At 36.3% G+C, this 72089-nt stretch overlaps 1 protein-coding gene, 2 long non-coding RNA genes and 1 other non-coding gene across 4 annotated transcripts in view; 1 reads left to right on the top strand and 3 right to left on the bottom strand.

Annotated features, from left to right (window-relative positions):
• LOC145555913 (uncharacterized) overlaps positions 1-684 on the bottom strand; it is a 2787-nt gene extending 2103 nt beyond the window's left edge. The window contains exon 1 of the long non-coding RNA XR_014091619.1: positions 610-684. This is a non-coding gene — a long non-coding RNA (uncharacterized LOC145555913). The remainder of the gene's footprint in view (positions 1-609) is intronic.
• A 23574-nt stretch (positions 685-24258) lies between these two features.
• LOC145556904 (small nucleolar RNA R71) lies at positions 24259-24363 on the bottom strand. The gene has a single exon (XR_014091996.1). It is a non-coding gene; the product is annotated as a small nucleolar RNA R71 (small nucleolar RNA).
• A 1263-nt stretch (positions 24364-25626) lies between these two features.
• On the bottom strand, positions 25627-29492 carry LOC145641761 (uncharacterized). The gene is made up of 2 exons (XR_014115519.1): positions 26500-29492; positions 25627-25854 (listed from the first exon to the last, which is right to left on the bottom strand). It is a non-coding gene; the product is annotated as an uncharacterized LOC145641761 (long non-coding RNA).
• Positions 29493-40831: 11339 nt separating this feature from the next.
• On the top strand, positions 40832-47054 carry LOC145641760 (uncharacterized). The gene is made up of 3 exons (XM_081692701.1): positions 40832-40990; positions 41439-41654; positions 46337-47054. The coding sequence occupies exons 2-3, from the start codon at positions 41458-41460 to the stop codon at positions 46785-46787; spliced, it is 648 nt and encodes a 215-aa protein (XP_081548827.1). The 5' UTR covers positions 40832-40990; positions 41439-41457; the 3' UTR covers positions 46788-47054.
• Positions 47055-72089: the final 25035 nt, after the last annotated feature.

Raw genomic sequence — 72089 nt, 5'->3', positions numbered from 1 at the left:
GACATCCCAAACTACTCTTGAAGTAGCAAGTATTATTTGTCTGCCTATAAAAGCTTACTGATTGCTTCTCTTTTATTTCAATTTAATTGCTTTGCCGGTAATCCTAAACTTTTTTAATAAATTGGTAATTAAATTTGGGGATTAATACTAACTAATACTTAAGTATATATGTTAATTCACCTTAAAAGAATATAACACCTCTTAGTGTTACTAATACATTAAAGTAAGATAATCATGCTAATTTCCTAGTCCTTGTATAATCGAGAGCTTGACTATAGACGTAACTGATAATGTATCCATGGGAAAGAGATAAACATAGTATTAAAACTGAGTTTTTTTTACTGAAGTAGAAGCTAAACTCATTAGACACCTAAATCCAAATAAAAAAATTAAGCAATATCTAGAAGAAAAAAAAGAGTAAATTGCAGAAATTAGCCATTTAATCATCTAAACCCCCACAAAATTAAAGCTTGGAAAATGTGGCAAATGACGCAATTATCACACTTTCTTACAAAATTAACAACTAATAAGAAAAAGTATCGAGATAGTGAAAAATAAAAATCCAATTCCATAATTAGAGCTTTAAAAAAATAAAAATAAACAAAAAACCTTGCTAGTAGTAGTGGTTTTGGCAGTAGCAGGAATAGCAGCAATAGCTTATTGAATATCAAAGTAATCAAACACCATTCCTCCAATTATAACTGGTATTGGCCTGGATTTCTTCATCTCTTTTGCCCATAATTACTTGGGTTCTCGACAAGCTTATGAGGAATTAATTCAGAATAGAAAATAATTAAATTTAATTCGACAGATTAGTAAAAAAAGATCAAATTACAATGTAAATCAAAACGGCAATTACCGAAAAGAAGAAAAAGCAAAAACCCCAAACTCATCAAAATACATTGACCAATTTTGATGCACACAAAATTCAGTATGAAGATAGTGAAATTAATTTTTTATTTTTTTTTATTTTTTTATTTTTTTTGAGGCAAAAGTGAAATTAAACATCAAATTAAGAAATCATCAACAAGATTAGAGAGAGGGAATTAAAACCCTAACTTTAGCTAACTCAAAACTCTTGTTGATAGTGGAAGGGAGAAGAAACGAAACTAACACTAACCCAAACTTTAAGGTGGAAGCCGCCGAAGATGGAAGCCGGGAGGTGACAATCGATGTCTTTTGAGGGGGCAAACATCGCTGTCTCTTCAACTAGGAGCACGTGCTGCGATGGAGGTAGGCTGCGGTGGACTACAGTGGAGCACCGAGATCGAGAAGGGGGTTGCGGTGGAAAGGAGGTGTAGTTTCAAGAGAAAGTGAAAGCTTGAATGCTTGATGGAGAAACCGAGAAATAAGAAGAAAGAGAGTTGTGAGGCTGTAAGGGTTTTTTTTTTTACTATTATTTTATCAAATTAAGTTTTACAATCAAGTTTTATCTAATATTAAAGTGTTACAATTAAATGATACCTAAATAACCTAATAATAAAGTGTTACTATGAAGTGTTACCTAATATTAGAGTGTTACAAAAAATGTTACCTAATATTAAAATGTTACAAAAGTGTTACTGAAAAATCAACCAATCATGAAATTTTTAAAGTGTTACCAATGAATGTTACTTAAGCCCAACTTTATAGTAGTGGATCTTGCTATGTTTATTGTGCCTTAATATTAACATGAACATGATTATTGTAATTGTTATAATTTATGATGATTATGAATATTATTATTTTGATGTTTATTTTATTATTATGATTATTATGATTATTATAATTATTATTATGATTATTCATGATATTATTTATTGTTGCTTGATATTTATTGTTATTGCTTGATCACACCTTTTATGCATGTTTAAAGGGAATTGGTACTTGTAGTCATGCTTAATAAGATAATTAATAATCTTGTTAGGGTTAATTTGATTATAATTCAAGTGATCGCCAATAATAGTTTATTTGTGCATTAAATTCAACCAACATAGATTAAACATGTTTAGGGTTAAACCTATTGATTGCATGTTAATCAGAAAGCGCACATGAATACGAGCAGAATAAAGTAGAGGCCTATTATTAGGGCAGGTTCAATTCTTTTAGGTTGGATTTGTACCTTCATCCCCGAACCCTTATTTGGTTCATGACCTTATGGAGTTGACGATCTCTTGGATCGTTAAGGGGTGTAACCTTCACCTCGTGAACGGTTTACAAGTTCCTAAAAAACTTGTTGGCGACTCTTTTGCTCTATCTTCTTCCCTTTTGGACGCCACCGTACTTTAGTGTATGATCACAGTGGGGTTTAAGCTAGTGGAATTTTAAGGCTTGAAATTATTCCCTACAGTATCCAAAAACCCAGAATGGGTAGCGAATGTGGTCCCAGTTCCGAAGAAGGATGGAAGGGTAAGAATGTGTGTCGACTATCGAGATTTAAATAAGGCAAGTCCAAAGGACGACTTCCCTTTACCACACATCGATATTTTAGTAGATAATACAGAAAAATCATGCGCTTCTCTCATTTATGGATAGATACGTGGGATACAATCAAATTCTCATGGCAGAAGAAGACATGGAGAAAACAACATTTATAACACCATGGGGTACTTACTGTTACACGGTAATGCCATTCGGGTTGAAAAACGCCGGTGCTACTTACCAACAAGCAGCGACTGCCCTACTCCATGACATGATGCACAAAGAGGTTGAAGTATATGTAGACGACATGATTGTGAAATTAAAAGATCGCCTAGGACATCAAATATCCTTAAGAAAATTCTTCAAAAGGCTAAGAAAATACAACATGAGGTTGAATCCATCTAAGTGTGCTTTTGAAGTCACCTCAGGCAAGCTCTTGGGGTATGTTATAAGCTCTAGAGGAATAGAGATAGACCCAACCAAGATCAAGGCGATCATGTCAATACCACCGCCCAAAACTGAGAAACAAATTCGAGGATTTATTGGCCGGTTGCAGTATATAAGTAGGTTCATATTGAAGTTAACAACGATATGCGAACCAATATTTAAGAATCTCAAAAAGAATGTGCCAGTAATATGGGATGACGAGTGTCAAAAAGCCTTTGAGAAGATCAAAGCCTATCTCGCAAATCCTCCTGTATTAGCACCAGCACTTCCAGGGATTCCTCTTAAGTTGTACTTAACAGTCACCAAGGAGACAATGGAGGCTATGCTTGCACAAGAATTAGAAGGAAAAGAAAATGCAATCTACTATCTAAGCAAAAAGATGCTCAAATATGAAGTACGCTACACACCGCTTGAGAAATTGTGCCTCGCATTGGTGTGGGCCACAACCAAGCTAAGTCATTACATACTTGTGCACACAGTCTTTGTAGTTTCTCGAATGGATCCACTTAAGTAAATATTCAAAAAGTCTACACTCAATGGGCGCATATCAAGGTGGATAGTCAATTTAGCCCAGTTCGATGTAAGATTCATGCCTCAAAAGGCTATCAAAGGATCTGTGGTCTCGGATTTCTTAGCGGATTTCCCAATAGAAGATTTGACGCCGGTACATGACAATGAATTTCCAGACGAAGACTTGATGGTCACTGAAGATGATACTTGGACTTTATACTTCGATGGAGCCTCAAACCAAAAGGAATGTGGCGTTGGAGTACTATTAGTATCACCTAAAGAAGAACACGTTCCAATCTCTATAAAGCTAGATTTCGACGTTACCAACAACGCTGCCGAATACGAAGCATGCGTGGTAGGCCTTGAAACAGCTTTGGCACTGGGAGTAAAGAAATTACGAATATTCGGAGACTCTTCGTTGATCATCAACCAAATTTCCAAAAGATGGAAAGTAAGGAGTGAAAGTCTAGCTCCTTACCAAACTTATCTGGAAACTCTCACCAACCATCTGGAAAAGGTAGAATACACCTATCTACCCAGAGAGGAAAACCAATTTGCTGATGCCTTGGCAAGACTAGCCTCAATGGTTAGGATTCCCACAGAAATCGAGAAAATGCCTCTAACCATAGAAAAAAGGCATAAATCGGCCTATATTCATCATTAGGAAATACCCTAGACGTGAAAGGTTTGGTCCCAAATCAAGTCTAAACTTTCTTAATCTTTATTTAATTGTTTGCTTTATATTATCCTTGAAGTTACTAACGTGTGTATTTTGTTATTAGAAATAGATACGAGGCATCCAAGTAAGTACTTTAATTTTTAATTGATATTATGATATAGAAATCATGTTTAGATTGTTATTTTGATTCCTGGTATCATGTTAGGATGCTTTTCTTAGTATGATGTTTAGGATAACGAATAAGTTTCTTAATTATATCAATTATGATTTCTATGATGCTTCCTATTATCTTTCTTAATATCATGTTAGTATCATGTTAGGGCTAAAGCTTTGAACTTTATTGTTTAGTGACATGCTAGGGTTTGTTATTAATCTTGTTGGTATCATGCCTAGGATCTTGCTATTATGCTCTAACATGACGGTGATGATTATTGATTATAATTATTATTATTATTATTATTATTATTATTATTATTATTATTATTATTATTATTATTATTATTATTATTATTATTATTATTATTATTATTATTATTATTATAACTTCGCTTCTTTATTTTTTCGCGTCTTTCTTTTTCGGGAGAAAGTCGGTACCCTCTACAAAAATGATGGAAATTTCGAGTTATGTACATATCGAGCTACTTTATTTTTTCGCGTCTTTCTTCTGCATTTCGAGTTATGTACATATCGAGCTTCATGAGTCAACACAATGCACACACGAGTCATGTTATGTCATATCACTTTGAATTGAGTCTAACACATGTGTCTAGCACTTTGAGTCGAGTCATGACAAGTCATATGTGAGTAACATTAAGCCTTAGTTCAACCCTAATCAAATGAGCAAAGTCCTATAGTCCAAAATATAAATGCAGGTACATTCCAGTAAGCAAGAATATTCCGGATTTTTTCAAAAAACTGCGAATATAAACCTAATTCCAGCGTCAGACGACAAGGCTGTCGCCTGGCGACAGAGCGAGAACGCGGCGACAATATGTTCCGGCGAGCGCCGGTGCAGCGTCGAGATGCGTAGTCACATATTGGATTATGCGGACCTCATACGACAATTTCGGGTTCCTTGGTACGCCAGTTATCCCATATAAGCAAATTGACATGATTAGTAGTCGGCTCGATTACAATCGCAGTAAGTGATTGACCTGACGACAATTGTCTCACTTAGCTTAAGCGCCTAAGCATTGGCTCATTAGAAGCACCAAGGCATCGGTTCAAAAGAAAGCACTTATACGACAATTTTTCCAAGATTGGATTGTCATCCCCAACCGATAATATTTCCAAAAATGGATTTTCGCGCATTCTTCTTAAACGACATTTTTTCCAAGATTGGATTGTCATCTCTGGAAAAGTTTCCAAGCGTGGATTGTCGTGCTCCTTATTTGTTTGGCAAATTTTTCCAAAGTTTTGATTGTCATCGCTGGCATGTTTTCCGAGATTGGATTGTCATACACCCTGTTCCCTATGGAAAAATTTCCCAAAGGATTGTCATAGGTCTCTATTCATCATAAATTTTGGCAAAGGTTCCTCAACATGGATTGTCATTCATTTCAGTAAGTGGCAAATTTTCCCGAAGTAGATTGTCGATCGACTCTTTTTTGGCAAATGTTCCAAGACGCGGATTGTCAATTGTGGCAATATTTTCCTAAAAGGATTGTCGCATAGCATTGACAAATTTCCAAGGTGGATTGCTTTCAAGAGTTATATTCCAAGATATGGATTATTGATTGCAGCAAAGTTCTTATGACAGATTGTTACGAAGCATTGACAACTTTTCCCAAAATTGGATTTTGGCAAATTTTCCGAGATACGGATTGTCGCTTCATCGTAGCAATATTTCCAAGGATGGATTGTTACATGACATTGACAACTTTCCATAAATCACATTGCCATACATCATACAAGAGTTGTGTTGGCAACTATTCCCAAAGAAAAGAGGATTGTCATCACCCAAAGTATCACAACAACTGAGGATGGCTTTAGGCGGAGCAACCTTTGATCATAATCCCTGGCTTGCGGAAGATGGTCACAAGGCGGTAGAAGGTTGTTTCAGGCAAAGCAATCTTTGATAGTATTCTCGGGCTTGCAGAAGACTATCACAGCGGAAATTGGAGGCAGTTACAGGCGTAGCAGTCTTCAGGTGGTATCCTCTAGCTTGAAGAAGATCGTCAAAGCTCTTTGTTCAGAGACGCGTGGACATATAAAAAAATCTCCATTGTTTAGAGACGAGTGAACATCAAAATAGCAAGATGTCATTCCCTAGCTTGTGGAAGGTTGTAACAAGGGGAAATGCAACAAATTGATTACCCCAAGGACGTGTGCTCGACGGTACAAGATACACATTTCTTTAACTCTCTTATCTGTTTTAACTAATGCTAGTTTTGCAGGCATCAGCGTTACAAGAATGATTAGGATCGCAGAACGTTTTGAATCATTCTCCGTCCCTATCGCTATTTTAACTTATGTTTTTGAAACTTGCGTTTCTCCAAACTCGGTCAAAGTGAAGGCTTCTGTAGACACCTATTTGTGTCTCCCCAAAACCAAACCCGATGATGAATACCTTTTGCGTCAAATCATAATCGAATGAAGTAAAAGTGTGAAAAGTCTAGTGATGAGGATGTTTTTATTAAAATATCTCTTCTTTCTGTTTTTGAAAATATTTCTTTTCTTACCCTATTTTTGAAACACGTGCATTCCAGTGTAGTTTGGTCCATGATATGGGTAAAATAATAGTGTAGTTGGATGGGGTTGAAAAGACCTTTCCAACGATATATTATAAGCCCAATTTCGATGAATAATGAGGAAGTTATGGCAAAAATACTAAACTGGGCTCAAACCGGTTTTTACCTACGGCTCAATGATCATGTGGAGGGTCCAAAGGTCTAATCCTATTCCTAAAATAATTAGGATTAATTAGAAGCTTCTATAAGTTTCTAAAAGATCTTAATTATCCTTTTTGAAATGATAAGATTAAAGAATTTGAGTTAAATAAAAACTTTCCTTTTATAAAAACTTTCTTTTTTCTTAAATCCTAATTCTATTCGAATTTAAAGATATTCAAAGACAGTCAGATATTATTTTTTTGCTTCATAATATTTATCCATATCTTATATGGTTGGATAGATCTTGAAATTATCTTTCCAATGATATATTATAATATTAATTCCAAGCTATAACGAAAAAGATATGAATGGAATATGAAACTCTATCCAAAACTGACACCGTCCTACTATTTTGGACATATCTTTTTACATACAAATATTTTAATCTGATTCTAATTGTTTTAGAAAGTAGACTTCAAGAGCTTTCCAACGACATATTATATGTTTTATTTGGACTTATGTATCAAAAGATATGATAAAAACAAAATCCATAAAACTGCTGTCCATCGAGTTTTATTTTTATTCGAATTCGGATTCTTTTCTTTATTCTTCGACTCTCTTCTTTCCTATAAATAGAGTTCATATCTCCACTTTTTCAATCATAAACTCTCATCAAGAATTTCTTGATTCTCCCTCTTTCTAGCCTAGCATTTTACAAACAAAATTCCTCATACATTAGCACTAGACACACATAGCATAATTCGAAGTTGCCTTCGCCCTAGACGTGAAAGGTTTGATTTCTGAGGTTTTGGTCCCAAAATAAGTCTAAACTTTCTTAATATTTATTTAATTTTTTTCTTTATATTTTCCTTGAAGTTACTAACGTGTGTATTTTGTTATTAGAAAGAGATACGAGGCATCCAAGTAAGTACTTTAATTGTTTAATTGATATTATGATATAGAAATCATGTTTAGATTGTTATTTTGATTCCTAGTATCATGTTAGGATGCTTTTCATAGTATGATGTTTAGGGTAAAGAATAAGTTTCTTAATTATATCAATTATGATTTCTATGATGCTTCCTATTACCTTTCTTAATATCATGTTAGTATCATGTTAGGGCTAAAGCTTTGAACTTTATTGTTTAGTGACATGCTAGGGTTTATTATTAATCTTGTAAGTATCATGCCTAGGATCTTGCTATTATGCTTTAACATGATGATGATAATGATTATTATTATTATTATTATTATTATTATTATTATTATTATTATTATTATTATTATTATTATTATTATTATTATTATTATTATTATTATATTATTATTATTATTATTATTATTATTATTATTATTATTATTATTATTATTATTATTATTATTATTATTATTATTATTATTATTATTATTATTATTATTATTATTATTATTATTATTATTATTATTATTATTATTATTATTATTACTACTATTATTATTATTATTAGTATATCTCAAAAACAAAAGTCATACAACCTACAATAAATTAGTGGGAAGCCGAGATACAATCTGGGCCCCCACTCCCCTAGCTATAGCAAAGCCTACCCTAGTGAATATATGAGCTGCAACACGAGCCCCAATGTCTTGCGTCATTGAGAACCTTTGAATCCGCTTCAGCAACGCAACAACCTCCTTCTTTAAATCCCCAAGCGTAGAAAAGGAGAAGGGAATGAAACCATATCCAATCGCCAAACAACGAGCTTCATACTTAACCCGCTTCCAATGAGCCGCATCAGCCACAACCCGTCCCGGAACAAAGTCAGATAGCCCTGTCTGTGTCAAAGGAGAAGATCCTGTGAAGTCGACACATACATCACGACCAAGATCTCATGAATAAAGTAACACATCGGCAGGTCTGAGGGCCCCATCATTCCCTCCAGACAATCCTATGTCAACCTCCTTTCTTGCTGAAATCCAAGATCTGTAGCAAATATCAACAAATGTATCCCGAACAACATTGTGCCGATGTTTAATACCAACAATGCCAGCACACGACACCGCATGGTCGCCGAATACATCCCCAGTAAAAACCCGAGAGCAAGCAGAGCACGGTGTCGAGACAGAGAACAATGGAACTTTTATTATTATTATTATTATTATTATTATTATTATTATTATTATTATTATTATTATTATTATTATTATTATTATTATTATTATTATTATTATTATTATTATTATTATTATTATTATTATTATTATTATTATTATGATTTATCATGTTGCTTGATGCTTATTTATTGTTATTGCTTCATCACACTTTTTATGCATGTTTAGAGGAAATTGGTACTTGTAATCACGCTTATATAAGATAATTAATAATATTATTTAGGGTTAATATGATTGTAATTCAAGTGATCGCCAATAATAGTTTTGTTGTGCATTAATATTCAACCAACATAGGTTAAACAGGTTTATGGTAAACCTATTGATTTCTTGTTAGTCAGGAAGCGCACATGAATATGAGAAGAATAAAGTAGAGAGGCCTATTATTAGGGAAAGTTCAATCTCTTTTAGGTTGAATTTGTACCTTCATCTCCGAACTTCCAGTCTTGGTTCCAGACCTATTGGAGTTAACGATCTCCTGGATCGTTAAGGGGTGTAACCTTGAGCTTGTGAACGGTTTACAAGTTCCTAAAACTTGTTGGCGGCTCTTTTGCTCTAGCTTCCTTCCCTTTGGACGCCACCATGCTTAAGTGTATGATCACAGTGGGGGGGGGGGGTTCAAGTTTGGGGTAATGCTTGAAATATTCCCTACAGTGCCTGTCGCTCGGCGACAAACAGAAACGCTTGGCGACAGTTGCAAAACAGCGACGCTGTTTTTCTGAGAATATCTGGGCAAATTTCGGTGTTTTTCGGAACATTTTTTACTTCCGTACTCGAGAAAATTTCTAAAAAATAAAATAATTTAATTTGTTTTCATTGCTTTAATAAATTAAATTTAAACAAAAAAAGAAGTTGATTTAATTAAAAAGCTGAAATTTCATTAATAAAATAAAGCAAAAATTACATTATTGATGGAATTTAAATGAAGGCTTAATAAAACAAATTAACTTTAAATTTAAACTAGTCTTATAAATTGGAAGTTAAGCAATGCTTCAATCTTTTTTCTCTTTCTTTGCCCTTTTCCAATTTTTATCTGCATCTTCTTCATCGTTCATGACTTAAGCTAGTAGACATCTTTTAGAGGACCTACATTCAATTTTAGAGTAAATGGTTTCTCCCTTAGCTAGGACTCCATGTTTCTTTTATACCCAAACCTTCTTTTCTGAAGTGTCAGCTTTTCTTTTCCCTTTATCCTTTGTAGAGTCTTTCTTCTTAGGCATCACAGGTGCTTTGAATCCAATCTTTTCACCCCAAGCGTTCCTTAACAGTAATCACTTTGTCACCTAGACGATCCTTCACATTGATTCTACTCTGATGTTTCTTCATGTCCTTTGTAGGCTTATTAAGAAACCATCTCTTCACATCATTGGGAAAGGAAGGAGGAACCTTTTGGGTAATCACTTCCCATAAAGGCCTAGCACTCCAATATGTGTCAAATTTCTCTACTTCTTGTGAAATTGAGAATTCATAGGGACGATAGAGATCCCCAGAAGGAATTGTTTGAAGTAGACTGTACTGCCTTTTTACCCTGTAGGGATAATAAAAAGTCATCTTGTTTAAGCTTGGAAGACGGCAGAAGGGTTGCTTGTTGACACCAACCATGTTCTCTATTTTCCACTAGGGGACGACCCACTTGATAGCAAAGTTACCAAAGGCAAAAACTTTATTTAACTCATAGCGCCCCATCTTAGAGAAGCGTTTCTTTCGCCTCACAAAGCAATTTGGAGTATATTTTTCAATATTGTCAGGAGGACTAATCAGTACTAGTCTCTCCATTAGCCATATCTGCAAAAAAAAAAAAAAAAAAAAAAAAAAAAAAAAAAGTTCAATGCAAATAAATTAGTATTACTATACAAAAATATGTTTTTGATTTCTGTAATTAAAAATATTATTGTTCTACCTGTACTAAAATTGGAGAGCTTTGAAAAGGTGCTTTTGGATTTTTCTTCAATTCATCAAGACTAAGCATAGTCTCTCCAACAATTAATGGCATTGGATTTCTTCCAGATTCAATTTGCTCCAAAAACAGTTAATATAATTGCTTGACCCTCATTAGTTCTACCACTAGTGAGAAGATTTTGGTTAAGCATGCAAAAGAGAAAAGTCCTTTCTTTTATAAACATGAAAAGATTCAGAATAAGGTCTATCAAAGTAATGGCATGCAAATTCTTTAACATTAACTACACTAACATCTACAATATTTGTTAGATCTCTGTCTCTTAAATTAAAGAAGCGCTCAAAATCTTAATAATAATATTAATTTATTTTAGGGATTACCGCAAGATCTAATGAAGGGAAGCCTAAGATGGCACTAAATTCTTCCGGTAAAGGGCTAATTTCATCACACCCTTGTCTAAAGCAATGTGTATATGTGTCCCAATATTCTAAGGCGGTATGAATAAAATCTATATCAAGATCTACCCCCTTAACACCATAAATACCTCCCATGTGAAAAAAGTCGAGTTCTTTTTTCTCTGTAGCATTTAAAGACCGACACCATTCATGACTGAAATTGCTAAAACTCTTAGTAACTAAAGACATGATTATTTGTTGAGAAACTAAGATTATAATTAATCTGTTCAAATTATACAGAAAATCGGCAAATTAGGGGGCTATTTGTTTACAAAATTGATGTAGTTTGACTCCGGAAAGGACTCGGAATCAGCGCACTGCAGCGCTGAACGACAATCCTGTCGCATGACGACAGAGTCTGTCGCTTGGCGACAGCAACAGCGATCGGCGACAATGCTAAACGCGTGACGACACGTGGCGCTGCAGCGCTTCCTCAGCGAGTTATGCAACCCGCGTTTTTATGGCTATGATTCGAATTCGTACAATGACTTAACAATTTTGCCCTTTGTTCAAATATCCCATATATATTAATTTAATAGATTTTCCTTTTATTTTGTTTTTGGATTAATTCAAACTTAATTATATTTAGGTTTGTTTTAAGTCCAATTTATTTTTCATTTTTCATTAGTAATAAACATAAAGGAAATTTTGCGCAAAATTAATCAAAATTTTATCCCAAATTTTTTGCACATACACATATGCACATAAAAATGAAAAATAAATACAAAGATAATACAGTCATAATAGATAAAAGTCTGTATATACATAATATGTCTAACAAATGTAGATAACAAACGAGTCAGTTAGGCAAAGTCCTATAAAAGTCAAAATAAATAACAACACAGGTACAACTACGGCGCTGGAGGAAGCAGATGATGAGGAATGTTCATCATGTCAAAGAACTGCGCAGATCGAGGAGTATGCTCCCCACCAGCTTCGGTCTCACCGGGAGGAGGGAAACTCAACTCAAGACCAGTCCACCCAAGGTCGCCCTGGTGATGAATCAGCAGAGGCAGAGGCTGCTGCGACGACGAGCCAACCTCGCACGTCCCACCACCACTTGGAGCTAAAGTCGCCTCTCCCTAGCCCATCGACCCAGCCTGTGCACTCTCAGATGAAGAACCCGAGCCCTCCACTGCCTCGGTCCGAGAAGCATCAGATCGGCCAACCCGACCACCAGAAGTAGTGCGGCGACGCCTCGAACTAGACCTAGTCGGCTCTCTCCGAACCTCAGGTCTCATCCGAATACGAGAAGGAATAGGCTGTCCCTGCAAAAAAGAAATCAAATCAGATGCGAAGATATATAAACAATGTAGAAATAAAGAGGAAAAGCTACCTCCCGAATAGTGTTGTCACGACGACAAGAAGCCACGTTCCTCATCCGCACGAGCTGGCTCCGAAAGGCGTCTATACACCTCGTCATCTCCGTAACCACCTCGCGCGAGAACTGCCAAAGAAATAAAATCAGTAACAATGGAAGACAGACATAAACAAATAACAAGTAAATAACTCACCCGAGTCTGGTGACGAGGGATAGATCGCTCAACAAAACGCTGATCCTCGGGAGCCGGAGGGATCATCTCCTCAATTGGCCTGTATGTCCCCTGATAGTGGATGGACATATGAGGGGGAACGAACTCAGTAGGTTCGGTCTGGCAAAAATGAAACCAAAGCGAATAAAAAATCACTTGGGGGCTACTTAGCAAAAAGATAAAAGACAAAAATCATACCGCCGCCTCCTCAGACAAAATAGGGGCCGGAGCTAACAACGGCAGCAGATCCTCCTCGTAGCATCGCCCTGAGCTAGCATGAGATCGCTAAGGGGTACCAGCAGGCGACCTCTCCGATAAGCTGAGCAGCATCGCGTCATGAAACATGTGGCGTGGCGGAGGAGCAGGGACGACAAAAATCTCTAAGGAGTGTTGAATAGCAACTCTCTCTCCTAGGTACACCTCTGCTTCATACGTCCCTTATAAGTAGCGACGCTCAGTGGTGTACTACGCAGCTAGCGCAGGAATAACCAAACTGCCCCATGGCCGATATAGCACGTCAGGCTCCTGTAAAGAATATCTATAAGATAAAGCTCTACCAAAAACGATACAAATATGTCAACTATTCAAAAAGAACTTACCGAGAGGATCAGTTCTCAGACACGGGCAGTAGTCGCCTGAATACTGAGTGACCTCCCCAACAGGCGCCAACAAGGAACTCGCGTGGAGATGGTCTCACCGGCGCAAGCGAAGGAAAGTACTCGTAGAGCCAGATCTACAAAGATAAAGAGGAACTCAGCAGATGCTAATAAGAGTTTAGAGCTAACTTTTAAGAGAGAAATTTTACCTCTACGACTCTCCAAATGTTAAGCAGGGCGATGTCTCCTATGTAAGACCGGTGTCGATAGGATTCTCGCAATCCTTGCAGAAAGTCAGCATAGGCAAAGCTAGCCCAGTCATAAGTCCCGATCAGCTGATGATCGCGGACAGCAGGAACGTAGTAAAGCAGCACCCGACTACCCTTGTCAGGGAAAGGTCCTTGACAGCAAAATAAGTGCAAAGATGCGCACCAGCTACTCTCAGGTGGTTGCATCATCATCAAAAGCCATCTCTAGAGTCGACCGACGAATGCACCTAGAGCTGAATCGTGATGGCTCCACCTCAGCACGGGCCCGAATAGCAATCGGACCCAACAACTCATCGACCTCAGGAGAGAAAACGCTGATGGAGCTGTCGAACGGAAGCGCGGTCGATCTAAACTCCAGTCCCGAGATGAGACTGAAGTCGGCTGGGGTGACAGTCATCTCACCCCAAGGAAAGTGAAAAGTGTTGGTGGTGTCCTAGAAGAACTCCACCAAAGAGCAAACCACGTGGTGACTCGCGCCAAATGAGTACATGGCCTGCGTGGCCCGAAACAGGGCAGTCAGCCCACAAGACTCACAAAGAAGGCGCAGCTCCTCATCGCCACTGAAATACTTGCCGTATAGCTTGCCCAGGGTGTCATTGCCCGAGCCATGGCTGCGAGTCCTACAACTAGTGATCACGCGACGCACCCTCTCTGAAATGTGGTGCTCAGGAGTAAAAAACAACGTCCGCTCATCCCACTCAAAGAAGGGACCGAGAGAAGTGGACGGGTCGGCGTTCTCCTGAACGGGCTCATGTTCCCGTCGTGTGTCTCGGGACTGAGAACCGAAACCTCACTGTCTAGCCATACTACATTGTGCAAAATTGACAAAAATTAAGGTTCTATAGTATCTAAGGTTTGCCTAGCCACATGATACTATATAATGTTCGCAAAAAAAAGAGTACGTAGTAATAAAACAGAGCACAATTGCAATTCAAACATATATGGCATTTTTCAAGCAACCAAACAATTTCTTACAATATTATGATAATTATTGTGACAAATTGAACAAGAATTGCTAGCAAAAACATCAAGAACGAGCCACGTTGTTTTCCCGACCTTAAGAGGTTCAACAATGGTGAATCGTTTGTTTCTTCACCAAATTGAGTCAGACAAGTCTATCAAAATACTCCCAAGGCAATATATAAACGTAATCAAGCAATATAATTTCATGGCATAAAATTTGACAAATAAAGCAAATTGAGCAATATAAATTTCGAATTTTCAAGAAATTCATGAATAAACATGTGCGAAATTCATGAAAATTCTAGTGAGTTTGGAAAAAACTTACGTAGATAAAAAAAAAACTAGATGAACAAAGCTTTGATTTGCAACAAATTTGAGTGAATTTGGTTGAGAAACGAGCAAGAATGAGCAATTTGATGTTTTCCCGGCGAACTCGAATAAAAATGAAGCAGTAGCAGCAAAACGAGGAAGAAAGGGGATTTATACGAAAATCCCGACTGTAGCGTCGCACGACAGCTCTGTCTCCGAACGACAGAGTACAGCGCCGGGCGACAGGGAGAAATCGCAGGTGCCAATGGCGTTGCAGCGGCAACAGAACGCTAAGCCTCTCAGAATGGTTATTTCGACCTCATATAGCAATTGTAGGTCCATTGGTACGCCATTTAGCCCCTCTAAGAAATTTGACATGATTTAGTAACCGGCTCGGTTACAATCGCATTAAGTGATCGACCTGATAAATGATCGTCTCACTTAGCTTAAAGCGCCTAAACATTGGCTCACCGCAAAGGCACCGACATACTGGCTTGCGGAAGTTGGTTACAAAGCGCTAGAAGGTTGTTTCAGGCGAAGCAATCTTTGATAGGGTTCTCTAGCTTGCAGAAGACTATCACAGCAGAATTGGAGGCAGTTACATGCGTAGCAGTCTTTAGGCGGTATCCCCTAGCTTGAGGAAGATCGTCAAACAAAAGAAGCTCTTTGCTCAAAGACGCGTGAGCATATCATTCAAAGCTCTTTGTTCAGAGACGCGTGAGCATATCATCGAAGCTCTTTGCTTAGAGACGCGTGGGCATATCATTCAAAGCTCTTTGTTCAGAGACGCGTGGACATATCAACATCAAAACAGCAAGATGGTGTTCCCTAGATTGTGGAAGGTTGTCACAACAACACAACAAATCGGTTACCTCCAGAGACGTGTGCTCGACGGTGCAAAATACGCGTTTCTTAACTCTTTTATCTGTTTTAACTAACTCTAGTTTGCAGGTATCAGCGTTATAAGAATGATTTGGGATCGCAGAACGTTCTGAATCATTCTCCGTCCCTATCGATACTTTAACTTTTGTTTTCGAAACTTGCGTTTCTCCAAACTCAGTCAAAGTGGGGGCTTTTGTAGACACCCATTTGTGTCTCCCCAAAACCAAACCCAGTGATGAATACCTTTCACATCGAATCATAATCGAATGGAGTGAGAGTGTGAAAAGTCTAGTGTTGCGGTTAGTTTTAATTCTTTTCTTTCTCTCTGTTTTTGAAAACCTATTTTATGAAAATAGCCAATCCAGTTTAGTTTGGTCCATAGCAAGGGTCCAACAATAGTGTAGTTGCATTGGGCTCAAAAAGAGCTTTCCAACGATATATTATAAGCCCAATAATTCCGATGAATAATGAGGAAGTTATGGCCAAGTTACTAAACTGGGCCAGGTTTGATTTTTATATGCGGCCCAATGATCTAAAGGATGGCCTATTATGACTTATCATTCCTAATGCAATTAGGATTGATTATGGTCTTCTAGAATCTTCTAGAAGGTTCTTTTGAATCCTAATGTGGTTAGCATTGATAATTGAGTTTTATGAGTTTTATTTAGAAGACAAGAAGTGTTTTAAAGGAAATTACAGTTTTACCCTTTGTACGCTTAAAATTTTATCAAAATATGAAAACGCGTGGAAAAATTGTCTGCAGCGCCGCATTACAAGTTGTCGCCTAGCGATAGGCCCGGCGATGCGGTGACACATTTGTTGCTAGGCGACAGGCTCTATCGTTTGGCGACAAAGGCGTGTGTGGTGACAGCGTCGTGTTTTATTCTTTTTGAAACTCTGATTCTTTTTTATCATGTTCCGGCTGATTTTCGTTATAAATAGTCTCCTAAAACCTCTGTTTTCAATCACCAACTCTCATCAAGAAATTATTGATATTCTCTATCTCTTTGTAAACCAACTTTTTACAAACAAAATTCCGCATGCACAAGATCTAGACATACCTAGCCTAATTCAAAGTAGCCTTCGCCCTAGACGTGAAAAGTTTGATTTCTGAGGGTTTGGTCCCAAATCTAGTTTAAACTTTCTTAATTCTTTCGTTCAATTATTTAATTTAATTGTTTGATTTTATCTTCCTTGAAATTACTAACGCGTGTATTTTGTTATTAGAAAGAGATACGAGGCATCCAAATAAGTACTTTAATTGTTTAATTGACATTATGATATAGAAATCATGTTTAGGTTGTTATTTTGATTCGTAGTATCATGTTTAGGTTGTTATTTTGATTCCTAGGATCATGTTAGGATGCTTTTCTTAGTATGATGTTTAGGGTAATAACTAAAAATTTCTAATATCAAGTATGCTTATTATAATTCTTCCTATTGTCTTTCCTAATATATCATGTTAGTATCATGTTAGGGCTACAGCTTTGATTTTTATATGTTTAGTGACATGCTAGGGTTTGTTATTAATCTTGTTAGTATCATGCCTAGGATCTTGCTATTAATATTATGCTTTATTTTTAACATGATTATTATGATTGTTATGATTATTATGTTTCTTGATTATATTATATTGTTATTCCTTGACCACACCTTTTATGCATGTTTAAAGGGAATTTGTACTTGTAATCACGCTTTATAAGATAATTAATAATCTTGTTTAGGGTTAATATGATTATAATTCAAGTGATCGCCAATAATAGTTTTATTTGTACATTAATATTCAACCAACATAGATTAAACAGGTTTAGAGTAAACCTAATTATTGCATGTTAGTCAGAAAACGCACATGAATACGAGAAGAATAAAGTAGAGGCCTATTATTAGGGCAGGTTCTTTCTCTTTTAGATTGGATTTGTACCTTCATCCCCAAGCTTCCAGTCATGGTTCCAGAACTATTGGAGTTAACAATCTCATGGATCGTTAAGAGGTGTAACCTTCACCCTGTGAATGGTTTACAAGTTCCTAAAACTTGTTGGTGACTCTTTTGCTCTAGCTTCCTTCCCTTTGGATGCCACCATGCTTTAGTGTATGATCACAATGGGGTTCAAGTTTGGGGTTCAAGTTCCTTGTCTACGTCGGCTACCCAATTACAACTACCAATTGTGGTGGAGGTGTCTATACCTTTAACGCTCCCTTCGCTTACCCACCCCTTTTGTGAGTTAGGCCTTTCCCTTATTAATGTTTTATTTTACTCTTTGTTCACATTGAGGACAATGTGATGTTTAGCTTGGGGGAGGATGATTGTCATCATCACTTTATACATGTTAGTTGTCTTTATCTTATTTTTTATTGCTTTTGAAGGTGTTGTCTGGCTTGTACCATTCATTAGGAGTGGGAGTTTACATGTAACGAAAAACAATGTATTGCTTTTTTTTTATATATAGTTGTATTGATAGTGCATACTTGTGTTTATTTTTCATATTTTTGACTTCGAACCGTGTGCGGATTTGGTTTGACTCTCTTGATCTTCTTTTGATCTTAGTTATAATTCTAAAATTCAGTCGATTTGCGCTATACATTGCTAACTGTAGGCGTCGTTTGAAGTGCGCCTACGTTAAGCATGTTGTGAATATGCTTGGCACTCATAGGAAGTGGGAATCGACATACGATTAGGGAAACGATTAGGGACAAGGAAAGTAAGGAGCCGCCAACAAGTTTTTGAGGAACTTGTAAACCGTTCACAGATTATTTAAGGAAACCACGAATAAGGGACAATGAAGGCAACAACGATTGACCCGTGAAGGTTACATCCCATTCATAATCCATGAGATTACTAACTCCATATGGTTTGGAACCACGAGAGGAGGATCGGGGATGATGGTACCAAGTGAGTCATGGAGTCTCATTCGCGCGTATTGGCCTCTACTCGATTCTTATAGTGAAAAGTGATTCTTGCGATCTCAAAGGCAAACAAACAAAATATTCAATTTGCTCCAAACTATTATTAAGCTAATTTGGTTTAATATTAATGCGACACATGATTCTAAAATATATGTGATCACTTGATTAAATAACAAGATTAAAAAGGAACCTAAACTGGTTGTCCAAATTATCTTATTAGGCGTGATTTTCAATTCCATATTCCCTTTAAAAATATAATGCAATATGGTGATAAAAAATAATAATAGAATAAACATTAATATTGGAAGCAATTTAACAATAAATTGTTAGTCAGATAAAATATAAATAAACCTAATTGTGATACTAGCAACAAGAATAAAAATAAGAGTAATTAAGTGATTAATTACTCACTTTCCGCGCTTCCTTAAATTGCTACATCATGAATAAACAGTTAGTAACTTCAATAAAAATATAAATCAAATTAAAATTAAATTAAATTAAATTAAAAGTAGAGATGATTTGATCCAAACCCTCAGTTAACGCCTTGGTTAAATTATAGAACTTCAGGTATTGTATGTACTCCTTGGAGTGCTTAGGGAAGGAATAATGTGATTAGGGATATAGGTTTAAGGCGGAGAGAGAGAGAGAGAGAGAGAGAGAGATAATGATTTTTGGTGTAGAAGAGAGGAAGAGAGAATGATTTGGTGATCAAACTTGTTGATGATTGAAATAGGGGAGATATGACCTCTATTCATAGAGAAAAAAAAGGGTCTAAGAATCAAGATAAGATCCGAATTAAATCGGAATAAAACTCGATAGACTGCAGTTTTTGCGGTTTTTGTTTTTATCATATCTTTTGATCCAGAAATCAAAATAAGATAAATAATATATAGTTGGAAATCTGTTGAAGTTTACTTTTAAGTCAATTAGAATCAGATTAAAATCACTAGTATAATAAAATATATGGCCGAAATAGTGGGCGGTGTCAGTTTTGGATAGAGTTTGATATTTCATTCATATCTTTTCCATTATAGCTCGGAATTGATATTATAATATATCATTGGAAAGATAATTTCAAGGGCTATCCAACCATATAATATTTGAATAAAAACTATGAAGCACCAAAATAATATATGACTATCTTTGAACGTCTTTCAATTTGAATAGAATTAGGACTTTCAAAAAGAAAAGTTTTATTCAATTTCAAATTCTTTAATCTTATCAAAAAGGAATAATTAAGATCTTTTGGAAACTTATAGAAGCTTATAATTAATCCTAATTGGTTTAGGGATGGGATGGGATTAAAGCTTTTGTACCCTCCACATGATCATTGGGTCGTAGGTAAGGTGGACTTAGGTTCGGTTTGGGCTCACTTTAGTATTTTTGCCACAACTTATTCGTTATAACTCGGATTTGGGCTTATAATGTATCGTTGAAAAGCTCTTTTCAAGACCCATCCAACTATTTAATCATTGGACCCAGGTTATGGACCAAAATAAATCGGACTAAACTTTTTTATAAAAAGGACACAAAATGAATGATTTTAAATGACACGAAATGAATTATTTTGGGTTTAAAGGCACGAAAAGAGGAAAATAAGTTATGGTTTGGGGAAATGAGCTAGGAATTGGGTTGGTTTATTAAATGTATTGGGATTTGAATATGGATTTAAGCACTCCAAAGACTAAATACTCAACTCGACCAATAATGGCGATGAAAGGTTGTTCATCGTCAGGTTTGGTTTTGGGGAGACATATTTAGGTGTCTACACTAACTACTTGGCATTATGTGAATCAATTGAATAGTTTGTGGAAATATTGGTTGTCCCATTTCAAGTATAGCTAGCCAATTCTCTTGTTAGGTTACCTTACTTTGTGTTTCTGTGATTGATGCAATTTATTATTTTTATGACTTTTGCTTGAAATTTATTAGTAACTTGATTATGATTCACGCATGTCGCGCATGATGAAGGCCATGTTCCTTAGGTAACTTTCAAATGATATTTAGATACATGTGTTACCTTTTTGCTCACCCATGTTATTGCCTTGCCTATTCATTGATATATAGCTACATTACAAGCCTTTTAGACCCATTGGTTACTATTCCCAAGTCTAGCTAGCTTGGGGGAGATTATTGATGTGGGTGTTGTTTGTGTATCAAGCTTCAATTTATGCAAAACATGGTGGAATAAAGATTGAAAAAAATTGTTGTATTTATAGTTGAGAAGTGTTACTTGAAAATGTGAAGAAAAAAAAAAAGAAAAATAAAAATAAAAAGCTTGTATATGTGTACTTCATTGAAAAAGCCAAAGAATTGAAAGCAAAAGGCAACGAAAAAGGAAAAAGAAAGAAAAAAATTATTCACGACGATGTATAATTGATTTCAATCTTGGTTCAATATAATGTTTTGGAGAAAGTTAGTGATGTAAATTGGAGTTAGATCATTATTTGATCGTGTTTATGTTATTGCTCCCCAAGTTGGCTTTTTCGCTCACATTTTCCTAAATATTATCCTACCTCTTTACTTTAGCCCCATTACAAGCTTATAAAGTCCTTTTGATCGGCATGTCTATTTTGTGATTGAGTTAACATTATCTCTTTCTATCGTCAAATTACCGTTTGTTGCATTAAATAATTATATTCAACAAGGTGTGCGGCGAAGACTATCTTAATTGATAGGGAAATCGTTTGTGGCCAAGTTTGGTTTCAATTGTGGATCATGATGTTGAGTGGTTCTATTTGTATCCGAGCTAAATATTGGTCTTAATAACTTTGGTTTGATTGTTTGCTCGAGAGTCAAATCGGTCTTATTCTGGTTCCTTGGAAGTCTTATTTGTCTTGTTTCTCCATCTTGAACGTAGTGTTTCTTAGGGACAAGTAACAGTTTAGCTTGGGGGAATTTGATGAATTACATTTATATAGGATTTATAGGCACGTTTATGCTAAGTTTATAGTTGCTTTTTAGGTCTTGTAATTGCTTTTTAGGTCGCAAATGCATAAATTGTTTGTTTTGTGCTCTATTACGCTCCGTTTGTGTTTTTCTTAATGTTTCAGGTGATTTCAGAGTCATTTGGACGCTTTCGTAGTGTTTGGAGTTGATACAGATGATATTTGAATTGAAGTCGATGAATTGAGTTCATTAATCAAAGATCTCATGTTCGTGGATATTGACTCTGAAGATTTTATGCATGAGAAATGAAAATAGCATTCTCAATGATCGTTAGGAACTTTTCGGAATTGAAGTTGAGTTAGAAACGAAGTTAAACGACGTTTTATGCATGAGAAATGAAAATAGCATTCTCAATGATCGTTAGGAACTTTTCGGAATTGAAGTTGAGTTAGAAACGAAGTTAAACGATGCTTTACAAAGTGACAAAACTGATTCTTGTTCACTCTTTTGATTATAAATTGAGTTCTACAGATTAGATTGAAGCGATTCAAATTGCGTTGGAAACTAGACTTGAAGATCTTTCCAACGATAGGTCACACGCTCTTATACGCTTCCTAGAACTCAAGAATAGCCCCTGAAAGACGACCCTGCGAACCAGTTACGACCAGCGCCCGCAGCTCAGCACTCTAAGGCCACGAGCAGCTTCTGCTTGGCCTGATGGATAACCAGCGGCCGCGCCCAGCAGGAGCAGGCCTCATCTTCCCATCGTCGCAACAACCTTCTTCGATTATGACTCCTTTAAATCGACGACCAATCGTTTATATGACTTATGTAATTGCTATTTTTCTGATTTTATTTGATTTATTTATCTTTAGATTAGTTTTAGGATAATATAAATATTTCAAGGGATTATTATTTTCCCTTACGCCTTTTATATCTTTTATTATTTTATATTCTTTGGAGTTTTCCCTCGAACCCTAGTTTCTCATGGAATCTCCATGGATTCTTCCATGGATGATTCTTGGGTTTATTATTTCAATTCATTGAGGTATTTTATTTCAATTTCTTGTTTTTAATTATGTTTTATTCCTTAGATCTAGTTTTAATTATTTCTTCCATGCTTAAGTAGTTTATTTCTAGGGTTTGGGAATCCATGATTATATGATGAATCTTGATTGGTATTTTTTAATATTTTGATTATTCACTTCTCTAATTGATAGTGTTTTATTGTTAATCTTGCAACCTGATCAATTTTTTGATTAATTATTGTTAATAAGAGTTTGAATCGAAATATCTTACTTTTAGTGGCTTACCTACAATTAGCAATTCTGATTATGTTAGCGACCGAACTACATATGATGAATTGAGAGCGTTAAGACCCGACCGTAGGCTTAGCAATTACTCTAGATAAATGATTGATTGAATTGTTATAGATATTTGATTGATTTAGAACCATAACCTAGGTCTTTTTATTAATTGTTTTATTCCTATTATAATTTAGACTACTTTATTACCCAATTTCGTGACATAGTTTAGTTTCACCAATTTCATAAAGGTTAGATTAAATAGCCATCTCTCTGTGTACGACAACCTATCAGAATATTGTTTATTTGTGAACCTATACCTTAGGTTTTTATTTATTGATTTCTCCCTACTTTTATCTCCCTTAGTTTAAATCATCATATCTATAATTTAGTTACTTAATAATTTAGGTTATTCTAATTAATTAGGAGTAGAAAGACTAGTTTCCCCGGGGACTTGACCCTAATTTCCTATCTGCTTTAGCTAGAGGACTTAAGAATTATTTTTGATACGATAATACGACTTTAGCCTGTCAAAATTTGGCGTTGTTGCCAGGGAAACGGTTTTATTTTTATTCTAATTATTTTTGTAGTCTAAATTATTTTCTCCCGTCTCAGATATTGTAAGTTCTTTGGGACAAATTTCTCATATTTGTTTGTCTAATTATTTGTTTTTGCCCAGGGGTTCTAGATCAGGTTACATTCCATTTGATCCTGAAATCAAATGATCTTTTCATAGACAGAAGAACTTTTCTAGACATATACGAGCATTTTCAGAGAGTAATACACCTTTGGATCCCCCATCTGATTCCAGCGATTCAAAAGTTTTTTTAGAACCAGAATCAGAGATGACAGCACCACCACAACCTCCACCTCGCAAGCTTACCGATTATTCGCAACCATCCCTACAAGATTTTCCTCATCTTGCTCGATCCTACACCTAATCTTGAAGGAGTAGAATTTGAGATTAAACCCTAGTTTATTATATGATTGAAATGAAGCAATTCAGCGGAGCTAAAGGTGAAGATCCAAATCTTCATATTTTAAATTTCTGTCAGTATTGCAATACTATTAGGCAAATTGGGGTTATGCAAGACCAAATTAGGGAGAATCTTTTTTCCTTTTCTTTGTGTGGTAAAGCTAAATTGTGGTATAATGGATTGAATAGAACTGCTCTAGGTATTACTTAGTGGGATACTCTTGCTTTGAATTTCTATAATAAATATTACCCTACATAGTGGACAACTTTATTAAGAAGTTCAATCCAAAATTTTGCCCAAAAAGCTGATGAAAGTCCATATGATGCTTGGGAGAGATCTAAGGATTTTCAAAGGGAATGTCCCCATCATGGATTAGCGTAGTGGCAAATAATCCAAACCTTCTACAACGGGCTTGGAAATTTATCTACACCAATCCTTGACTCAGCAACTAATGGAAGATTTATGAATCTTCAAGTAAATCTAGTAGGAAAAATTATCGAAGAGATGACAATTCACAATTCCCAATATGGAAATCCTAGAGGCTTTGCAAATAAAGGCAAATATAGTGTCAATTTGGTATCCTTTATGCAAGCTCAATAAACTTTTATTTGTCAGAAATTAGATAACCTTAATACTGTTTATCCTGCTTCTGTAGCTAATATTTCTACTGTCAATTATGCTAATAAAGCTTTTTGTGAAAACTGTGGAATTGTAGGTCATTGGGAGCAAGATTGTAAGAGTTATGTGGAGCAAGTTAATGCCTTCCAAACCTATAGGCAAAATAACCCATACTCTAACACCTATAATCCAAGCCTCCGAAATCATCCATACCTATCTTACGGGAGCACCAATGTACAAAATCTTCCAACTCCACAACCATCACAACCACAAGCACCACAATAACCACGACAAAAATACTACCAAACCCCTCACCAAAGGAACTAATCACCAACTCCACAATCGTTCATTGACCCTGCCTTGTTAGAAATTACAACGATGCTATTTAGTATGCAAAAGCACATGCAAAGTAGGATGTACAAATTGATTCAATCCTAGCACATAATAAAATCATGGATAATCAGATTGCACAACTTTCCTCTACTCTACAAACTCGTCAGTAGGGAGCTCTACCATCACAGCTAGTATACCCTATGGATCATGCTAATGCAATTACTCCGAGAAGTGGTTCACACTATGATGGACCTTCCATATGCCCAAAGATGACGGACCTGTTACAACAACAATTACTAATCCTGATTCCCTTATACCAAGTGCTAATCACTACTACAAAATAAGCAATATAGAACGCCCGAAATAGGCAATATAGAACGCTTTAGAGGCGTCCTTCAAGTGGGGTGCCTTATAAAGTATACATGACGCCTATTTGAGGCGTTCTATATCCAATAGAATACTAAACGCTTATCTTGGATAAGCGATTCCTATTTTATGTATAAAATATATAAAAAACAAGGAAAAGAGAACTGTCATATTTAGAAAGGCGTTCTCTATCTGTATAAAAAGAGAAGCCTATCTAAGATAAGCGTTTCCTTTTCTAATTTTTTTTATTTAAAAAAAAAATTATTATCATTTAATATTATTTAATAATGATAATAATAATAGAATAATAAAACTATCTATATTCCGAAAATAAATTCCAATATGATATGAATATATGTATGATACATTGATAATACAAAAGTACATTTTATTTGAGTACATTAACTTTTAATATGGTTGAATTTGACAAAACTAGTTAATTGATAATTGATTATATACATTTAAGCTATACTACACATATGATATCATCATTGTTTAATCAGATACTCAACGAGCTACCTTGTGAAGGTCATCCTTCAAATAACATCCTGTGAAAAAAAATAATTAGCATAAATCAAACAACCCAATTATTTAAGATTCAATCATGAAGAACTACGGAATAAATGTCACCAAGATCATCAAACATGCTAATTTGCACAACATCAAACATGATATACTTATTTACAAGAACATAATCAAATTTCAATTTTATAATGTGCTAATTAACAGAACATAATTGAACTTCAGAAAAAAAAAATGCTTATTTACAAGTACATAATCGAAGTGAATAAATAAGCAAAATAGATGCGCAAACAATCAATCGAAATAAACTACTCCGTAATACAGTAAATTGCAACCCAGAAAAACCTAATATAAAAATTACAACCTAGTTCAAACCAAAAAAAAAAAAAAAAAAAAAAAAAAAAAAAAAAAAAAAAAAAAAAAAAAAAAAAACCAATTAAACATAGAAAACCCAAAAAAAATCACTAGCAACCTAATCAATTATGAATGAAATGTGATAATTAGCGCTGAAATGATAAAAATCCATCCTAAATTCACAAATTCAAATAAAAATAATCAACAAAACATACATCTACAAACCGTAAAAGCCAATTCAACAATCATTCCAAACCCAAATGCTACAATCGAAACTGATGTTCATATGAATTCAAATAGAAGAGAGAGAAATTAACCTATTTGACGGATTTGAAGATTTCAAAGCCAATACCATCGCCGGGGAAGAGTATGGCAGTGATGGAGTGACGGCGGAGAGGGGAGAAGGCGATGTGCTTACCGATGCGATGCAAAAACTGGCCGGCTATGGTTGTCTTTCACAAAGTAAGAATGTTGAATTTTGCCTTTGTTGTTGCTTCGCCATGGTTAAAGCTCCAAATTCGAGCTTCCTGTGTGGAGGGAAAGATGGGTTTTTTTTCGCCATTGGAGGAGGTAGATAAAAGGAAATAGGTCGGGTTAGATCCATGGAAGAACTTAAGGCTGGATCGGAGGAGAGAGAAAGAGGAATTCTTTGAGGAGAGGGAAGATAAAGGAGGCATGAACGGTTGAGAGTTTGAGGAAAAACAAAGAAATATAATAGTCATGGAGGAAATAGGGAAAATACTCCGTGTAAGGTTCTAATTTGTACAGCTACAATTTAATTAAATAAAAAAAAAGCAAAAAATCAAACATAACAGTTACCTTAGCGAGGCGTTCTATTTGTTTCATTATACACAACGTTCATCTACCAAAGGCGTTCTATTTAAGTCCAGAGAATGCCTATCCAACTTGACTGTTGTGTATTATGCGTTACTTTTTCCACTTTTTGTGGTAGTGAATGTTACTAACCTTGCAAGGCTCCAGGAGAAAACTAACTTTTCTAATGTTTCTTTGCAGGGTAAATCTCAGGACAAGGTTGGAGATGTGCAAGGTCCAGTTATCAAAATTACATTCCCTAATAGACATTTGAAGAATAAGTTTAATAAGAAATTTGGTAAGTTTTTTTAGGTTGTGAAAAATCAGTAGGTAACAGTTTCTTTCACTGATTTAATCACTCAGGTTCCTGCATATGCTAAATTTATGAATGATATTTTGACAAGAAAAAGGGTCTTTAATAAGGTAGATATTGTAGCTTTTATAGAGGAATGTAGTGTCTTATTACAAAATAAATTCCCTCCTAAATTAAAGGATTTATCCCTTAGTCATATTGGTAATGCCTTTATTGATAAAACACTTTGTGATTTAGGTGCTAGCGTTAGTGTTATGCCATCGCCTGTGTGTTCAAAGCTTAATATGGGTGATTTAAAAGTTACTAATATTACCTTGTAAATGGCAGATCCTTCTGTTAAGTAACCCTTAGGTAATTTAGAGGATGTTCCTGTTAGGGTAGGTAAATTTTTTATCCCTGTTGATTTTTTTTTTTTTTTTTTTTTGTTTTAGACATGGTAGAGGATACTCAAATTCCTATAATTTTGGGTAGGCCTTTCCTCCATACTGCACGAGCCGTTATTGATGTTAAAAATGGAAAACTAACCCTTTTCTGTTGGAGATGATAATATCACTTTTAATTTAGGGAAGGTTTTGAAAGGATCTATGTTAGAGGAAAATTGTTGTTTAATTGATGTTATTGATGTCATGGATGTTATTTGTGAAGATAGTTTACCTCATGTTTTGGGTAAAAATACTTATTCATGTGGACCAATCAGAGAGGGCCACGTGTCTAGCCAGGCAGGTCCATTTGGGCCAATAGTCAGCTGACACGTGTCAGCCTCAAATACCTTTTGGAATTGCGACCTTCAAGGCCTAATTCCCAAGAACGTCGCAAAACGACGCAACCCACCAAATCCAGGTCAAATGACCTAAGAGAGGGCACCTTTCCAATGACCCTATAAATAGGGAGATATCCCCCATTTTTGGGACACATTCAATCATTTATTACACCTACCCTGCATTCTCTTACATCAGAGAACACCTGATCTCGGAATCCGAGAAGATCTCACCTCAATTTTAGCACCTTTTCCGGTTTGATACGTGTCGTTTACCGTATAAAATTAATTAATAAATTACCTAACTTAAACCTTCAAAAATATTAACAACTAGTAGAAAGGGTAAGTAAGGGTCGAACCCACGAGGAGATTAATTAACTCTATAAACCCAAAATCAACTCGAAACATAAACAATATACTTAAAAGAGTATTATTCACACTATGTACATGAGATTGGGGGGGTTTAATCGAACGAGTAACTAAGCCAAACAAGATAAAATAGTATACTAATCTATTGTTTAAAAATAGACGACAAGCAAACCACCAATGTGATAACAAATCGATCATAAATTAATTCCCAACTTCCTTCATATAGTCTCCTTCAATATTCAACTTAATATTTAGGTAGTCAAATTACCGCCGCAGTCGATTTGACATGTATAGCTCACTAGAAATCAGAATCTTACTAATACACTTTCTACTCCAATAAACTTGATTTATTTGATTAACCCACAAACTCAACAAAACTACGATTGAGCCGCTCAAACTAGTAATATCGAGTCATTCATTCTAAATTATCAAATAATGCCGCATCAAGTAATAATTTAGCATAGTCTAATTACTTCATACTAGCAATTGTATACTATTACTAGCATAAATAAATTAAACGTTCATATAAAAACAAGGAAGAATATGTGAATCAATTAAATACCAACTTGAATATTGAAATACGATTATACTCAGCGTTTAAACGACGAAACATAAATCAGGAAATTAAAGATCAAATTACATCTAATTCACCAAGTAGAAGCAACCAAATTAATCACAAAATTAAAAGATGAGGAGTGAATTAAGGAGAACTTATGAAGTGAGCCAAGAAACAAACAGCCGTTGCTCGAATCCACCGTCAAATTTGTCCCTTTGCCTTCCAATACCATTCAATCGATCAACCTTGGACCAATTCGTGCTCTACTAAGCCTCACGAACTTCCCGTATTTTTGTGGTAATACTTGTGTATCTTTAAGGAGGGATAATTGGGGATTTTATAACTGAAAACAACCTAGGTTTTCTGGGCTTGAAGGGATAGATTTGTAGAATAAGATAGAGATTCATCTTCTCTATCTCTTGCCTTGAATTTCGGATGAATTCGAGCTCTTGTTGAAGATGAGCACTTAGTTTTGTTCTTTGGTTTCCACGCCTAGGCATTATTTCTTCTTATCTTTTTGCTTTTCATTTATTTTGCCTTTTAATTTGCAACTCCTTGATGCATGCTCCTCACGTGACTTGTGAGCTAGTGGGAGAAGTTTGCCTCCATTTTTTAATCACAAAAAAAAAATGATAAACATATTAAGTACTTATAATATAAGAAACTTAATAAAAAGAATAACTCTAATATAAATATACTACTAAAATTATAAATGTAAACAAATTCCTAAAATAATAAATAAAAGGCAATAATAAAACTAATATTAGGGACTAAAAATATAGTATATTATGCACTTATCACGGTTCTTACTCAAGTACTAACTTGATCGTCGGAGGCGGAGCTCCAACCACACGGAGTCTCCGTTGTTTTGCAAGTACAGGCCGCGGTCAACCAGTATTCGAGTTGTAAATTTCCCGAGGGACAAAAACACCCAAAACACCACAAAGTTCTTGCAAAAGATCCCTTGGAGGAAGTTCTTTGTAGTGAATTAACTACAGGCCGGGTGAAGTAGGCATTTAGAGCAGAGAGGTGGATTCCATAGAAAGAGCTCTTACTATAGATGAACTAGATCCTACAGAGAGAAAGAAGGTAGTAAAATTAGCTCAGGAATCAAAACCTGTAGAGTTCAAGAAACTTTAACTAAAACCTCTCCTTTCTCATTTAAAATATGTTTTTCTTGATGAGCAAGAATTACACTCTGTGATAATTAGTACTGCACTTGATGACCCACAAACTTCCCAACTTCTAGAAGTTCTTCGAACTCACAAAAGAGTAATATGATACAGTATTGATGATCTCTAGGGTATTAGCTCTGATTTTTATATGTACTGGATACACTTAGAGGATAATTACAAGTTATGCATTCAACCCTAGAGGAGGTTGAATCCTAACATGCAAGAAGTAGTCAAGAAAGAGGTTATGAAATTACTTGATGCAGATATTATTTATCCTAATATTGAATCAAAGTGGGTAAGTGCTGTATAGGTGGTTCCTAAAATGGGTGGGATGACTGTAGTGAAAAAAAATAATAATGAATTAATTCCCACTAGAACTGTTATAGGGTGGCGTATGCGCATTGATTATCGTAGACTAAATATCGCCACTAAAAAGATCACGTCCCTCTACCTTTTATTTATCAAATGCTTAAGAGGTTGGCTAATCATAAGTTCTTTGGTTTGTGTAATGCCCGTGATACCTTTAAACGTTGCATGATAAGTATCTTTTCTAATTTTATTGAGTCTACCATGGAAGTCTTTATAGATAATTTTAGTGTTTACGGGTCTTCATTTGATTCATGTCTTGGTAATCTAGCTAAATCTTGAAAAGATGTGAAGAATGAAATTTGGTTTTAAATTGGGAAAAGTGTTACTTTATGGTGATAGAGGGAGTAGTTCTTAGTCATATTATATCTGATAAGGGTATACTAGTAGATAAAGCTAAAGTTTATGTGATTGAGCAATTACCTTCACCAGTTAATGTTAAGGGGGTTAGAAGTTTCTTAGGTCATGCGAGGTTTTATCGTCGCTTTATCAAAGATTTTTCTAAAATTGCTAAACCACAAGATTTTACTCAAGGATGCCCCATTTGATTTACTTGACGAGTGTCTTGAGGCTTTTAACAGAATTAAGCAGGCTTTGATATCGGCACCTATAATATGTGCTTCCGATTGGAATCTTCCTTTTGAGATCATATGTGATGCCAGCAATTTTGCATTAGGAGCTGTGCTAGGACAGAGAAAGAACAAAGTTTTGCATGCTATTTATTTTGCAAGTAAAACTTTAGATAAACCCCAAGTTAATTATGTCACTACGGAGAAGGAGTTTGTTGCTGTGATTTATGCGTTAGAAAAATTTAGATCATATCTAGTTGGCTCTAAAGTTATTGTTTTCACTGATCATGCAGCTTTGAAATATTTTATACCCAAGGCAAAATCAAAGCCTAGGCTCCTCCATTGAGTTCTCTTGCTCCAATATTTTGATGTGGAAATTAAATACAAAAAGGGTGCAGAGAACATTGTGGCAGACCACTTGTCACGAATCAGGTATGATGAGGAATTCCATCATGGACGGCTGCGAATAATCGCTGAGCTTCTTAGGTGTTGTCATCTCTGATTCTGAATATGAAGGAACTTCTGAATCGCTAAAATCAGTTGGAGGGTCTCTGTGATTATCGTTATCCCCAAACCCACAAGTATTTGCCTGTAAAGATTCTTTTGTCTATGGAAAGAGCGCTCGATCTCAAGATCCAATGGAATATAACCTGATCAGGAATTCCTTGGCATAAACAAAAAACTAAATGACAAATATGAGAATTTCCTCAAATAACTAACGTTCTCTAAGACAAGAGGGAATAATCTAGACTACAAAAAACGATCAGAAATAAAAATAAAATCGTTTCCCCGACAATGACGTCAAATTTTGACAGGATAAAGTCGTATCACCTTATCAAAAATAATTCCTAAGTCACTAACTATGCAGATAGGGAAGAAGGGTCGAACCACATGGAAACAAGTCAATTTAATCCTAATTAATCAAGAGTAATCTAAATTATCAAGTAACCAATTTGTTGTTATTTAAAGGAACTATACTACGAAGAATAAAAGTAGAGAGAAATAAAAGTAGGAGGAAATCAATGAATAAAATACCCAAGGCATAGGTTCACCAATAGATAATATTCCAGGGTAAAACATAACAATCAATCATCAATGCATCAACTAATCAGATCATAAAGGGCTTTCGCTACGTATTACAATCACATAGTTAATTTACCGGTATTAAAACTCATCTCTCAAATATCGGCTTAACCATTTACAAATTAGTCCGCCTATTGAAACTAAGCCTAAACATCAATTCTTATCTCTCGAATCTCGAATCAATATTACATTAGGGCTGTACAGAGTGCGGTTTAGACCGCACCAAACCGCAAACCAAACCGCAATTTTGCGGTTTGGTGCGGTTTGCGGTTTGAAAATTGCGGTGCGGTTTTTAATAATGACCAAACCGCAGTTTGCGGTTTGGAGCGGTTTCAAAAAATATTTAGACCAAACCGCACCGCAAACCGCACTTTAATGCGGTTTGCGATTTTATACTATGTTTTCATTAAAATTATATAAAAGAACTAAATTATATGAGCTAATCTTTAACTATTAGTTAATTAAAGATTAATTAAAAGAGTTTAATATTTGAATTATAAACTAATAATTATAAAATGAAATAAAAATTTTATTTTAAAAGAATAATTACAATTTTAATAAAATACGATTAAACCGCAAACCGCACCGCACCAAACCGCATTTTGCGATGCGGTTTGGTGCAGGTTTTTTAAAAGTGCGATTTGGTGCGGTTCGAAAAAATTACAAACCGCACTTTTGCGGTTTGGTGCGGTTTATGATCCAAACCGCATCGCGAACACCCCTATATTACATAACTCATACAATTAAACCAGGCCTAATCTAATTGCATAGCATTAAATCAATCAATAGGAAATTAATCAGCATTGACAATCAACAATAACAAATTACCCCTTCATATTATTTATGGATCCCCACAAACCCTAGAAATAAAACTACTCACGCATAATTAAATCTAAACTAAAAGCAATTAAACAAGTCATGATGAAATAAAGAAATAAAATTACTAAAATTAATAGAGAAGAAATCGTTACTAAATTTAACGGAAATAATGAGTTGAATCAAGAACAAAGTGTAAAGTTGTAGAGAGAGAAAATAAGAGAGGAAATAAAACTAATTATAGAGAGAAAGTCTAAGAGAAGAGGTAACTTGTACCAAAAACACTAAATCTTATTTATACGAAGCTCCAAACAAATCCTAATAAGAAACTAAGTAAATCGCCGAAAATATCATATCAGAAACACTCGCCCGATCGGGCAAAGGGCCGCCAGATCGGGCCCGCCTTTTTCTTTGCCTCCTGATTCAGGGCAGCCGCCCGATCGAGCCAAAGGTTTCCCGATCGGGCCCGGCTTTACTTGGACTTGGAATGGGCCTCACTTCTTAGCCCACTTCAGATTTCCACTTTGGGGCTTGAATTCTCGGTGTCCAATGCTCGGTATTTCATATGTCGAGCCCTTAATCACCGGCTTGATGACTCTAACCGGCCTTTGGCTATGAAAAGTGGTTGTGCTCCTCCAATGTTCGTAGTCGCTCCATAAAATCTCGGGAAAAATGCTCTAAAAATGCAATTCCTCGCAAAACTCAACCAGAACTACGAAAACACTAAAAAACACCAATTAGCACTAAAAGTGGCTCTAAAGAGCCAAAAACACTACCAATTATGACCAAGGGACGGGGGTAAAATACTATATAAAATATACATATCAGTATCTTCGTTTCAACCCTGCTGCAGCTATTACCTCCTCTAGACTGCTTCTTGGACATCTCAATCAGGGGAAGTCGTTTAGCCTTCTAATTTCCAATTTGATTTATTGGTTATTGGGATAATTGTTATTTTCTATGTTATTTATTATGCTGGGTGTTATGTCCAAATTCCTTTCGTATTCTTGTGTGGCCTCCCCTCACCCTCGATATTGTCAGCTTGAGTGATTGTGCTTGTTAGATACTTCTGCTATCGGAGTTTCATGTTCTTTGGTGGTTAATTTTTTTTATTATGTCTTTACTTGGGGAAACGTTTTTCTGCACTTTATATACCCCCTTTTATCCCCTCTGAATATTCACAACTCATTCTCTTGCAATCTTTTTAATTCTCTTGTCTCTTACCTGTGCTACTATAGTATTTGTATGTTTTTACTCTTAATGTTTGATATTCCCCCTCCTCCTAGTTATGCATCTGCTCTTACAAGCATGCATGCTTTGTCTTCCCTTCCTCCTACCCAATCTAGACCTTCTAAGTGTGGAATTACCCCTATAAATAATCATTCGAGTAGAACCAGTTCAATCCCAATTGCTGAACTAGAACTCCCTTTGGGAAGTGACGGTGATGCTCATCCTACCCCTCCCTCACATTCAGTCAGTGCATGTCCTTCTTCATCAATTCTAGATCCAATTCACGCCAATGTAGATGTTCAAGCCCCTCCTCTATCTGAAACCACTAAGTCTGAGCTGAGGGCTACAGTCTTGTTTGCTAAAATTTAGGGTGAGTTTGTTCCTTCATCTGCTATCATATCTAGGCTTAAAAGGGACTGAGAGTTTATCCATGGTGAGGTGTCTATTAGATATCTAGCAAATGGGTTGCTTATTATCAAGTTCATCTCCAATCCTATGGATAGAGATGATAACTGGAATCGTAGACCCTGGTTTGTTCAAGGCCTTAATCTTGTTCTCACTCCTTGGAAACCTAATTTTAGGCCTTTTTCTATTGAACTTACCCATGTTGATCAATGAATTAAAATCTCTTTCCTTCCTAACAAATATTGGTCTATGGATCATATTGCTTCTCTCACCTCTTGCATTGGGACCCTGATTATGCTAGATAACTACACCTTGCAAAATAAGGATAAGCCTTAGTTTTCTAGAGCTTGGATCAATATTAACATCTCAAAACCTTGCCTTGTACCATTACTATGAGAAATGAGGAGGATTCTATTGTTTTTTATTTATCTAGTGAGGGTGTGCATGAGGTGTGTCCTTTGTGTGGAAAAAAGATCATACCCTAAGTTCTTGCCCTAGAAAACCTAAACCATGCATTGACCTTGTGGTTGCTCAACTAATAACTTAGAGTCCAACTATGCTCAACCTTCTTCTGCTGGTTTGGATTGGGTTAGAGTCAAACCTGAGCGTAGGGGTAGACCTACAATCATGGGGAGAGATTCAGAGGGAGAAAGAGATCTTTCTACAAACATGTTCCTTGTTCGACTACTATTTCTACTCCTACAAAGCTTAATGCTGGTGCTGCTGAGCGTTTTTCTCCTATTCATACTGTTGTTCATTCTTCCACCATTAATGATATCCATGAATTTGTTGTTGTTCTTGTGTCCAATGCTTTTGCTACCCTTGGTAATTATCAAGTAATGTCGGTTGATACTATCACTCTTAACCCTTCTATCGGTAATGATCGAGTTAGGGGACCCCTCTGGTTTAAACATGGATACAGATGATCTGGATGATACTTTTCTAAGTGCGTTGGGTGTGATTCATCATGATCCCAACATTAATCTGGATGCTGAGATGTTTAACTCTAGTAATTCTGATGGTCTCAAGCAGAGGAGAAGGGAAAAGAGAGACTCAAGCTCCCCTAATTTTGCGTACTATCCATGATTAGTTTTCCCTATGTAGTGTGCCATATCTTTTGTCTAAGATTCAGTTGTTTTTATTTAGTTTGCTTTATTTTTACTTTTAGTTTTTATATGGCACCTTTTAAGGAGTAATCTTATGTTTGTGGGTTTATTTTGTAATACTCCTTACTTTTGTAATCACTACATGCTAATGGACTAATTAATATGTTGTTTTCTTTGTACTTTTGTTGGCTGCTTGTTGTACTAACCTACTATTTCTCACCCTCCAGTATTCTATTTTCCTTGCATTATATCTTCTATACTCAGGTTAGCTTCCTTATGGAAAGCATGCAGGCTTTATTTTCCTCTGTTATGGTCTTGTTGTGTTATGCTTCAGATAATATAATTCTGGCTATTTTTTACGATCCTGTATTAGTTGCTTCTGGTCCCTTTATTTGGACTGTTGCTGATTTTTTTAATTATTGTTCGTTGTTTCTGCATGAATATTTATTTATCTATTCCTTCTGTGGTTAGCGTATACCAGGAACCTTACTTGATGTTAAGAAGGGAAACAAGGGGATCATTAGTTACACTTTTTGGATTGCTTGAAAAACCTCTTTTTTCTCTGATTCTTTTTTCAAGGTTTCTTTTTGTAGTTTGCAATATTACTCCTTTTGATTTTCTTTTTTTACAATATATTGTGATCTTGAATGGACTTTCAAGATCCTTAAGGAACCGAGTGTTTTCCACTCGCTACGAATGTTTAAGTTTATCTTATGATCGAGGTATTTTCTGGAATATGTCCAAATTATTTTTATGTAATTTGTGAACTTTTAGCTGGACGGGTCTTTTTCAGCCCCAATGGAACCGAGTGTTCCCCACTCGCAATGACATGGTGACAATGTCACATTTACTTCTTATTTTTATTACTTAATGAAATTCCTAAGTTGGAATATTGGAGGAGGGAAAAATCCCGAAGCTCTTGCGGAACTATTACATGCTAAATATAAATATAATCCTGACCTACTAATCATCTTAGAAACTATGACAAATGTCGTTAATAGCAAAAAAATCCTTAATGCTCTCCACTTCGATAATAAGATGGTAATTGAACCCTCCAATCATTGTGGAGGTATATGGATTTGTTGGGATAATTCTAACATTTCTGTCAAAAGTTCAGATTTAAATGATAGGTGTACTCACTTGTTAATTACAAACCTCTTAAAAAAGAAATTGTTATCACAGGGGTCTATTGCCTTGCTCAAGAGGAAGAAAAAGGTTTATTTTAGGATTATTTAACTACTTTTTGTAGAAATATTAACCTACCATGGCTGGTGTTAGGTGATTTTAATGAGATGTTGGATTATAGTGATAAAATTGGTGGTCGCCCTTTTACCCCTCAACAATTGCGTAGACTTCCAAATTTACTTGAGAATACCAATGCTTTAGATATCCCATGTTTGCAAAATGCTTTCTCTTGGAAAAAATAATACCATGCTAGTAGTGTAATATACGAACGTTTGGATCGGGCAAATAGTAGTAGAAGTTTTCTGCATTTATTTCCAGATAGTAATGCTTCCTACGGTACATTTACTGTATCCGATCATGCTCCCCTCATTTTTTACTCTAATATTACCCACTACCGATCAGGTCCCCGACCTTTTAGATTCCAAAATTTTTGGACTTTAAAACAGAAGTCTCACTCTATTGTTCGGAAGATATGGCCCTCTAATATTCAAGGTACTCGGTTTTATTGAATCCATAATAAGATGCAACGAATCATTTTTGAACTCAAGTTATGGTCGAAGTGAAATTTTAGTAATAATAATAACTAGCTTTTAAGAAATGAGGAACGTATAAAAAACCTAGAAGAATCTTTACGAACCCAACCTTTCAATCCTATTTTGGTTAGTCATATTAACCGAATGATTTGCCAACAGGAAAAACTTCTCTTTGGGCAACGCAAATGTGGCACCTTAGGTCGTAAAAATTGGCGAACTAAGGGAGATCGGAATACTAGATTTTTCCATAATAAGATGAAGAAAAAAATTGCTCTCACCACTATTTATAGACTAAAAAATAATAACGATTCTTGGGAAGAGTCTCCTTCGGATATTAGAAACTTGCTTCTACAATCTTTTCAACCAAGATTCAGATCTAATTTCTCTTCCCCAAGAGATTTTGACCTTTTGTTTGTTGATAGCTGTTTATCGGATAATGATCGTCAGGAGCTTATAGCCCCTGTATCACATGAGGAGATAAAAAAATGCATTTTTGGATATGAACCCAGATAAGGCTCTGGGTTCCGATGGTTTTGGGGCTAAATTCTTTCAAGCTTATTGGTCAATATTAGAAAAATACATCACTTTAGCTATTTAGAGTTTCTTCTCTCATGGCCACCTGCCTCCATCGATAAATCATACTATTATTACTTTGATTCCTAAAGTGAAAATTCCAGAAACTCCAAATCAATTTCGGCCAATAAGTCTTGTTAATTCTTTATATAAAGCAATTTCTAAGATTATGGTGAATCGTCTAGCCCAATTATACAACATGTCATCAGTCCGCTGCAAAATTCTTTCACTTCAAATCGATCTATCCATGACAATCTCCTCATTGTTTAGGAGGTCCGTCCTTAATGTGTTCCAAAAATCAAAATACAAAATAGGTTGGTGTGCTTTGAAAATGGATATGAAAAAGGCTTATGATAGGATTGAATGAGACTTCTTATGGTCTTGTTTAAAGGCGTTTGGATTCCCTGATCAATGGATACTGTGGATCAAGGAATGTGTCACGAAAGTTTCATACTCCATTAAAGTTAATGGTGAGACAACTGAATGGTTTAGACCCTCTAGAGGTTTACGACAAGGTGATCCTCTTTCTCCTTACCTGTTCATTATTTGTATGAAAATCTTAACTAGGAAACTTTCCATTGAAAGTACTAACCGAAAATCAGGAATAGGATTCAAAATCTCCCCTAGATCTTTTAATATCCCTTGCTTATTGTTCGCCGATGACAATCTTGTTTTTTGTAAAGCCACTCCAACAGCTTGTAAAAATTTAAAACTTATTCTTGACAACTTCTATAATCTTTCGGGCCAACTTATAAATTTTTATAAATCGTCGATTGTTTTTTCAAAGTGCATTCCCTTGTCTAGGCGCTCTAGCTTGGCCATCCATTTTAACATGACTCCAAAGGATACCCTAGGTCGTTACCTAGGGATCTTCTTTAGTTCCTATCACTCTCTCAAAAGAGACTTCTTAAATCTTCTTCAAAAAACTAAACGGAGAATCAATCAATGGGAGCCAACTTCCTTTCTAAAGCTGGTCGGCACACTCTAATTCAAAGTAACCTTGAAGCCCTCCCCTCTTATATATGCTCCTCCCTCCTCCCAACTGACATTGCGGCCAAATTTGATGCTCTCTGTAGAAATTTCTTTTGGAGACAACAAAAGGAAAAAAATTCTTTCCCCCTTATCTCTTGGAACACTATTTGTAAGCCTAAATCTGCGGGTGGCTTACGGCTCCGCAAAACTCTACCTTTAAATAAAGCTTTAAACTAGGTTGGAAAGTGCTCTCCGACCGGGATAACTTGTGGGTAAAAATTGTGAAAGCTAAATATTTGGAAATTCGTCTTTTTTCGACTACGAACCCAGTCCTAAAGACTCCTTCATCTAGAAATATTTTTTAGCTCAAAGGGAAATCCTTCGTAAAGGAACTCGTTGGAAAGTAGGAAACGGTAAAAATAATCTTTCTTGGCTAGACAATTGGATTTCAAACAAATGTCTCATTGAAATCTTAGAGCTAGATTACCACAATCTAAATTTAGATACAAAAGTTGAAGAATTTATTCTGCCAAATTGTCATTGGAATAGACTAAAATTAGCATCTTTTCTACCTGAAGATATAGTGGCACAAATTTTAGGGATTCCTCTCCCATCAACCTCTATTGAAGATAAGCCCGTTTGGGGTCCGACCCCCTCTGGAAATTTTTCAATAAAATTTGCTAATTGGCTAGCTCATAATTTAGATCCATACGACCCTTCTTGGCCACATCGTTGGATATGGAAAATGGACATTCCTCCGAAACTATTAATCTTCTTTTGGAAAATCTTTCACAATAGCCTTAGTGTACGTGATACTCTATTTAGACGAAAAATTATTCCAAGCAACGTATGCACCCTGTGTGACCAACAAGCGGAATCCATGAACCATTTGTTTTTAAGTTGTGACAAATCTTCCTCCTTTTGGCTTCATCCTCTTACCTTTGCTTGGTTCAACTGCTCCCTTCCCGTACAAGATTTATTCGATGCCCTATATTACCTTAAGAAATACCCAACCACCCAACAGAAATTTATTTTCTTACTTTGGAGTATTTGGAAAGAACGGAATGATATTATCTTCCAAAGTGATAATTTTGATCCTACGAGAATTTACCACAGAGCGCTTTTTGCGTTCAATGAGTGGAATCAAAGAAGCCTTATCGATACCTTTTACTCTTCGGGATCTCCTATCGCGAGATCCCACCTTTCTTCTCTCCCTTACCAGGAGAGGAAGCATCATCATCACCCTTCCTCTATTCTAGTCGCGTGGGAACCCCTTCCTCCAAATTTTTACAAACTTAATTTTGATGGGTCGGTCTGAAACAAGTTAGCAGCGGGCGTCATCATTAGGGATTTCAAAGGTGCCCTAGCCTCAGCAGAGACCTTCAACCTAGGCATTCGTCGCAGAGGCAACTTCTCTTCACAAAGACATTATGTTAGAAACATCGAAATTGAAGGTGACAACTTACTTATTGTCAATGAAATAATAGGTAAGTGGTCCACCCCTTGGCAAATCCAAAACACCATTGAAGACTCTCGCATTTTTTTTGACAAAATTCAACAATTGGAGCATCAGACACGTGTATAGAGAGGCAAACCGAGCAGCAAATTGGATAGCTAATGTAGGCCACCAAGTAACATATCCCATGTTAATTAATGATTGTACTAGCTCTAGTTTAGCTTCTATACTTGAAACTGACACATTAGGGATTCCCCTGGTGAGGAGAGTTTCCTAATTTTTTTCTTCTTACCTTTTTTTTTTTAAAAAAAAAAAAAAAAAAAAAAAGGTTTCAAGCCATTCGAATTTACCATTTTACCCCTTTGATGGGCAAATTAACCGCAGCAAATTGCTGGGCTGAGCCGCGCTACTCCAATCCTACCTCTGTCTCAAAATTCTCCATTGAAGCGCACTCAACGTTCTCCATTGAAGCGCACTTCACGTTCTCCGTTGAATCTAATACTTGTATCCCCCATTGAAGTAGCTTCTGAGGTAAGTTGTTTGTTTTTGTTTTCATCATATCAATTTAACAATTTAGGGTTTATCTTTGATCTATTCGAATTTAATTAAGTGTATGGTTCAAAAATCTGAACTATTGGCTCTAAATTCTAAGATTATGAAACCATCATAACCAGAAAATTATGAGCTTAATTTGATTATTGGATCAAATATCCCTAATTTTATGTAAATTTTCGACTCAAATTTGGTTGCTAATGTATCGCACAACCTTTTTTTAATGTTAGGATTGAACTATGAAATTACAACCCTTTAATATAATTTTTTGATGTTTGTGCTTGTGTCATTTATTAATATCATACTCTCATAATTTCTTAATCATAGCTGTTTTCTATATCATTCTATTTATAAAATGGATAAATTATTCTAGCTTTTTATTGTTTTGGGAGCTGAATTTTGTTGTGGTTATTTTCTTGAACCTCAGACTGATTTGTGAGAGAAAAATGGCGTTTCGGTCAAAGGAAACAATGAAAAGGATACTGAAGAAAGTCGGTGAAGATAACATTACGAGGGGTGTTAAAGAAGCTCTAAGTAAGAACATACCGAATAATAAGGTGGTCATGGGTCGTGCTAAGCGAGGGCTTTTTGCTGGTCGCCATATTCAGTATGGCAACCAAGTTAGTGAAGATGGAGGCAATAAGTATGATTTCTAATTCCTCTCTCCCTGCTTCAAATTTGCATATTATAATTGTGGTTTGTTATTCGACTTTGTATTTTTGCATGTCGGACAATGGAAATGTTTAGCTATCACTTCTTTTAGTGTATGTTATGTTGCTCTATTTAGTGTCTGCTATGTGATCCTCACTATACAGATAAGTGTAGTGTTACTCTTTCAATTTACAAAAAAATCGCATTGCTTTTGGTCAAATTGAAATGTTTCTATACCTAAGTTAGGGTGTCGTGTAGCCACTTGGGTACCGGAGGTAAAAGAAAAGTCATTGGGTGTTAAGGTTTTGCATGTTATATGCTTATATCACTCAAAGTTTGGTTGATGATGTATATACCATGTGGTTGACATGTAACTTTACAAGGAAACAAATTACCTTAATAGCTGAAAAATCTTGCATGGCTTAGGATTTGTTGGCTTCATCTTATTTTAACTAATTTTAATTTATTTCAGGCAAATAAATTCTCACAAGTTTATTCAATATAAGTACATATAAGATTAGACATAATAAGTTCATCAAGATAGTTTTGAACAAAATCGCATACACATAAATTAATTTCAGTTTCAGACATTTTTTTTTTTTTTGAAGACAGTTTAAGACAAATTAAGCTCAGATGATTTTAGAAAAGTTAGATATAATAATTTCTCTATAGTTTACAGTTGAGTCATAGTGTCTATTTGTTTATGCATATCTTTTCTGATTTGTGGACTGAATATATGTAGAGACTTCTACAGAAGTTTATAGAATAGGTGTATGCATAATGCTCTTGTTCCTCTGGAGATTTGAATGAAATTGGGATGTTGGTTTCAGAACCAAACTTGTGTTATTACAGGGAACCTTAGTTTATCATTTGGAAACAAATTCCTTATCCAGATATTCTAGTCATAGGCACCATTTCAAAATGTCCACAGAGATACTCATTTTTGAAGAGTACTTTTCATTTTTTTTCCCAACCTATATAAAGCATCAACATATTTTGAGGTTGAACTTTGGGTATTATATTTTCTCAAATATATTACTGAACATTTTAATGTGAAACTAATGGTATTGTAATTTTGTCAACGTGTGAGAAATTTATGGCCAAAATTTGACTTTTGTGAGCATTTTTACCTTATATTATGGAATGGACTCATTGGAGATATATTATACTAGTGAATTCAGGATTTGAATGTAGCACATTCTATACCCACTTGAATTGAGTTTAATTTAGATTGGAGATGGTTCAAAAAGTTCTCAAGGGAATACTTTGTAAGAGCTCGGTAGTTACTAATGATGAAATAAAGTAAAAAATAACCACTTAATATTTATTTTTCTACATGGTGATCCTCTAATTTACACTTTCTATATGGCAGACAAAGTGTAATTTTCTTTTATGGTACCAAATAACCCCTTGTTATTCTACACCCTTACCCATCTTACCTCTGCTACTGCTGCCCGTTCCTTCACTCTTTTACCTGCCGGCCAAACTACCTTCTTTCCATAGCCCTCTTAACCTGCAGCATAGCAAGAAACTTAATGCACTGTAATGATAATTTAGGCAAAAGACTCGAAGCTTCCTTTATGGGTGATTGATTGATTCATGGAATAGATTGGTGCCAGTAAATTATGATATCCTCTTGTTCAGACGTAAAAAATTAAGACCCACTCTACTAAAAAAAATAAGCCCAAAAAGCTTCAAAAATACTCAAAATTATTCCAAAATCACCCGGAAATGCCTCTGAAGTCCAAATGATACCACATAAGCCATGGTAAAGGCGTGGCAACAGTCAAAATAAACTGAAAAGTGATTGGGAAAAAACTTCATTTCAACAATGAAAATCCATAAAAGACGAGACTTGTATTTAATGCCGAATCAGATATTAAAAAAACTTAGAAAAGAGAACTTGAATGAAAGAGCAAGTGATAAGGTTTGGGGAAGGGGGTTGTGAGGAAGAAGTGACCCTGCCAAGGAAAAAAAGGGGGGGGGGGGGGGGCTGCTATGGAAGAAGCATCCTGCCCAAGTGCAAGCCTTCAAGGAGAATGTGGTGGTGGCTGTGTATATATCAAGGTCTTTTGTACTTTTAAAAATATTCTCAAGCTGAAAGTTAGTTGGTTTTATTGGAATTTTTTTATTTTTTATTTTCACCAAATGGAGCATACACAAAGGTTACCATGAAATATAAGGAAAATTTGTCAAAATAAGTCTACCTTTATAGGATATTTTTTCTTAAAATGAGTCATGACCTATTAGTTTAGGGGGTAACCGGTTGTTTAAGTTTAGTATGCCACGTGTCATAATATTATTGTTTTATTAATTTAAAATTTGAATAAAAATTAATTTTTTTCAATTTATTTAATATAAATTTTTTTAAAAAGAAAATTCCCCTCCCCAGTAGAACAGCCAACCACATCACTTGTCCCTCGTTTGCCTGCCACCACTGTCAGCCCCACCCATTGCCAATCACTTTCTCTATCTTTCCTCCCACTGCCATCTCTACTCTATTTTTTTTTTTTTTCTTAACAATTATAAGTGTAGGGTGGTTTTTATTTATTTTTTGTTATTTTTTTTCTGGGTGGGTGTTGGGTAGGTTTTCAGTGGTTAGGGGTGGCTTTGATGGTTAGAGGTGGGTTTCGGGTAAATATGGTGATCTTTTAGTTGTTAGGGTGGGGATTCGAGGTGGGTTTCAGTGTGAGTTGGTCTCAATCAGCGGCAAGGGACGGTTGGGTCAACGTTGGGGGAAGGCTGGCGGTGGTACTGTGGGAGGGTAGAAGGGTGGGGGAGGTGATCCGTGCGCTGGCCTGCTGGGGTTGGGGGGCTGGGTTTTTCCTTAAAAAATAATTAAATTTTTTGTTTTTTCATAATTTATAAAAAAAAAGACATGTTTGGTAGGTTGAAGGTCATTTTGACATCTTTAGAGAAAATACCCTTTAGGTTGACATATTTTAAGTGAACCGCGCAAAGATCGGCTTATTCTTGATTAATTTCCCAAAAAAAAAAATTTAAAAAAAAAAAAAGATATCGTACTAAGTTATTATTTATTTTTTTAAGTTCAATGAGATCAAATTGCTAGAATTCTTGTGTCTATTTGCATAATTTTACTTAATGGAGTGTTCTGAGGTATGGGTAAAGTCTGGTGGGATGTATAGGAGGTTTGTGTGGGTAATTGGGTATTTTGGTTTCTTTTTTTTTTGTTTTTTTTTTTGGGTATGTTGTTCTCAAACCTTTATGTGTTTATCTCCAACCTTTTATGTTTTTTCTCTAATGTTGCCCCCCCCCCCCCCCCCAGACTTTCTACCCCCTTACCTATCACTCTTTAAAACTTTCAAAAAATTTATTTGTGTACTCTTTCTGTTTCTCACTTTACAACAGCAGCAACAACAAAGCCTTCCATTTGACAAACAAAAAAAGGACTACGTTGGAAAAAGTTTGAAAAAAGGTGTATGAAGTGATAAAAGAAAGAACATCCAAGTAAAATTTAAGATAGGTTTAGAAGAGTACCAAGAATTTAAAAAAAGAGTACCAAGAATAAAAAAGAGTTCTGTTTCACTTTACATTTTTTTTTTCTTGCTCAACTTTTATTCAATCGATTTCCTTGCTATGCTCTCTTTCCTTTTTAGATCGTTCCTTATGACGATTTATGTTAGCTGACGCAAAATCATTTTGGGACTAAGGCTTTGTTGTTGTAGTTGTTGTATATCTTCCTTGACCGGGGTCTATAAATGTTAGTATAATTTTAACTTTTGGTTCCCTGAGTGTTGACTTTCTCTCTTGTGGCTCCCTGTGTTTCTCATGAGATCCATTTGTTGTCCTGATGTTACATTTTCTATTCCGCTTTAGTGCCATGTTGTCAACCCTGTTAAGAGATCCATTTACATGATAAGAGGGGAAAAACCTCAAAAGTCGGTTTTCTCCCATTGATTTTCTCTTTGTTTGTGTCCTAATATCTGATAAAAGGGGAAAAGCCTCAACTAATATATCACACATAAAAGTAAAAAACAAAACTTTAATATTGCTTTGAACCGGAGAAACATTAACAATTGAAACAAGAACCTACAAGAAAGAGAGTTGCTCAAATGGAGCTTTTAATTGAATTGACTGCAGAGCACTTAAGTGAAAAAATTCAAATGCCAGGTCAGTATATTGAAATTAAGGAAAACAAAATGCCATAATATTTTGGCCACCTCAGATCGGAACCTTCGGAAACTATCTAATTGAAGGGGTAGTTTATCTGCCTGAGATAATCTAACGTTAATATGCCATAATATTTTGGCTACCTCAGATCGGAACCTTATGGAACTATCTAATTGTATCGGTTAGTTTATCCGCCTGAGATAATCTATTGTTAATGAGTTTAGTTTCATTTAATAGACTGATAACTTTGTTATGTGTGTTTTTTTTTCTTGAATTTATAAGTAAGGATAGACATGTTATACTTGGGCCTTGATTGAGAATTGTGTGTGTATATATATATATATATATATATATATATATATATATATACTCATTGATTCCGATACATTCATTTCTAAATGTTTTTGTTGCTAAATGTATCATACAAATCATGTTCAAGATATGTTCAGAATATTTGTAGTTTATGGGATTTCTTCTTTGCTTACATTGTGCGAGCACTCTGACCATATGATCATAATTAATGTTTTATTTTTGGAATAATAGGTCACGGAGAACTTGGAAGCCTAATGTGCAAGAAAAACGACTCTTCAGCTACATTTTGGACCGCCACATTCGTGTACATGTGACCACACATGCTCTACGCTGCATTGACAAAGCTGGGGGGATTGACGAGTACTTATTGAAGACGCCATATCATAAAATGGACACGGAGATGGGCCTCCTCTGGAAAGCCAAAATTGAGAAGATGTACGAAGCGCTTGGGAAAGAGGAGGTTTCTTTCTTCTCCCCGGAAGATGAAGCGAAGTTTGAACAAAGCTTCAAGGAAATGAAACTAGATGAAAAGACTGCTCGAAGGGAATTCAGAAGACGTTTGTATGGTAGTTCATCGACTCCTGAGGCAACATCAGATCCCAAGGATGGTGAGTCAGATGGTGGAGGCTCTGGATATGGAAGCTCGCATTCAGATCATGAGCAGTTGGTTGCAAATGCTTGAGATTGCACTTCATTAACACCTTCGAGCCTTTTCTGATTTTATACCAGGATGTTAGCCATTTTTGTATCAAATTGCTCGTGGTTGTAGTATTTGTCGTATTTTATTCTCTTTTTTAAAGTTTCCATAGTATGTAGGCTATTTACATAAGTGCCTTGTATGATAATAATATGCAATGCTTAGAATTTTGATGAAGTCAGCTCAACGTATCAACACAACTGCATTGACAGAATAATCTCTGTGCTTGTATGAAAATTTTGCTTTCACTTTGTAATAGATGTTTACAGGAATTTCAAGTGAAACAAGAGGTCTCCTCAGCATAGGTTATGCTTATTGGAGATTTGGAATGTTCATTGCTGCGTGTTTTTGGTATTTGAGCATTTGAACTTGCCAGAGCTGTTTGAATAAGACTGTTGATGAGCCCCTCCTTGAGTTATGACTAGAAGGTTGTCCTAACATCGACATTGGCAAATGTCTACCAGTGGCAATTTAATGTCAAATTTGAGAGTACTAAGTAGTAAAATAGTACTACTAGACATTCTCAGTATCAGTAGTACTCCTACTCACAAAATTGACTTAGGTCTTATAATTTTTTCACTTAGGTCTTATAATTTTTTCACTCTTATTAATTCTACCCAACTAAACTTAAATAAGCACAATATGAGTATGGGGCTATGGGCAAACATTTAGGAACAGAGGGAATACTATATATGCTTTCAGTACTTTTAGGGGCCGTTTGGTTCGCACGGGGTAAACAGAATGAAATGATTAAACGGAATAAAAGAGAAAGGAATGAAAAACTTTTCCAAGTGGTACGTTGTTTGTTTTTTAAAAAAAAAAAAAAAATTAAAGGAATGAAGCCACACTCCACTACCACACAAACAACTCATTTCTTCAAATTTCCAGCCATCACCCGACTAGTTCACCACCCAGCCACCAACTAGTCACACTCGCCGCCCCTCGCCGCACCTTTCCCACCCATCACCGCCATTCCTCGCTGCCCAAAAACCCCAACCCCCCCCCCCCCCCCCAAAAAAAAAAAAAAAAAAACCTTCCCTACCCTCGAAAAACCCTAGAAATCCTTCCTTCTCCCTATAAAAATCGCCGGCTAGGGTATCGAGGGTGGCCAACGGTTTTTACAGGGAGGAGGAGAGATTTCAAGGGTTTTTCGAGGTAGGGGAAGGTTTTCGGGGGGAGGGGAGGGGAAGGGTTTTTGGGCAGCGAGTAGGGTTGTACAAGTTTGGTCTGGACCGTAACCAAACCAGACCAAACCGCATTTTAGCGGTTTGGTTTGGTTTACGGATTGGAAAAATACGGTTTGGTTTCGATTTTTTGGGAAATACGGTTTGCGGTTTGGTTTGGTTTTTCAAAAATTATAAACCAAACTAAACCGTAAACCAGTAAACCGCATTTTAATATTTATATAATATTTATATAAATTAAAATAGTTATTATATATTTTAAAAAAGAAAAAAAAATAATAAAAAACATGAAAAATCATTAGAAGACGGTCAGTAATTCAGTATAATACTATACTCCAAGATCAGTTTAGCTCCGACAATCATTGATATCGCATAATGTAGCCCCTGATGTTGTCAAGTTGCTGCCAATTATTAAAAACTATAATGTAGTATGAATTTTTTTTTTTTTGGACAAATGTATTATGTTTTTTTCCACTGTAATTTGTTATGTATTATTTTTATTATGTGTTATTGTGTTAGCACTTGATTAGTTGGTTGTTATTTTATTAAAACTTTGTAGTGTAATTTAATCCGTTTGGGCTAATTATTTGAACTTTATTATAATTTATTAATATTTGACAATTTTTAGGAAAAAATGTCGTCTCATCATAAACCGCAAACCAAACCGCACCAAACCGCATTACCAAACCGCATTATTACGATTTGGTTTCAATATTAATATGGTTTGGTTTGGTTTGGAAAATTGATCAAACCGTATTTTGCGGTTTGGTTTTGTTTATACTCAAACCGCACCAAACCAGACCATGTTCACCCCTATCAGCGAGGGTAGATGGGTGGTGGCTGGGCGGTGGGATGGTCGGGTGGTAGCTGGAAAGTTAAAGGAACGAGTTATTTGTGCGATGGGGAAAGGTTTTTAGGGGTGGGAATCAGTCGGGGAAGGGGCGACGATGGTCGAGGAAGGGGCGATGATGGAAGTGGGGGGTGCGACTGCGTGGTAGTTGAGTGGTGGGGATAAGGTAAAAGGGTGGTGGCTAGTGTGGGTGTGGTGGTGGAGGGGTGGCTAAGGAAAGGAAATGAAAAAGTCTAGGGGGTGGGGAATCAAGTTGGAATGATTTGGGGTAATGGAGAGGGTAAAGGGAATGAAAAAAAGTTCCTAACAAACAACAACAAAGGGAATCGAAGCAGTTGATTCCTATTCCCTTTGATTAATACCCCCAACCAAACGACCCCTTAGTAGTACTTTGAAAATATCTCAGTCGCATTATTAGGACTCCTAGTAGTATCAGTTATCAAAGGTTTTTATTTATTTTTTTAATATCTAACTGCTAGACATTATGACTTCTTCTTATGGGTAATAATTTCACCGATTATATTCTCCCACATTGTTGCACATTCTACGATAGCCTTTTATTGAAAATAACCATTATAACAAAGCCAACTTAAGCATCTTTGTTACAAAGAAGACTGAAAAATACGAGTAGTATTTATTGAGATCCTTACCTTACTAATAAAGGGTGCTCAGAAACTTGATGAATGTGTATGGTATTGTTCCAATTAGTTTTAAATAAAAAATAGTTTCACTAAGTCTATATGGTAAGGACACATGATAAACATGGTTATTCTATTTCATAATTTCAGGATTCTTAAGTTGGTGCATTTTGAGTCAAATTGTACTTGTAGGGGCAATGCTTTTATGAAAAAGATCCAGTTAATCATTGTGAAACAAATTTTAAATCTCACAATCACATTTTTGTAAATATATTTTACATTGAAAATTATGTTGCTGAATTAAAATAATACTTCTATTGTTAGGCTTCATCTTCTTCAAATAAGATGTGCTTCTTCTTCTTCCTCTGACCATATATTTTCGTCCTCCCAAGTCTTAGCTTCGACTTCACTTCCATTAATGTTTTGTATGGTCGGAGGTTACTTCTTCCTTCGATCTCTACCAAATTTCATCTTCTTTGTCTCCATCAATACCAACATTTCCTACACCGACATAGATGCCGACACCATCATTGTGGCGACTTTGATGCCAAATAAACAGCAAACCTAAGAACAAGGGAGATATACAGGGCATGGTTAATCCAAAATGCTCTGTGAGCTTCACTCCTTCATTGAAGCTAAGCTTTGCCTTCTTGAATAGTCTTTAGCCTTCTTTGATCCATCCAATAATGGTGAACCTTGGCCTTATCTTTCTCTCTCCTCACTGAGAAATAAAAATTTCCAGAAAAGGGCATAAATATACATAAGCTTAGCTTGGATGAAAATACATAATTACTTGATAAACATTCCAAATTTCCAGGTTTATCATGTTTTTTTTTTAAAAGTAAAATAAGGTAGATGAGTCATATGATATCTACAATATAAATCAAAATTGTAAATACAGTAGAAATTTGATTAAATAATACTGTAATTGGGAAAAACCACAATTGTTGTTTAAATAATACTCTAGTCTGACATAAAAACTTTTTTTACATTGCTATTTGATACAACCTTCCATGAGGGGGTCTTTAGATTTATTGCAGATTTGCAATTATGAATTCGAACAATATTTGATACAATTGTTGTATATATAGAATTAACCTCCATTTCGACATTGCACAAATCTTCATCAATAAATCAATTTTTCTTACAAAGTTAAAAAAAAAAAAAAAAAAAAAAAAAACATAACTCTCACAAAGAGAGAAATTAAACCCGTTATATGAGTACTTAGAAATAAACCAAAAATTAGGTAGAAAAACTCTTAACAGAGAGGCGGAAAGGAGATTTAATATGAGCATATAAAATAAAACTAGAAGGAAAATAAGAGACCAAAAGGATGGTTGTAACACCTAGAATAAAATTTTGTTTTTGGGGTTTTTGAGGAAGAAGAGAGAAAAAAAAAGGAGGGGAGGCGGCTACTATATATTCATAAATTGAAAATATTTTGGTTGATAATCATTTAAAACTCCTAATATCTCAGGTTTGCATAGTCAAAGTATGAATATTGAAGGAAGGGGTACCCTTTTAGAGTAATCTTGGGCGCATAGGGTCTATTTGTTTTGGAAACAAATAGGAGGGCGTAATGGTAAATTTAGGGATGCTTAGTTGAAAAGAATTTTGGTTGACCCCGTTATTTTTTAAATTGTAACGGGTCCTATTTTGGGGGGCTTTTGGTACAATATTATTTCTCTTGTCATAATCTCTCTCACCCTCATCTTCTCTCTCTCTTTCCGAATTCTCTCTGTTCTTTGTTCTCCCTCATCTCCTAGTTTCGAAGTTCAACCTGTGTGGTTTATTGTTTAAGCTCGTTGGTTCGCATCTGGTTAAGGGAAAGCAGTTGGAGGTAGTTGCAAATTGTGAATTATTCGAAAATTTTGTGTAGTTCAAGGTACGTGGTTTTAATTTTGTAGCGTAATATTGCTAATTGTTCTTAGTTTAGGGTTGTAGGATAGTGTGTGACTTAATTGTGAGGAGTTCTTGTAAGTTGATCTAAAATTTTTCGTAATTTAGGGCTTTGTATGTTGTTAGGGTTTAAAGTCGAGTGTGGTTATTGATGCGTGCCATTTATGGCACTCTTAGGGTAGGTTTTCTCCGTAGTTTTATGATCATTTTTAGTCTTTTATGTCGTGTTTTTACATAATAAAAATTTTTTTGCGTGTTTGTGTATAAGTTTAGAGAAATGTGTGCTTTTGATGGTTTTCTTATTATTTTATTCATTTCTGGGATATTTCACTCGCTTCTCCGTTTCTTTGAATTATTTTGTAGGTGTGTCAAGTTTCCCGGGATTTAATTATCAAGGAGGAAGCTTTAGTGCATTAAAGGAAGTCAATGAAGCTAAGTTCGGGAATCCATGCATGCAATTCAAGCTAGCTCCACAAGCACAAGCACCATGGAAGCAATGTTTTTGTTCGGAGTGTACAAGTGCTTGGAGAATAAAAGGATGCCCTTCTCGTGGGCATCGCCTCGAGTGCACCGATAATAGTGATGCTTGGGAGCGCGAAGATCGGTCAAGCAAGTAAGGGGAGCTAAGCCTCGAGCATCACAATAGGGGTGCGTGCGCACAGACCCTTTTATGCGTGCGCACACACCCTACTGTGCGTGTGCAGGGGGTGGCTGGTGCGTGCGCACTACCCTGTTCTATGGCTTGTTGTGCGTGCGCACAGCTTGCCCTGCTTCCCCTCGCTCGTTTTATTATAAATTAGCCTTGACTTTTCTATTTTAGAGAACGATTTTTAGATTAGTTGGAGACTTTCTCTCTCATATTTTTTGCTTAGGTTGAGAGCTCATCTCTCTAGTTTTAGGGGTAGTTTAAGAGTAGTTTAGAGGGAGAAAGTGAGGGATTTCAATAGTGGTTTGAGAGATTGAAGATTCAATGGTGACAATTGTATTGAAGATTTTCTTAATCAATCAATGAGCATTTTCCACTCTATCTCACTTTATTGCTTTGTTTAATTTCATATTTGTTTGGTTTAATTTTGATGTTTGATTCTTGATAGTGCAATTGTTCTTGATATTTTGTTGATTCTTGATTTCTTTAGTTGTTTTTTGATAGATGATGATTCTTGAGTAGTTGTTTGGCTAGGAATTGGGTGAAACTTGTATGATTGATTGATTGTGATTAATTTGGGAATTGTGTTGATTGATTGTTGAGATTAAAGTGATTAATGAAGGTTTGCATGTGCGTAATTCGATTAGGCCTTGAGAATTATGCTAGATTACATTGTAAATGCTAATGACACGACCAATTGATTTAGGAATTGCAATTATTGATTGGTTTGGATTGTGTTTCTCTTAGTTTGTTATTAATAGTGAACCCTAGCTTAACAATTAGGAGATAGCTCTTTGATTCCAATTGATAGCTCTTATCATTAGTCTTCACAACCTTTGATTGGCATGCTCTTCTCAAGTTGTTGCAATTGTCATGATTACTTGTTGACCACCATTCCTAGTGTTTCTTTTGTTTGGTTGTTTGTTTTGTTAGTTGTTAGTGTTACCTCTTACCTTCGATTTCGACCTAATTTAGGCGCATAATTGAGAGTGCTTGAACATTACTGTTCCTTTGGGTTCGACCCTTGACTTACCTCTATACTTGTATTTAGTTTGTTAAGTGTTTACTCCGTATAAATTTGTTTGGCTCTAGGGGAGATTAGATAATGACCTACATTTTCCCTATGCCAGTTATTATAGACTATAATTTTGTTGTGAATTCTTTGGTTGTTGTTAATTTTTGTTATAAATTGGTAAAATAAGTGTGGTTGTTGTGTTGTTCCTCGAAATGTCGATTTGCAGATTAGGGTTTAGTCGATTTTTTGGGTATAAATTGAACAAAGAAAACCTCAGTGTTAATTTAGCTTTGCTCTATTGATCTGCTCGAATCATTTTGATGGTAGGCATTGGAAAGATAGATAATTAGGGTTTCTGGAATTAGGGGAGTTTCTAATAATTTTGTAATATGGGATGAAATTGATACTCGAATGAATATGCTATTGTATTTGGGGGTCTGTTGGTAAAAAAATTATTTGAGATTGATATTTTGTTGTATGGTTTGTGCAATGTGGTTTTTTGTTGTAAATTAAGAAAAGGGGGTGTGTGAATTTCGCAGCAGATTAATGAAGATTAACAAGAAGGGTTTTGTGTTAGTGCCCCCAAGATGGTTGTGGTGAGTAATTTGCTGAAAACTGCTTGTTTTGCATGGCATGATTTGTGTATGTCCTATATAAATATAAAATGTACATTGTTGTAAAGGATTTCGAAAGAAGGAGTAAATAATGGGGCAAAAAGGAAAGCTCTTAATATTCCTCAAAAAAAAAAAAAAAAAAGGAAAGCTCTTAATAAGGGGAAGAGGATAATGAAACATGTCCCTATTTTTGAGGAAGAGTCATTGAATGATATCACTGAGTGTAGTGGTGATTATGAAGATGATTCAGATCCAGATTTTCAGTCATCTAGACAATCTGATGCGGACGATGATGAGGAGGACGAAGACGATGAGGCTGCAGAGGATCAGCCGGAGTATGAAGAAGAGAGTAAAGAACCACAAGTGGAACAAAGTGACTTGGATAATCTTCTTATGAGGTTGTTGGCTCAGAGGTTTAAAAATGGAAAGCGGAAGGAAGCTCCTGCTGTGAAACAGGAAGCTAAAAAGGCAAAGTTGAAGGTATGTGTTTTGAACTTGCATGAATTTTGTTTGTAATTAGTTAACAAATGAACATGATTTCTAACCTATTAATCCAACCCCAAAATCCTGTGATTATAACCTAAAGGAGAAAGGCTAGTTAATTCTTGAAGAGTGACCAAATTATAGACTAGAAGGAGGTGAGGAAAGCCATGAATTCAACCCTTAAACCCACACACAAGCAACCCCTTGAAAACCCTCAAAGTTCTTCAGGTTTGACACTTCAAAAGAGGAGGAATTTGACCACGAATTGGAGTTTGATTAAGCAGAAAATAAGGTTTAGATTTCCCCCTTGATTTTCCTTTTAAAATCACAAAAAGGATGAAGAGAGAGGAGAGTATATGCAGCATTTTTTTTGGTGACGAAAAACTGATGAAGCTAGCATATAATGTACACGTAAAAAGGGAAGGGGAAGTAGAGTAGTTGGGAAGCAACTTAGATAGGTTTAATTAGGTGTAATGAGGGTGAATATGAGGGGTTACTTAGGGTAAAATGATTAGCTTCTAATCCCTCAAAGATGCTGTGAAAACCAACCAAGAATGGGCTCAAAAGAAGCTCACAAAGGCCATACAAAGCTAGGATTCAAGGCTTCTCTTTTGGGCTTGACATAATAATTAATTTATGCTTAAGAATGGGATTAAGGAAGCTTATAAACAAGCCTATCTTAATCTATTTATTCATGAAAGTTGTATGGCAAAACCTGACCCATAAATAAATTTTAATTGGCCCGAAACTAGACCAGGAAAAGAATGTATCGACAAGCGATTTGAAAATATGTTTAAAAACAATAATATAGATTATATTATTGATATCTTTAAAATAATTTAAATAGTAATTACAATGATAATAATGGAAACAATAATTTAAATTACGATACAAAAATATATATAAAGTTCATATTTTACAGAAAAGCAATATAAAAAGGCGAGATGCAAAACCAATAATATTATTCATCTATAATGACCTAGATAATAAAAGGGCATTATAATGAGTTATATTAATATAAAATAAAAGAATAGTTTATAAATAATATCTATTCGGTAAATAAGTTGACGGAATCACCCAATAAAAATTTATATATTGATATTTATATGATTAAACTTAAAAAGTCTTTAAAACCATAGAATCATTTTATACCTATCAATTTGGCACTTCAGTCAAGGAATAACCCATGATGACCAGTATCAATTGTGATAGGTTAAATATTTAATACATATAATTTAGTAACACTTACTGAATTGACGCTTAAGCTTATAGAATCACCCTTTAAGGCTAATATCAATTCAGACATGTCAAATATGGTTGAAATGATTAAAAATCAAATATGAAACCTTTTAAATAATAACATTGAATTGTTTTGTCAAAACATTAGGATACCAAAAGCTTGGGATGAAACTTTAATCAAAATAGTAATTAACATTTAAATTTAGAAATTCATATTTAAATCAGAAATTAGGTTTAATAGGTTGAAAATACACATAAAATAGTGATTCAAAAATACCGGATGTTATATTCTCCCTACTTTAATTTTATGATTTATTATTATTTTTTTTTTTCAAAATCTTTAATTGTTGAGGGATGAATTTATGTATGTGTAACTGGTGTATTGTTGGTTTGATAGCCTTGGCAACGTTTTGATCAAATGTGACATATGGTGGCTCATCAGAGGGGTTTCTTTGGTGTAATGCAACCAAAGTCAAGGGTGTTCTCTGGTTATGTTAGGATGGCAAGTTTGTTGTACACAAAGCAATGGGAAATGAAAGATTTTGTCAATAGGAGCAAGCGTATTTTGCTTGACCCAAGCTTCGCTGTAAGTACTCCAATGTAGTTGTAACTACTTCTTTTGCTTGTGTACCTTTTTAAATGTTGCTTTATTGTATGTCCTGTTGGATCGAATTCTATTGAAAGAAGAAGGCAAACTCGAACATATTTCTAGAAAGTATGGCAAAGTATTGTTGAGCTACAAGCTATCGTCCAAACGGTTAGTCATTTAGTCTCTCAATTATTCAGTATTTGTGTTGTTTCTTGAAACTGCAACGTAACTGGTACTGTCTGCTGATGTGTCTATTTTATATAGTATTTTACCCCCGTCCCTTGGTCATAATTAGTAGTGTTTTTGGCTCTTTAGAACCACTTTTATTACTAATTGCTGTTTTCTAGTGTTTTCGTAGATTTGGTTGAATTTTGCAGGGAATTACACTTTTGGAGTATTTTCCCGAGATATTTTGGAGCAATCACGAACATTGGAGAAGCACGACCAGTTTTTATAGCCCAGGGCCGATTAGAGCCATCAAACCGGTGATTAAGGGCTCGGTATAGGTGATACCGGGGCATTTGGACCGAGTATTCAAGACCCGAAGAGGAAACCCTAATTGGCCCGAAGAATTGGAGCCCAATCGTAGTCCAAATAGTGGCCCAAGAGAGCCGCCTGGCCAAAGAGGCTGGCGCCCGGAGGCGCGCCTGGCCGGGCGGGAGAAGCGAAGGTCGGCGCCCGGTGACGCGCCCGGCCGGGCGCGAGATTTAACTTGAAGAGCAAAAAGGCGCGCCCGATCGGGCGGTGCCTCGCCCGATCGGGCGCGTGTAAATATTAGGAGTTAATTTCGTCGTTTAAGTTTGTTTTAGTTTAGGATTTGTACAGAGTATCAATACTCCTCCGTAATACGATTTTAGGATCTCTCTCTCTCTCTCTCTCTCTCTCTTTCTCGCTCTTTACTCTTTCTTTACTCTCTTAATTGTTTTCTTAGATTTTCTTTCTCTTAAACCTTTGTTCTTAATCTACTCTTAATTCCAGATTTATTTTGGTAACGATTTCTCTTCTCTTAATCTTAGTTGTTTATTTTATTCCTTTAAGCATGTCTTGCTTTATTGCTTTGATTAGTTTAGTTTCTATTATGTGTGAGTAGTTCTTTTTATAGGGTTTATGGGGATCCATAAATAATATGAAGGGGTAATTTATTGTTGTTAATTATCAATGCTAGATTAATTTCCTATTGATTGATTTAATGCTCTGTGACTAGATTAGGCCTGATCTTTTATGCATGAGTTTGACAATATTGATTCGAGATTCGACATATGAGAATTGATGTTTAGGTCTAGTTTCAATAGGCGTGTTAATTTATAAATTGTTAGGTCGAGATTCGAAAGATGAGATTTAATACCGGTAAATTAATTGTGTGATTATAATACGTAGCGAAAGCCCTTTATAATCTGATTGATGTATGCATTGATGAATGATCATTATATTCTACCCTGGAATATTATTTATTGGTGAACTTATGCCCTAGATCCTTTTATATATTATTTTCTCCTTATTCTTGATCTCCGTAGTTTAGTTTATTATTCAAATATAAATATTGGTTACCTCATAATCTAGATTATAATAGTTAATTAGGAATAGAAAGATCCGTTTCTCTGTGGATTCGACCCTACTTCCCTATCTATATTAGTTAGAGGATTTAGGAATTACTTTTGATTTGGGGATACGACTTTACCCTGTCATCTGCACACTTGTTGGGTGCTTGCCAATGAAGCAGGTGTTCATAAAAAATTCTTAAAGTACCCAAGGATTGCCCAATAACTCCCTCTGGTGGTGCCTGGCACTGGATATGAAGGGACGAAAGTTATGTCTGATTGATTCATTGTACTAGGACCCATTCAACAAACACGCTAAGATAATAAAGCTGATGGTACCGAATGAATGGTTTTTTTTTTAATTAAATTGATTGTATGTAACCAACCAAATGTGTATTTGGCTTGGCACACAGTTGAAAGGTGTTGATGTACTCTTTCAGATGAGTGGCTCAGAGTGAACAACTAGTAATATTAGTACTTGGAGTCAAAACACTATTGAGTGCATAGATGGCGAAAAGGGTGTACTTATCTATCTGGAGTTTTTATTGTTGTTGGAACTGTATGTTTAAGTTGCAATTTCGATTAATTGGAAAAATTGTGTTATTTGCAGCTCATATTGTGGTGTCCTTATGCTAGCGTGTATTAAATTTTTTGCTAGGCGATTCACCTGGAAGTTTAGTGTGGTAAGTGGTAGTGACGTGCTAGTGTGTCTGTGAAAGGCATGTAATCTTTCCAAACCTATTTTAACTGGATGGTTTTATCACCTTGTAAGGGAAGATTCCTAATGCACAAAATAATCTGCTACTAGATGACGTACAATGTAATGTGAATGAGCTAGGGGATTCATTGGAGTCGTTGCTCCCAACTACAAGGACCTCTACCAGACATCAGCGAGGAGGGATGAAGGTGAACGGTGGCTATTGGGGAATGGTGTCTTCTTAATGTGCCCCCCTATTTTTGTGAATATTTGGTTAACTTAGAGAAACAGTTGTTGGATTTATATTTTTTTGGCTATGGGAAAATTATGTATGTGCCTTTCCTAGATGTGTGATAGGCGACAAGGCATTCTGCAAAGTAACTACTACACTTGTTTTTTGGTGACCTGTTGGTGGTGCACTAGCAGTGTCTTGTTTCACTAAGACACAAAAACTAACTACTACTAAGTTGGTGTAAAAGTAGTATCATGTGTCATAATCCAAAATTGTCTTATCTGGTCATAATGGTACAATTTGAAAGCTAGTACAAGGCTATTTTTCCCATGAATTGTGCCATTATGTATGTGTAGCACAATTGTTTTACTATTCTTCTTCTTCAGTATCACATTTACAGTCCTTTCTGTTCATAGTAGTACAAATTGCTACGAAAAATTTATCACTTGCACATTTATTTAGCACATATTTATCCCTTTGCAACGTATGGGTATAAATATCTATTTGTAAAGTTCCATTTGTGAATATTAGTTTACTTGTTGCACTACACTTGCAGAAAACATGGAGTTCATATAAGGAATCATGCAACATTTGAAAACATTTCCCAACACATTAACTTACATTATCTTAATCAAATCCAAAATTAGTCCAATATGTAGTTAAACTCCGAGAAACAACAAAATGTCTTTGAATCTACTAATTAAAAGTACAACACAACAAACAATTTAAGTTGTAAAGACTGCATCTTGACCACTCCATTGTCGTCGTACGTCCTCATATGTCTTTTCCGAACCCCCACTGGTGGTTCGACCCATCGAAAGCCAGTCCAGAGTTGAACTAGTGGTTGTTTGTGTCAACCTCCTCGTCCAAACGACATTCGTTGTTGAGCTCCACGAACTCAGGCAATTGGCTTGAGTTGCTACTTTGTGGTGGAGGGGTTGCCTAAATATGAAGCAATAAAATTGGACTTAAACTTAACAAAATTAAAATTTGATTAGACATCATAGACATGAATGTAAACTAGTAGATTACCTTGAACTCAGCATCCACGACCATGTCATTTAGAACAATCGATCCGTAAGAGAAATTGGGCCTTAGTTGTTGTGGCTTCCAAAATAACAGAACTCCTCCTAACATCCCATCTCCTTCCGGTCCAAAATGCTCGACTTCATATTCGCCAGGGAGATTACGAATAATTAAAATCTTCACATATTTGTAGCCAACTCAACCCTCTAGTACGATTAGTAAAAGGGGATTAAATTTGTCATGCAGTTTTGCAAACTAATCGACAAAGGAGGGCCTTGTGCAGCCTCAGGTGTTCCACAAAGAACCACTTATCCGCACTCCACCACACCAGCTACTCCCCTTTGTTCTCCCATATAACTAACCTGGTGATAGCGTCTATGAATGGGTATATAATCGTCCAGCCGCCGCTTCATTGTGCACCCCTAATTTTGTAGCCTAATGTAGGTATTTGCAATGTCGACCTTCATCATGTGCAACGTATCCGTGTACGAGCCAACGAACATGTGGCGCCAATTCATAGTGAAACTGTAACTAATTACGAAATCGGTGTTCAAATTAGGCTTCATGTTAATTATTTTAGCCAACTCTGGCGGTACAGCGATCATAGAGGACGAGGAATGAAACTCATTTAATACCTAAAACAACCTCACAACAACTCCTTCATTACAGCAGCCCAACAAGTCCTCCAAAAGTGGAAGATGTCCCAGAACATGGGTGCCATCCTCTAGCAGCATGAAATCAGTTAGGCAGCACATCGAATGTAAAAGGTGTGCTCTCACTTTGGACATGGGTTGATAGATTTTATTCAATAGTTGGTAGTTGCTTCTAAAGTACTTCATTGGTTTCCCTTGCAATTTTTTGGAAGTACAGTAATGGTTGTTCTGGGTGCGGTAAAATTGGTTGAAGAGAGTTTGAAGGTTGAGTTTGTTGGAACATGGCATTTGCTATGGTTGCAGCTATAATTCGGATTTGGGATGGGTGTTGTTAGTGAGGGAGTTAAAATGTTGAAGACAAGGCCAATCCTCTTGTACTCTGACTTAGGTAGATAAGTAAAATTGAGGGAAATGAAATTTAAACTAAAATTTCTGGAAGGGTGTAGGGAATATTTCAAGCATTATCCCTAGCTTGAACCCCACTGTGATCATATACTAAAGTACGGTGGCGTCCAAAGGGAAAGAAGATAGAGCAAAAAAGTCTCCAACAAGTTTTAGGAACTTGTAAACCGTTCACAGGGTGAAGGTTACACCCCTTAACGATCCAAGAGATCGTCAACTCCAATAGGTCTGGAACCATGACTAGTAGTTCGGGGATGAAGGTACAAATCCAACCTAAAAGAGATTAAACCTGCCCTAATAATAAGCCTCTACTTTATTTTGATCGTATTCATGTGCGTTTTCTGACTAACATGCAATCAATAGGATTAACCCTAAACCTGTTTATCTATGTTGGTTGAATATTAATGCACAAATAAAACTATTATTGGCGATCACTTGAATTATAATCATATTAACCCTAAACAAGATTATTAATTATCTTATGAAGCGTGATTAGAAGTACCAATTCCCTTTAAACATGCATAAAATGCGTGATCAAGCAATAACAATAAATATAAAGCAACATAAATAATAATAATAATAATAATAATAATAATAATAATAATAATAATAATAATAATAATAATAATAATAATAATAATAATAATAATAATAATAATAATAATAATAATAATAATAATAATAATAATAATAATCATCATCATCATCATAATAATAATAATAATTATAAAAATAATCATGTTAAAACATAATATTAATAGCAAGATCCTAGGCATGATACTAACAAGATTAATAACAAACCCTAGCATGTCGCTAAGCAATAACGAACAAATATTTAACCCTAACACGATACTAACAATCATAAATATTAGGAAGGATATAAAAGGCATCATACTTTTAATCATACTTAACATTAGGATTTTTTAGTTGTTACCCTAAACATGATACTAGGAAGATCAAAGCACCCTAACATGACGCTAGGAATCAAAATAACAACCTAAGCATGATTTCTACATCATAATATCAACAAAAACCATTAAAGCACTTACTCGGATGCCTCGTACCTCTTTCTAATAACAAAATACACGCGTTAGTAACTTCAAGGAAAATAATAAACAAAATAATTAAATTAAATAATTGAAAGAGAGATTTGGGACCAAACCCTCAGAAATTAAAACCTTTCACGTCTAGGGCGAAGGCAACTTCGAACAATGCTAGGTGTTTCTTGGTCTTATGAATGCGGAATTTTGCTTGAGAAAAGGTTAGTTTAGAAAAAAGAGAGAGAGAGAATAAGCTTCGAGAGAGAAGAGAATTAGAGAACTTTTGAGAATTGGTGATTGTTGGTGATGAAAAACAGAGATTTAAGGAGGCTATTTATAGAGAAAATTAGCCAAAAATATAGAAAAACATATTAGAGTTTCGACGAGGAAAAAATAAGTTAGCGCCAGGCGCTAATATCTGGCGTTAGGCGCTAATTAATTTTTTCATGCATTTTCTAAATTCAGATAAAAATTAGCCGTACAAAAGGGTAAAATCATATTTTCCTTAAAAACACTCTTTTATTCTGATTAAAACTCTAAAAAGTCAACAAAAGTCAATTTATCAATACTAATTGAATTAGGAATGAAAAGAACCTTCTAGAAGAATCTAGAAAACTAAAACCAATCCTAATTGCATTAGGAATGATAAATCCATATTAGGCCCTCCTCTAGATCATTGGGCCGCATATAAGGCTCAAACCGGGCCCAGTTTAGTAATTTGGCCATAACTTCCTCATTATTCATCGGAATTGGGCTTATAATATATCGTTAGAAAGCTCTTTTCAAACCCCATCCAACTACACCATTATTGGACCCATACTATGGACCAATCAATCTGGATTTGCTGTTTTCTTAAAATAGGTTTTCAAAAACAGAGAGAAAAGAAAAGAAAATAAAACTATCCGCAACACTAGGCTTTCCACACTTTCACTTCATTCGATTATAATTCGACATGAAAGGTACTCATCACCGGGTTTGGTTTTGGGGAGACACAAATGGGTGTCTACAGAAGCCCCCACTTTGACTGAGTTTGGAGAAACGCAAGTTTCGAAAAACGATAGTCAAAGTATATAGGGACGGAGAATGATTCAGAACGTTCTGCGATCCTAAATCACTCTTGTAACACCAATACCTGCAAACTAGCGTTAGTTAAATAGACAAAAGAGTTAAGAAATGCGTATCTTGCACTGTCGAGCACCGACTCTGAAGGTAACCGATTTGCTGCTGCATTGCTGTATTCCTATATTTTTTACGACCTCCTGCAAGCTAGAGAATGTCGCCTGAAGACTGCTACGCTTGTAACTGCCTCCAATTCCGCCATGATAAACTTCTGCAAGCTAGAGAACCCCATCGAAGATTGCTTCGCTTGAAACGACCTTCTAGCACTTTGTGACCATCTTCCGCAAGCCAGGGAACACGATCGAAGACAACTTCGCTTGAAATCACCTTCAGTTTTCTGTGAAAACTCTCCGCAATCTAGGGAACGCTGCCAAAGATATCCTCGCTTGAAGCTATCCTCATTTGTTGCGATAATATTCCTAGGAAAATTACCGAAGACCCACGCTTGTTGATCTTTAAAAGCTCGCTTAAACTTTGCTTCCGCTATGCCTGTACGTCGGCGCTTTTGCTGCTTTTGAACCTGTATGTCGGTGATTTTTGCTGAATTTTGAACCAATATGTCGGTGCTTTCTACTAAATTTTGAACCAGTATGTCGGTGTCTTGCGATGAACCAATGCTTAGGCGCTTTAAGCTAAGTGAGACGATCATTCATCAGGTCCATCACTTTATGCGATTGTAATCAAGCCGATTACTAAATCATGTCAAATTACTTAGAGGGGCTAACTAGCATACCAAGGAACCCAAAATATATTGCAAGAAGTTGGAATATCCGCACTGAGTGGCTGAACAGTCTGTCGCCGCTGAGATATTACTAGCGCCGCATATTTGGCTCTAGTGCCAGACACTGGCACTAGCGATAGGCTCTAGCCTTATCGTGTGGCGCCAAGTCCTGTAGCTTGGCGCTAGAGTCGGATTTTCCATAAATACCCCTTTCTTCTTCATTTCCGCTGCTGCTACTCGTTTTTGCTCGAGAATCGCTCGTGAACTTCCATTTACTCGTTCTTGCTCGTTTCTGAACCGAATTCGCTCAAATTTGTTTCATATCAAAGCTTATTCCATCCATTTTCTCGATGTATGTAAGTTTTTCCCAAACTCACTCCGGTTTTAATGAATTTTGCATAAGTTTGTTCACGAATTTCTTGAAAATTCGAAACTTAAATTGCTTAATTCTCTTTGTTTGTCAAGTTTTATGCCATGAAATTGCTTGATTATGTTTATATATTGCCTTGGGAGTATTTTGAGACTTGTTTGACTCAATTTGGTGAAGAAACGAACGAATCACCATTGTTGGACCTGTTAAGGCCGGGAAGACAATGTGGCTTGTTCTTGATGTTTTTGCTAGCAATTCTTGTCCATTTTGTCACAATAATTACTATAGTATTGCAAGAAATTATTTGAATGCTTGAAAAATGTCGTATATGCTCAATTTGAATTTGTGCTCTGTTTTAGTACTACGTACTCTGTTTTTTGCGAACATAGTATCATGCGTCTAGGCGAACCTTAGATACTATAGAACCTTAATTCATGATGATTTTGCACAATGTAGCATGGCTAGACAGCGAGGTTCGGGTTCACGGTCCCGAGACGTACGACGGGAGTACGAGCCCGTAGAGGATGACGCCGACCCGTCCACTTCTCTAGGCCCTCTCCCTGAGTGGGATGAGCGGACTCTATACTTCTCCCCCGTCCACCACATTTCTGAGAGGGTGCAACGTGGGATCACAGTTGGTAGGACGCGCTTCCATGGTTCGGGTTACGATACCTTGGGCGACCTGTAAAAGATGTATATTGGCAATGACGGAGAGGTGACACTTCTTTGGGAGTCTTGCGGACTGACTGCGCTTTTTGAAACCTCAGAGGCCATGATTGCCTCTAGCGGGGGTCATCACGTGGTTCGTGCTCTAGTGGAGTTCTTTTGGGACACCACCAACACTTTCCATTTTCCTTGGGGTGAGATGATGGTCACCCCGACCAACTTCAATCTTATTTCGGGACTGGAGTTTAGCTCCGTTGCGCTGCCATTTGACAACGAGATCAGCGTATTTTCTCCTGAGGTCGAGGAGCTGTTGGGTCCGATTGCTGTTCGGGCTCGTGCTGAGGTAGAATCGACTCAGTTCAGTGCCAAGGGGATTTGCCGTTCGACTCTACCAGCGACTTTCGATGATGATGCGACCACACGGGAGCAGCGGGTGCGCATCTTTGTGCTTATCTTGCTGTCAGGGACGTTCTCCCCAGACAAGGGTAGTAGAATGCTGCTTTACTACTTACCTGTGGTCCGTGATCTAGGTTTGATCGGGACTTCTGACTGGGCCATCTTGGCCTATGCTGACTTCATTCGAGCGTTACGAGACTCGTGTCGACACCGGTCCTTCATAGGGAACGTCGCTTTATCCGCCTTTTGGAGGGTCGTAGAGGTATACTTTATCTCTATTTAAAGTTAGCTCTAAGCTTTGGTTAGCACTTGCTGATGCTTTTTTCCTTTTGTAGATCTGGTTCTACGAGTACTTTCCCTCGGTTGCGCCGGCGAGAGCGTCGCCGCACAGATTTCCAGTGAGTGCCTCCTGGGGAAGCCGCCGCGCTGGGATGTCTACTGCTTATGTTCGAGATCAGATCATCTCGGTATGGTTCTTTATATATTTGAACACTTTGCATTACCTTCGATGGATTCTTATCTAATAGGCATTCTTTGCAGGAGCCTGACGTGTTGTACCGGCTGAGGGTCGGCTTGGTTGTCCCTGGGTTAGCCGCGCAGTATACTGCTAAGCGTTAATACTTCTTGGGGACATATGGAGCGATTGCATACCTTGGAGAGAGGGTTGCTATTCAGCATTTCTCGGACACTTTTATCGTTCCTACTCCTCCACCGCGTCACATGTTCAATGCCGCGAGGTTGGTGAGCATGTCAAAGAGAGCTGGTACCCCTTGGCGATCTTATACGATCCTTGGGCGGTGCTATGAGGAGGAGCTACTGCCGTTGTTAGCTCTAGTCCCTGTACTGGCTGAGGAGGTGGCGGTATGATTTTTAGCTTTTACCTTTCGTTAAGTAGCTCCCAAGCAATGTTTTACTGACTTTAATGTACTTTTATCAGGCTGGACCTACTGAGTTCGTGCCACCTCATATGTCCATCCACTATCAGGAGACATACGGACCGATTGAGGAGATAATTCCTCCGGCTCCTAAGGGTGAGTGCTTCGTGGAGCGGTCGATCCCTCGTCATCAGACTCGGGTAAGCTTATTTATTTGCAACTTTTGTCCATATATGTTATGCATCATTACTGACTTTATTTCCTTGACAGTTCTCGCGCGAGGTGGTCACGGCGATGGCACGGTGCATAGATGCCTTCTGGAGCCAGCTCATTCAGATGAGGAATGTGGCTACATGTCGTCGCGACGACGTCGTTCAGGAGGTAGTTTTCTTTCTTAATTTTGCATTATTGCTTTTATTTTGCTTGTTTTTTATTTAATTTCTTTTTCAGGGTCACCCCATTCCTTCTCGTACCCGTACGAGACCAGAGGTGCAAAGAGAGCCGGCGAGGTCTAGCTCGAGACGTCATCGTACTGGTTCTGGCGGTCGGGGTGGTTGTTCTGAGGCTGCCCAGACCAAGGTGGTGGAGGGCTCGGGCTCTTCATCTGAGGGTGCACATGCTGCGCCGGTAGGCCAGGGAGAGGCTACCTCGGCTCTTAGAGGTGGTTGTATGTACGAGGTCGGCTCGTCATCGTAGCAGCCTCAGCCTCAGGTTGATCTTGGGTGGACGGGTCCCGTGCTGAGTTTTCCACCTCCCGAGGAGACTGGAGCTGGAGCTGGAGCTAGTGGAGAGGTTACTCCTCATACGACGCAGTTCTATGAGATGATGGGTGTACGTCCTCCGGCGCCGTAGTTTATTCTTGTGCTTTTTTATTATTTTTACTTTGTATAGAACTTTGCCTTTATGTAGACTCATTATTTAGACATATTTGTATATACGTGCTACAATGAGTTTATTTTATATTTACATATTGTTTATCATTTTTTTCATTTTTATGTGCATGTTTGTGTGTGCAAAGAATTGTGATAATTAATTTTGCGCAAAAATTCCAATTGCGTCATTTTTATTATTGGTGGAGGGTATCCGACTTTCTCCCCCAAAAAGAAAAAATTAAAAAAATAAAAGTAAAAATATTGAATTTATAAAAACTTAAAAGTTAAGTCTAAATAAAATCCAAAAAAAAAATATAATATAATGTATATATTAATTAAGAAAAAGGAAAATATAATTTAGAAAAAAAAAGGTATAAAAAGAATAAAAAATCGTAAAGTCATTAGTCAGACTCGAATCAGGCAAAAAACACGGATTTGAATTGCTCATATGATAAGTCACGTCAGCGCCATCTGGCGCCACGCGTTTTGGGTTAGCGCCAGGCGCTACTCTTAGCGTTTGGCGCCAGGCTCTAGCGTCAGGCGCCAATGTCTGGCGTCTGGCGCTGATGAGCGCTGGCTCTGAATCCCTTCAGGATTAAAACTGTGCCGAATTTGTGCATAAATAGCCCCCTGCCCAGCCGATTTTCTTCATAATTTCAGCAGATTAAATATAACCTTAGCTCTTTAAAAAATAATAATCATGTTTCTAGTCTCTAAAAGTTTTACCAACTTCACTCATGAATGGTGTCGGTCTCTAACTGCCAAGGAGAGAAAAGAGTTAGATGTTTTTCATATGGGGGGTATTTATGGTGTTAAGGGGGTAGATCTTGATGTAGACATTATTCATACCGCCTTAAAATATTGGGATGTTGATACGCATTGTTTTAGATTAAAGTATGATGAAATTAGCCCTTTGCCGGAAGAATTCGGTGCTATCTTAGGCTTCCCTGCATTAGATCTTGTAGTAATCCCTAGAATAAATGAATATTATTATAAGGATTTTGAGCACTTCTTTAATCTAAAAGACAAAGATCTAACAAAGATAGTAGATGGTAGTATAGTTAATTTGAAAGAATTTGCTCGCCATTATTTTGATAGACCTTATTATGAGTTTTTCATGTTTATAGAAGAAGGGCTTTCCTTTTTTGCATGTTTAATCAATATCTTCTCATTAGTGGTAGAACTAATGAGGGTCAAGCAATCATATCAACTGTTTTGGAGCAGATTGAATCTGGGAGAAATCCAATTCCATTAATTGTTGGAGAGACTATGCTTAGTCTTGATGAATTAAAGAAGAATCCAAAAGCACCTTTTCGGGGCTCTCCAATTTTATTACAGGTAGAAAAATAATATTTTTAATTACAGAAATCAAAAACATATTTTTGTATAGTAATAATAATTTATTTGCATTGAATTTTTTTTACAGATGTGGCTAATGGAAAGACTAGAATTAATTAGTCCTCCAGACAATATTGAAAAGTACACTCCAAACTGCTTTATGAGAAGGAAGAAACGCTTCTCTAAGATGGGGCGCCATGAATGGAAGAAGGTCTTCGGGTCTTGCAATTTTACCATCAAGTGGGTCATCCCTTGGTGGAAAATAGAAAAGATGGTTGGTGTCAACAAGCAACCTTTCTGCTGTCTTCCAAGCTTGTCCCGAATGACTTTTTATTATCCCTGCAGGGTAAAAAGACAGTACGGCCTACTTCAAACAATTCCTTCCGGGGATCTTCGTCGTCCCTATGAATTTCCTGTCTCTCAAGAAGTAGACAAATTTTATGCTTATTGGAGCGCTAGACCTTTATGGGAAGTGGTTACCCAAAAGGTTCCTCCTTCCTTGCCCAATGATGTGAAGAAGTGGCTTCTGAAGAAACCTTCAAAGGACATGAAGAAAAATCAGAGTAAAACTGATGTGAAGAGTCTTCTAGGTGACAAAGTGATTCCTGTTAAGGAACACTTGGGTGAAAGAGTTGAGTTCAAAACACCTACAATGCCTAAGAAAAAAATCTCTACGAAGGATAAAGGAAAGAGAAAAGTTGACACTATAGTGAAGAAGGCTTTGGTAGAGAAGAAACACGGGGTCCTAGCTAAGGGAGAAACTATTTACTCTAAAATTGAATGTAGGTCCTCTAAAGGATGCCTACTAGCTAAAGTTATGGATGAAGAAGAGGATGCAGATAAAAATTGGAAGAGAGCAAAGAAAGAAAAAAAAAAGATTAAAGCATTGCTTAACTTTCAATTATTAGACTTTGTTTTAAATTCAAAGTTAATTTATTTAAGCTTTATTTAAATTCCATCAATAATGCAATTGTTAATTTATTTTATTAATGAAATTGCAGCTTTTTTTAAAAAAATTATATTATCTCCTTTAAATTTAATTTATTAAAGCAATGAAAACTGAAAATTTAATTTTCCAGAAATTTTTTCGAGTACGGAAGTCAAAATTTTTTGAAAAACACCGAAATATTCCCAGGTACTTTCCAGAAAATTAGCGTCGCGCTTTTACGACCAGCGCTAGAGTCTGGCGTCTGGCGACAAGAGTTATCGTCTGGCGCTAATGTCCATCAATTGGCGCCAGGATTTTTTCTGTGACGCCGATGTTTCGTCAATCTTCTGTCAAATTTATTTTTACGCCTGGGATGTGAGGTTTGAAAAAAATAAAGTGGCCGCACCCGTAAAGGGTTTCCTATGTATCCTTTCTTAAGGAATCAGGCCAAACGTAGCTCTCTTGAGTATCCTACTCAAGTAATTATGGGTAGTACTTCTTAAGTTGGTCAAGATTTGTCATGTTCGAGAACTCATTGCCATCCATATCAGTTAATTTGTTGCACCTCCTGACAGGATTGTTTTGACAATATAGGGTCCAGACCAATTAGGCCTAAATTTTCCCCTTTAGATCTAAAACATTTTTCCTTAATGCTTTTAACACAGAGTCTCCTACTTTGATGTTTCTTGTCTTGACCTTCTTATTAAAATGCCTAGCCATACACGAGTTTGGTAGCATTGAGTATGATGTAAAGCCTCTAGTCGTTTTTCATCAAGTTGAATTAGCTCCTCATATCTCACCCTAGTCCATTCAACTTCATCGAGTTTTCTTTCTAATACAATGCGTAGAGATGGTATCTCTAGCTCTACAGGTTGTACGACATCCATTCCATAAACCAAGGAAAATGGCGTATTTCCTGTTGATGTGCGAATTGACGTGCGATAACCCCACAATGCGAAGTGGAGTTTGTCAGGCCAATATTTGTAATTTTCCATCATTTTCTCGATGATAGTCTTTAAATTTTTATTAGCCGCTTCGACTGCTCCGTTTGCCCGAGGTCTATAAGGAGAAGAATGATGATGTTGAATACCATATTTTTGTAGCAATTCTTCGCACTCGGCTTGAAAGTGAGTTCCATTGTCACTTATCATTTCATGTGGGACTCCATATCGACAAATAATATTTCTTTCGATAAAGAGTGCTACATGTTTTGCAGTGAGTTTAGTGTATGATTGTGCTTCGACCCACTTTGTGAAGTAATCAATTACCACTAAGATATATTCGCGACCTCCTATTCCTGGGGGAGTGATTTTACCAATAATTTAAATTCCCCATGTAGAGAATGGCCGTGGCGAAGTGTGGGTGTAGAGTAGAGATGGAGGAACATGTTGTAGATTGGCGTAAATTTGGCACTTAGGGCATCTTTTTACGTATTGATGGCAATCCCTATTCATGGTAGTCCAATAGTATCCTTCTCGCATTATCTTTTGGACTAGCATTTTGCCATTTACGTGAGTTCCACAAATTCCTTCGTGGACTATCATCATTGCTCTTTGAGCATCCTTTTTTCCTACACATAAGAGAGCTAGACCCTTAGGTACCCTTTTGTGTAACTCATTGTCTATGAGTACGTATTGGGAAGCCAAGAGCCTTAATGCTCGTTTTGCTCTTTTGTCAGCATGGGGAGGGTATTCTCCTTTGGTGACATAGTTGAGTATATCCGTATACCACGGTTCTTCTTCTTCATCCTCTTGAATCACTTCATCATCTTCTATAGCTTGTATATAAGTCGGTTTATGCCTTTTTTCTATAGTACAGTTAGAGGCATTTGCTCGATTTCCGTAGGAATCCTAACCATTGAGGCTAGTCTTGCTAAGGCATCAGCAAATTAATTTTCTTCTCTAGGTAGATACGTGTATTCCACCCTCTCTAATTGATTAGTGAGAGTTTCCAGATAAGTTTGGTAAGGGGCTAGACTTTCTCTCCTTACTTTCCATCTTTTAGAGATTTGATTGATGATCAATGAAGAGTCTCCGAATATTCGTAATTTTTTCACTCCCAATGCCAAAGCTGTTTCAAGGCCTACCACGCATGCTTCGTATTCAGCAGCGTTGTTGGTAACGTCGAAATCAAGCTTTATGGATATTAGAACATGCTCTTATTTAGGTGATACTAGTAACACTCCAACGCCACATCCCTTTTGGTTTGAGGCTCCTTCGAAGTATAAGGTCCAAGTATCGTCTTCGGTGACCATCAAGTCTTCGTCTGGAAATTCATTATCGTGTATTAGCGTCGAATCTTCTATTGGAAAGTCTGCTAGAAAATCCGAAACCACAGATCCTTTGATAGCTTTTTGGGGCATGAATCTTACGTCAAATTGGGCTAAGTTGACTATCCATCTTGATATGCGCCCATTGAGTGTAGATTTCTCGAATAAATACTTGAGTGGATCCAATCGGGAAACTACAAAGACTGTATGCACGAGCATGTAATGTCTTAACTTGGTTGTGGCCCACACCAATGCGAGGCACAATTTCTCAAGTAGTGTATAGCGTACTTCATACTCGAGCATCTTTTTGCTTAGATATTAGATCGCGTTTCCTTTACCTTCTACTTCTTGCGCTAGCATGGCTCCCATTGTTTCTTTGGTGACTCTTAAGTACAACCTAAGAGGTATTCCCGGAAGTGCTGGTGCTAATACGGGAGGATTTGCGAGATAGGATTTGATCTTGTCAAAGGCTTTTTGACACTCGTCATCCCATATTACTGGTATATTCTTTTTAAGCTTTTTGAAGATTGGTTCACATATTGTTGTCAATTTTGATATGAACCTGCTTATGTATTGCAACCGGCCAATAAATCCTCGAATTTGCTTCTCAGTTTTGGGCGGTGGCATTGAATTGATTGCCTTGATCTTGGTTGGGTCTATCTCTATTCCTCTAGAGCTTATGACATAACCCAAAAGCTTGCCTGAGGTGACTCCAAAAGCGCACTTGGATGGATTCAACCTCATGTTGTATTTTCTTAGCCTTTCGAAGAATATTCTCAAGGTTATTTGATGGCTTGGGCGATCTTTTGATTTCACAATCATATCGTCCCCATATACTTCAACTTCTTTATGCACCATGTCATGGAGCAAGGCAGTCGCTGCTCGTTGGTAAGTAGCACCCGCGTTTTTCAACCCGAATGGCATTACCGTGTAGCAGTAAGTACCCAATGGTGTTATGAAAGTTATTTTCTCCATGTCTTCTTCCGCC

The sequence above is a fragment of the Chenopodium album genome, chromosome 8 (genome assembly GCF_948465745.1).
Source record: "Chenopodium album chromosome 8, dcCheAlbu1.1, whole genome shotgun sequence".
Taxonomy (NCBI): domain Eukaryota; kingdom Viridiplantae; phylum Streptophyta; class Magnoliopsida; order Caryophyllales; family Amaranthaceae; genus Chenopodium; species Chenopodium album.
Note: the sequence above shows the minus strand (reverse complement) of the source record. Positions and strands in the feature narration are given on the sequence as shown.

Bases quoted from the DNA above. Each gene is read 5' to 3' on its own strand.
- LOC145641760 (XM_081692701.1), top strand. From the start codon at position 41,458: ATGGCGTTTCGGTCAAAGGAAACAATGAAAAGGATACTGAAGAAAGTC. The intron at 41,655-46,336 runs GTATGATTTCTA...TTGGAATAATAG, and splicing joins AGTGAAGATGGAGGCAATAA to GTCACGGAGAACTTGGAAGC.